Source organism: Prionailurus bengalensis, chromosome C1 (assembly GCF_016509475.1).
Source record: "Prionailurus bengalensis isolate Pbe53 chromosome C1, Fcat_Pben_1.1_paternal_pri, whole genome shotgun sequence".
Classification (NCBI taxonomy): Eukaryota; Metazoa; Chordata; class Mammalia; order Carnivora; family Felidae; genus Prionailurus; species Prionailurus bengalensis.
The window spans coordinates 120886884-120958972 of NC_057345.1; the positions used below are offsets into that span (position 1 = coordinate 120886884).

The 72089-nt window shown below is 43.3% G+C and overlaps 1 protein-coding gene across 2 annotated transcripts; it reads right to left on the bottom strand.

Annotated features, from left to right (window-relative positions):
- Positions 1–6114: 6114 nt before the first annotated feature.
- Positions 6115–25392, bottom strand: DDX18 (DEAD-box helicase 18). 2 transcript variants are annotated; one of them, XM_043576603.1, is made up of 14 exons: positions 25164–25392; positions 23348–23632; positions 20195–20335; positions 18428–18563; positions 17971–18071; positions 17652–17851; positions 17442–17556; positions 14186–14325; positions 12686–12847; positions 12226–12378; positions 10990–11103; positions 9428–9484; positions 8880–9057; positions 6115–7825 (listed from the first exon to the last, which is right to left on the bottom strand). In XM_043576603.1, the coding sequence occupies exons 1-14, from the start codon at positions 25246–25248 to the stop codon at positions 7683–7685; spliced, it is 2010 nt and encodes a 669-aa protein (XP_043432538.1). In that variant the 5' UTR covers positions 25249–25392; the 3' UTR covers positions 6115–7682. The 2 variants fall into 2 exon arrangements, with proteins under 2 accessions (XP_043432538.1, XP_043432537.1); XM_043576602.1 differs by having other exon boundaries at positions 25155–25327.
- Positions 25393–72089: the final 46697 nt, after the last annotated feature.

Genomic DNA, 72089 nt, shown 5'->3' on the forward strand with positions numbered 1-72089 from the left:
GCAATTCTACTCCTACATATATTCCCAGGAAAAACGAAAACATATGTCCACACAAAAGCTTGTTCAAATGTCCATAGCAGCATTATTTATAATCATCAAAATATGGAAACCCAAATGTCCACCAATGGAGAACTGGAAAAATAAAATGTGATGTTCACACCATGGGCTATTATTTGTTCATAAAAAGGAATGAAGTCCTGGGGTGCCCGGGTGGCTCAGTCGGTTGGGCGTCCGACTTGGGCTCAGGTCATGATCTCGCGGTCTGTGAGTTCGAGCCCCGCGTTGGGCTCGGTGCTGACAGCTTGGAGCCTGGAGCCTGCTTCGGATTCTGTGTCTCCCCCCCTCTCTCTCTCCCTCACCTGCTCATGCTCTGTCTCTCTCTGTCTCTCAAAAATAAATAAAAAATTAAAAAAAAAAAAAAAAAGGAATGAAGTCCTGATTCGTGTCACATGGGTGAACCCTGAAAACATGCGAAGTGAGAGAAGCCAGACACAAAGGGCCTCATCTTGTATGATTTCTCTTTTATGGAAGGTCCAGAATAGGCAAATCTATCAAAACAATGCAGGTAGTGGTTGCCAGGGCGCAGGGCAGGGGGACTCGGGGAGCACCTACTAATAGGTACAGAGTTTCCTTGAGGAGGTGGAAATGTTCTCGTATTGATTGTGGCGGTGGCACAACTGTGTGTGAAGAAAACACCTGGAGTATGTGAATTGTATGGCATGGGAGTTACAGAACAACACAGCTCAGAAAGGCTACCAGAGAGTTCAGAGTTGACTCCTCCAGCCCCTTAGACCACATGGCGGCACTGTGTCCCCAGTCACCAGAGAGTGGGAAAAGCCTGCTGTCCCCTTGGGTATTTGGGGGACTCTCCGGTTCTCAGGTCCATCAAGCTGCCGCATTTCCCCTGGCACTTCGCCGGGGAAGTCGCACTTCCCCAAGCAGTCGCATGGCCGTTTGGTGCCTTGTCCCACCCACTTGGATTTTGGGGACACCCATCACCTGCTTTTGTTGTAATTACTGTCTTTGGCTTCTTAGTTTTGTCCTCTAGGTACTCAGCTTTTATGTGGGGTTCAGAAAAATCCAGAAGTTATCCTGGTGTCACTGCCACCATCTTCCCAGAATTTGTGTAGGAGGCCTTTGCAAAACACGTCGTTTTTGGTATGAATTTCAAATATCTCCCTGCCTTCCTGTTTCCATTTGTCTTTTGTCCCTTGAGCTTCTGGGATGAGCGGCTTGGAGGTGAAGCGCTGGGGGGCAGTTGGGGGTCAGTTGGGGGTTGTGGAAGCTACTGGGAGTTGGAGTAGCTTCCACACCACATGTTCCCTGAATAATCACCCAGGGAATTCATCCACTCCCCCCCCCCCCCTCCTGCCCCGTGTTAGCAGCCTCCAGGCTTGGAGGGGATCAGACTTCCTCAGGCTATTAGTATTTCAATAGTGCAATTCGGTTCACCTACTGCTCAGAAAGTATTGCTATGGAAACCTTTTCAGGCACGTTTAGCAGGTCTTTAGAGGTGAAGAGAAAGAAGGCGGACAAAAAGCAGAGTCCTCCCTCCAGCCACTCAATCCACTTTAAGTCCCCCAGAGCTAAGGGGGAAAATGCGTAGAGGGATGTTGTTCTTTCCACTGCAGATGAGAAAGGGCTAACCCAAGCGGATTTGTCAGAGGACAATTCTCTAAGGCAGCAAATGGTGGTGAATTTGATTCCTTGCCACACTGGTTTGTGGAACAGTCTGTAATGAGACTGTTAAATGTCTAATTTGGGGTCAACACATAGCTTGTCTCAAACCGTCTTCAGTTCCTGTGGAGTCCTATTAATATTCACACCCCAGTTTTTATAGCTGTGGAACACGGTCCCAAGGCTGAATGCAGCTACTCTTCCAAACGGCTGCCAAGAATCCTGAGCAAGGTGCACACGTACAAAATGTCCTCCACTGGCAATAAGGGGAAGATGGTCCAGAGAACAAAGTTGAGGCCGCCACTTACGTGGTTTCTGACCTTTTATTTTCCTCGATCAAAGCTGCCCTGGTAGCTGTAAGGACTAGTGTCCTTGCCTCGCACGGCCAGCTGTTAGGACTCAGGTTCTCAGGTACTGACCGTCCCTACCCTGCGCTTCGAGGACACCGGTGTTCCCTCTCCTGCGGGAGGAGAAGCCCGGGTCAGCCAGCCTAGGAGCCGAGTGGTCCAGTGCCCCTGGCTTCAGGCTGAGTGGGAGAACACTCTATAGTACAACAGAGACCCTGCTGGAAGTAGAGGTGGCCAGGCCATTGACTTAAGAAGCTATTAGGGACCACAGGGGCACCGGGGTGGCTCAGTTGGTTAGACCCACTCCAGCTCAGGTCATGATCTCGTGGTTTGTGGGTTCCAAGTCCTGTGTTGGGCCCTGTACCAACAGCTCAGAGCCTGGAGTCTGCTTCAGATTCTGTGTCTCCCTCTGTCCCTCCCTCATCGGTGCTTTTTCAAAAATAAACATTAATTTTTTTTTTTTTTTTTAATAAGCAGCTAATAGTGACTCTCTCCTGAACTTCCTTTTCCTTTGTAACATGGGGATGATACCTGTCCTTCCCAGGGCTGCCAGAAGGCAGGTGTAAAGTTCAAGTATATGGAGTGCTAAGTCAGAGGCTGGCCTTCCCAGGGGTCAGACCTGTAGCTCAAGTGTCCTAAGCACATGCTTGGAGGATGACAGAACCTGCTTGTCCCCTCTTCCCTATGCTGTCCCCTTTCCTGTAGCTGGAGAGGAGCCCCCTGCAGCCCTCCTCTACCACAAGACAGAGTCCAATCAACCCCCTGCCCCAAGATCCTATGCAGAAGTGCAGGGGGAGTGTGACACCCCTGTGGCAGCCGCTGTCCCTTTCAGCCCTGGCTAAGGGCCCTCTGCTGGGGAGCTTGGGGAATCAGAAACAGGGAGACCCTCAGAGTTATTGGCCTAAAGACGCTGAGCCCATGACATTCTGATGGTGGCAAGAGGATGTGAGAGAGCAGCTAAGTTCTAGAGAACATTTTTTTTTTTATCACTGTCCCCTTTCTTGATGTTCTCATAAGTGGTTACCAATAGCTGTCATTTCCTTTTTTTTTTTTTTAAATGTTAATTTATTATTGAGAGATAGACACAGAGTGTGAGCAGGGGACGGGCAGAGAGAGAGGGAGACACAGAATCCGAAGTAGGCTCCAGGCTCCGAGCTGTCAGAACAGAGCGTGGCGTGGGGCTGGAACCCACAAACCGCGAGATCATGACCTGAGCTAAAGTCAGACGCTCAATCGACTGAGCCACCCAGGCGCTCCACCAATAGCTGTCATTTCTAACGGCGGACTGCTCCATTCTGTGCTAAGTACCTCTCAGGCATGACTGCGTTTACTCCCGTCGACTCCACCGCTTCCTTCTACAGCTGAGGAAACTGAGGCACAGAGAGGGAAGTCCACTTCTTCAAGGCCTCACGGTAAGTGGTGGGATGGAGATTCCCACCAAGTTCTGCCTCACTCCGGAAACTGCTGCCCTGGGCCCTCCAAAGCCCGTCAGCCCGCCCCTCCCCGGTGCGTATTTATTCCCCACTAGGCTGAGTGGTGCTGGAGGTACCGCTTCTTCCTGCTTCCCAAACCTCCAGCTCCAGACCCGCTCTTCCGTGATCTGTACCTCGAGGTGGTGAGCTGGCCGCTTGTTCTTCCTTTCACACATCCTTGCCTTTCATGTTTCCAGTCCTGGCCTTGCTCTAAACCACCACTTCCCCTGTGCTGTGGGGCAGGGCAGCTCCGGGCAAGGGGGGCATGAAGGATGCAAGCAGCCTAGACAGCCTACCTACAGAGGGAGACGGAAACCAAGTCAGAGCATCGCTACATGTCAGAGGGGCCTTGGGTTCTCAAACAGGAGCAACAAAGAGCTACTCTGAAAGCGAAAAGGTATTAATTGAAACGGCAACCACAGAGGACTAGAGAACTAGGTTTGGAAAACCAGAGCTGGTCATGCCTCTGCTCCCAACACAGCAGCCTCCGGAAGCGGGATCAGGAAGACGCCACTTGTAGTGTTAGTCCCTGACTCAGAGTCTAGGGCAGGATACCTGATCTGTCAAACCTGGGTCCCAGGCCGGTCCTGGCTGCAGCGGAGGCTTTTCTGATGGGGAGTGGGTTGAAGACCCAGCAGGGGTAACACGGCACCGTCTCCAAGCACAGGAAGGTTAGACGCCGGGCAGCACCTCCAACAAAAAACGTCCACTAGTGTCGCCCAGTTAAAATGTTCACATTCCCCCTTAAATTACAGATGAGGATGTCGAGTCCTGGACAAAGTGGCTAAGGCAAATCAATTTCATCTCCTGTGCCAACACCAATCAACTACATTCCAACTGAATGGAGTGCCATTGGGGGATCTGGAGGCTTTGGCTGGAAGGAGGAGGGGAGCCATGGTTGTTATGCTGACCTACAGTGAGAGAGCCTCTTCCCACATAAGCCATTCAAACTCATGGCTGCTTGCTCTGGAAAGCCCGAGTCTATGTGTCTCCTCTGGGCCACCCAGTTCGTGCAGGACTAAACATGTTAACACCGTTTCCTGTATTGGGCATTTTCCCTTTGCAAGATGAGAACGTTAAAAGGTTTAGTAAGAGGCTGTAGGTGTATGGATGTCCCCAAACCTACTGGTGGCATGAAACCCATCCAGAGGTTCTTCTGCCCCACCAAAGGCCCAAGTCACAATCTCCTAGAAACGAGGGATGAAAATCTCACAACATCTTGGTGTTTCTTAAGAAGCCAATCTTAAGTCAAACCAGTATTTGGGAACTCCAGTTCCCGAAGAGAGGCCTACCTTCTACAGACAGAGAAGGTTCCATCACCTTCCCACCAGCTAATGTCTACCAGAATCCAAGGATCTTTCAGCCTCAGAAATGGCTGGAATCTCTATCAGCATCCATCACACAATTTAGACAATATTGCAATGGTCACCTCTTTACCTTCTCTATACCGTAACCAGGTTCATAAGAAGAACTCATCCTGTCCACGAGCACCTAGCAGGCTTTCAATTCATGACAACCTAGGATTATCCAAAGACACAATTACTGCCTCCACTAACACCCAGTACAAAACAGAGTAGCCTTGAAAACGGCTTTCATCTGTTTGACAGTTGCCTTAGGAAAGTGCTGCAGAATAGGAATGCTTCCCAAAACCTGGGTCAGATCATAATTCCAAGGCACTGGACTGCCAGAAATCCTGCCTGTATTTTGCCAAAAGGCTCAAGCTGGCTCAGGGTTTTTGGAGTCCCTGTACCCGATGCTGCCGAACGGCAAACCTTTCCTGTGGGACGCGCTCAACAGACAGCTAGGAGCTTTGCAGGAAACATTCTCCTACACACTTCCGTGAGCTCATTCAATTCTCATCACCTTATGTTGTTCTGTTACCTCCTTTTACACATGTAACAGACCTAGAAAGGAGGCACAGCTGGAATCTGAATCCTGGCACTCATTTTTAAGCACTACATATTTCTCAATAGACAAGATCCTCTTGGGGTATTTTGAATTTGGTTTTATTTACACCAACACGGGCAGTTAAGACAAAGACTCAGATAAGGAATGGCGTATGGTCCCTGGAAGCCCAGAGGACCCAGAGATTTCTATTTGCACAAGTGATCTGCTTGGCTCCCTGCCCATGCATGCTGCCTGCCCTTCCTGGCTGAAGCCACTTAATCCCATTTGTCATGTTACTGGCCCCACACACGTACCCAGCAGCTGCGCTCTGGGCACAGAAGCCAAAGGATCTCTTCCTCTTGTGCACAGGAGCCCTGCACACGGTGCTGCTCTGACCTCCTATCGGATTCTAACCACTGGCTCTCTCACATCTGAATCCCTGCCAGGCTGGTCAGGACTGGCTGTCTGGAGGCCCCTCCTCTGGCCCATGCTGCCAGCAGATCCTCCTGACTCAGCAAGTACCCGAAATGAGCCATTACCATAGAAGGAACAATCTTTCCACCTTCTGTTTATGTACTGATCTCACGAGATCTCTGTAGACTGACTTCTACTCATAATGGAGGTCAACCACGGCACAACATACGGGCACAAGACCTCTGTGACCAGCAGGTACCTACAACCTTGGTGTAGGCAGACCGAACGAGAGTTAATAAAATGTAGTATAAAGGAAATACAAAAGTGACATAATTATTTAATGACACAGGAAAATAGCATGTTATGAAAAAAGCCGGTTCCAAGTTGGGGATAGAGGATGACTTCACTTCTGATAAAAAAATGTAAAAGCGTGTATACAAAACGCTGGATGAGTACGTACTAAAATACTGACAGTATTTACTCCTGCTCTGGATTAAATACTCTTCCCTTTGTTTTTGTGTATTTTCTGAGACATGACTATGTCTGAAACAAAAAAGAAAAACAAGTTACCAGATGTCTTACAGGAATAGTTATTAAAAGCCAGGAGTCCAGCGGTCAAGGCCTGAACCCCAGGGCAGCTCGAGCCATGGGGCCAAGGGGCCAGGGGTAGAGTCCAGATGCAGAATATCACTCTTCTTTTTTACTCCTGGGATGCTATTTGTATCAGGCTGTTTCTTCCACATTTGACGCTCTCAATGTGCTTATTTTATTAGTAGCCTATCACTATTACCTGGCGTAACAGCAAAATGACGCTAAGCAACTTTAGTTTCAAATTGATAAAAATCTAATAACCATTTTTATAGTTACAAGATGCACTGGAAAGAAGACATAGGAAACACGCTGGAAATCAAGAGCTCTCATAACAAAACCCCCGCCAGACTAAACCCGTCTCTGCTGCTCTGACCTCTGTTCATTTCCAATTTTCATCACAAATCTGTGTTTTGTGGATCCGAAAGGGGTTATTTTTCTCAACAAGATGCTCTCTCTGCCTCCCTGATACTCTGCAGAGTCGGAAGGGCTCACCAAAATCCAAACCACCTGAAGCGGAGCCAAGTGAGGTCTATCACCACTCTGCCTTTTCGAAAAGGTTTCTGCTAAGTTATCAAATGGAGAATAGAAGAGTATTACACCTATACTGGTGTAAATGAGGCTCGAAGATCTGATTCCCTCTGCTCCCAACAAATGTTGGGAGGGCTGAGGGTGCTTTATTCAAACAACAGTGTCAAATAACCCAAACTTCTCACTCTTGAAAAAAAGAAGGGGAACAGCCACAGTTTTAAAATCTGGCTTATTTAAAAATCAATGCCACCTTTGACCTAAGGTGCTTCCTAGCCACAGCAGCATTTTCAGGGGAGGTCAAGAACTATGGTTAAGGTCCAAGAAACAACCCAAAACAAACCCAAGTAAGTGGAGACAATTTTCTGCATCACTACCACCAGCACCTGTTCAGAGTATCAGGTCACTGCCTTTTACAGCAGGTTGGTACAAAATCCGTGTTGTGAAAATCCTCAGCCACCCGGAGGAAAAGGTACAAAAGGAATTATATTAAAACAATGACAAACTTGGAAGAAAAAGAATTAAAATATTCCATCCAAAAGATCCTTTGTTTTGCCCTTGAGCGACCTAAAAAAATGAACTGTGTTTTATATCCCCAAGGAAGAGAGGTATTTCCTGGAAGCGATCAGTGCCCAGCGGTTGCAGCCCAAGTCCATGTATACTCCTGTTCGATCAGTCCCAATCCTGAAGCCACAAAAATTCCTCTGTTAGAGAAAGGGGAAAATCCGTATCAGGACGAAGCTACTGAGGAAGAGAGGAAGGCGGGTCTTCAGTGGGAGAACTGCCTGCTGTCAGATGACTTCCTGCTGATGTGTTTGAAGATTCTGGACTTCTCGACCTTCCTGGCTTTCTGGTAGCCGAATCCGCCGCCTCCTCCTCTCTTCTTAAGCTTGCCGTCATTGCTGTTCACGTCTAAAGGCGGATGTTAAGGAAATCAAGCAACGTGCAAGTAACCAACTCCCACCTAACATCCACACAGAGAACGAACCAGCGTGTCCACCGCTCCTCTGCTGCCACACCCCCTCCCTGCACCATGAAAATGTCAACATAAGCCTATGTGACATTTCCAGGAAATCTGGAATGGCCCCTTGATGTGGCCTAAAATTAGCAGCTATGACTTTTAGGCTTAAGGTAATGGTCCTGTTAACTGTGTTCTCCACACAATGAAACCGAAGACAATTACTTATAAGGAGTTCAGAGGTAAATTAGCAAGTTTACAAACCACCCTCAGGGCCAAAACAAATGACTTTCACCTCTGTTCTGACTGCATTCAGGAATGTTATAGCTGACTGAAGGAGTCCTTCCTTCCACACGATTCAGCAAGCATTCATCACGACGGACGTTCACGCACTGCCTACGATGAGGCCGGTGACCCCAAATCTTGTTGCCTCGGGAGTCTGTGCCAGAGCGTTAGCTGGCCTCACTCTAGCTGGTTGTTTCCTCCGCGGAAAACGCGATCAACCTCACAGAAGCAACTGGAGGGTTTCCTTTGCATTTTACCCTGAGTAGCACTTAGATTTTATTTTCTTTTGCTAATCTTGCAACTTCCTTGTATGAAATCCTTCAATGGCTCTAAGCGGATAAAAACTCTGAGGTCTCATCTCCTATCTTCAGCTCCAGGACATGCTGGTCTCCACAGACCTCAGATCTCATGCAGGGAAGCCTCACAACCACCCAAGCCCCGCAATTTTACCCCTCTGCATTTCTCTCTGGCCTTCACTGTCGGCCAGTTAAACTCCTTTGTTTACTCCTTGGCCAAATCACAAGCTGTCTTGTGTTTGCAATCCCCACTGTGACAACTAATGCCAGCCTACTTTGTGCTAGCCCTGACAAGTAGTGACCAGAATGCATTCCTGGACTTCCAGACCTCAGGCGGAGCACATACCAAACCAAGTGCTAGGCCCGAATGCCCCTGTTAACCTTCTGTCCCTTAGTTCCTGGATGGATTCCTAACAACAAAGGATACTCAGATCAACGAAAGGAGGCACCTTGAAACCAAAGGACAGAGCAACCTGAGGCAAATTTAAGTTATTAACGTTAAAGATCTGTTTCAGAGAGTGAGAATCATATGCTCGAATGTAGGACTTATATGCTTCCTGGGCTGACTTATGAAGGAAGTAGTTCTTTTCAATCAATTTTTCAAGCTGAAAAGAAAAAAGAGACATCAGTGTCAATAATAATACAAAAGCAGACTTCCTATATATTATTAGAACAAAACCACCCTATAAAAAAACACATGTTCCAAAACATCTGCTCCAAGTTTCGTAATATGTGCAAAACCAGAATGGGGGAAGAATAATCTCCAAGTTCTTGTAAGGTATGAACTGGAATGAGGCGGGGAACCCTGGAATGTGGTAACTAGCACAGCAAGAACCCTAGAAGAACACGGTTCAAACCACTGGTTTTATGGAAAGGGGAGACTCAGAAGACAACTACCAATGAAATACTATAAAGGCAGTGCCCCGGATAAGGCTACCTCTTACCCACAAAACAGAAACAAAACACAAAGCGTACCTGAGACTGAATGTCAGAAATTTTGGACCAGGAAAACTCAAATTCACTTAATGGAACCTAGAAAACAAAAGCATGAAGATTAGTCAACCAGGGTAGATCAACGTTGAGACTTTCAGACGAACGAGCAGTGCCAAGTGTCCCACGAAGAGCCGGGAAAAGCCGGAGCCGATGCAGCTGAGGAGGAACCGAAGAGAAGGACGGACAACCAGGCCTGTGCAGCAACCTCACCACAGCTGCTTCTCTGGTCTCCCGAAGCCAATGGGAAAGTCTTATCTTCCCTCTGCTAACTTCACATGAACTGTGCTGGGGAACCTTCCTGAAAAAAAGTCAAGGAACTGGACAGGGACAGTGGATCCATGAAGCCCTTTTCTACGTAAGGATCTCTGGATGCCCCACGAGGCAGCCCGATGCTTCCAGTCAAAAGGACCGCTGGCTCCTCCCTCCGTGTTGGGAGAGCTGTCCTGGCCGCACGCTGTCCTCTGTGATGGCCGGAGGTGGTGATGACCACAAACTCCTACAGGAATGATCTCTCACCAGCCGTCACTTACCAGATAACTGCAAAAATGGCAGATCTCTGAGAGTGCTAGAAAAATAGCTGCCCCGGTCCCACCCCGAGCCTGCAATCTTGCAGGGAGCACAGGTAAAGGATAAAACAGCTGGGTGAGCACAGGTGCTGTGGAACACGAACGCCAGGAGATCAGGGACGGCTTCCCAGAAGACAGCACAGCTCGCTGAAACCAGAGGCATTTTAGAGATCCAGGCAAAGAGCATTCCAGAGAAAAGGTGCAAGGGCCATTTCTGGAAACTGCACATACGTGCAGGGTAGAGGAACATCCACCTGGCAGGACTGTGCCAAGGGGGGGCCAAATGTTAGGAGAAGGCCTGACTGGTGTGCACAAGACTGAGCAAAAAAGAGGCCATTCGGGATTCTAACGAATTCAGGTTTGGTGGATGGAATGAGGCCAGAGCTAGATTAGGGTGTATTGCGGCTCAGGGTGACTGGACACTGGATAGCGAAAATAAAAACCGCTTTTCAAAGCAGAAGGAAGAAAGGCAACCAGCAGCAGCCACGACGGAGGGAGGGGAAGAAGGACAGTGGGTTTAGGGTCGAAGTTGTTGTTTTAGTGGGAGACCGGAGATGGTCACAGGAGAGACGGGAGGTAAAACAGTCGACGAACAGAAGACAGGAGGAGGAGGAAGAGGCAAGAATGAATGGAGTCTGGGTGAAAACGAGGCTACGGCAGGGTGGCAGGTGGAGGCGACAGGTGTGACGCAGCTCAGAAGGGGCAGAGGTGGTTTCAAACAGGGCCCTAGGCAAAGGGATGGCGCCAGGAGACACGACAAGCACGGTGGATCAACAGAGGCCCAGGGCAGTGCCTGTTTCAGGCCAGCCCCGCATCACGGTCACCTGTCCAACCGCTCTAGCTGTTCCCACAGCAGCAGTGACTCCCGACACCTGAGACCCATCCAGAAATGGTGCTTAAGGCCATGGGCACTGGCACACAGCTCCTGCCAAGAGGGATCTGTTCCCAGCTTAAGATTTTCCAAACTGGTATCTTTACCTTGGATTGCCTCAAGTAACGAAGGAAACCCAACTCTTCAGGGCGCAAAATGAGCAAGGCCTGCCCTCTTCCGTTCAGGCCTCTGGCTGTTCTTCCCACACGATGAATATATTCCTGTGGTGGAGAGAGAAGAACCTGAATTAATACACCAACTTTCACGGGAACCTGTTTTTCCAGGACCCGCACGTGGTGGACAGAAGCATGTCAGCACATCTGGATGAAAAGGTGCTCCCCCCACCCCGGGACCGTGCCGCACGCCCCTTCCCCATGTCCCCAGCTTCCGCATGCACCATCACCAGAGAGCTAACAGGGCAATGACCGAGGCTGACACTCACTGGTCACTGGACATGATATTCACATTAACTCTACGATCTAAGAAAAAATGACTATTTTAATTTTTTCAAAATATTTATTTTTGAGAGAGAGAGAGCGTGAGCAGGGGAGGGGCAGAGAGAGAGAGGGAGACACAGAATCCGAAACAGGCTCCAGACTGTCAGTACAGAGCCTGACGCGGGGCTCAAACTCACGAGCAGCAAGATCATGACCTGAGCCGAAGTCAGAACCTTGACCAACTGAGCCACCCAGGTGCCTCCAAAAATGACTATTAATACTAAGTGTGCTTCATCTTCAAAATAACTTTTTGAACATGTTTTGATGCTACGTGACGATTTACGTAACCTATCTCTTGTTGAAAGTATTTAACAAAACTTATTTTAATACATAAGCTACAAAATCTTCTCTATTTCTGGAAGCAAATTTTATTTCCTTCTAAAACCAGTTACTGCTCTTAACAGACCATTTCAAGGACATGAATTCCTGACTTCAGTCTCACTGAGGCCTCTCAAATCTTGCATATCCACTTTGGGTCAGCAAAAGCCCTAACCACCATCAGTATCAGAGAAATACTATAGTCAGTATACAATAAAAATAAAACATGCCTTGAGGGGCGCCTCGGTGGCTCAGTCAGTTAGGTGGGCCACTCTTGGTTTCAGCTCAGGTCATCATCTCATGGTTTGTGAGTCTGAGCCGAGTTGGGCTCCACACCCACAGTGCACATCCTGCTTGCAACTTTTCTCGTGTGCGTGCTCTCTAACTGAATAAATTTTTAAAAACACATGACCGGAGTAACTAAGGGGTAAACCTTTGAATATGAAATACAGTTACTTCTCAGGGAAACTGGGATGTTTATTCTTTAATGTATAGCCATTATGGAGAAGTTCTGAGGATGCCAGTTACCTTGGGGTCATCTGGAGGGTCATACTGCACAATCCAGTCGACTTCAGGGATATCCAGCCCTCTAGCCGCCACATCTGTACACAACAGTATCCCTGAATCTGCATTGCAGAACTGGAAGAACGTGGTTGTACGCTTATTCTGCTTCTGCCTTCCCTAGAATCGAATCAAAACATCCATTAGAGCTGGAAACTTGAGGTCATTTCTGGGAGGTCTGGAGGTACAACCCCCCCCAAGCTGTGGAACTATTAACCTACATTTCAATTTCACTCTCTGGACTGTATCCTATTTCCCTAAGTGGATGGTATCTCTTACCCCTCTGTGGTCCTCACCCCTCTACACCCAGCAAAGCTCCCTCCACGTGGGATCGCTCCAGATTTAGAAAGAGCAATACTGCAAACCCCACAATCCATATAACTTGGTAAGTGCAACTGTGCTAAATAAACTCATGATAATCACTTACGTGAATGGCCAAGACAGGCAAATCGATGTAGTTCAGCAACTCGTAGTGGTATTTCACGGACATACAGGATGAAAAGAAGACCATCAGTTTCTTCTTCCGGTTCTTCTTAAGGAATGTAAACAGGAGGAGGAATCTCTTTTCGGAGGGACAAACAACATATCCCTAGAAGTGGTCCAAGTGAACAGGTAAAAATATTCAGACGCTTGCGGCTTTATGAACCAATACGATTTGAGGGAGAGCACATATACACATCGCATACTGCACCGTCATGCCTTACCCATAGCAATTACTATCTTCATTACAACAGAGCATTCCTAAAATGAGACTAATTTTAGTTCTTTTGGCTTCTTTTACTGGGTGCAATCACTAGATACTAAATACTTCTCATATTTCTGAGATTGCAGACTTCTGCTTACCAACAGTTTGTGCAATCATGATACAGTAACATCTCTGCTCATTGGGAACCCTCAGAGCGTATCAATGCTTCATTTTTAAAAAGGTCCTTAAAAGCAAGATCTCAAATAACCATAGCCTAAGTGCACTGTCCTAAACAACATAACAAGGCTGACTGAACGTATTTCTTAAAATACACAGCCAACGAAAAGATCTTAAGCTAGATTATTTGAAATATTTTATTCATCAAATGACTCAATCTTAAGGTTCTATTTTTTTTTTTATTAAAAAACATTTTTTTTACTATTTATTTTTGAGACAAAGCATGAGTGGGGGAGGGGCAGAGAGAAAGGGAGACACAGAATCGGAAGCAGGCTCCAGGCTCTGAGCTGTCAGCACAGAGCCCGATGTGGGGCTCGAACTCACGGACTGTGAGATCATGACCTGAGCCGAAGTCAGACGCTTAACCAACTGAGCCATCCAAGTGCCCCTTTATTAAAAATTTTTAATGTTTATTTATTTTTGAGAGACAGATACAGAGCGCAAGAGGAGGATGGCAGAGAGAGAGAGGGAGACACAGAATCCGGACCAGGCTCCAGGCTGTCAGCACACAGCCAATGCGGGGCTCAAACTCATGAACTGCAAGACCATGACCCGAGCCGAAGTCGGTGGCTTTATACAGTGAGCTGCCCAGGTGCCCCTAAGGTTCTATTTTTAATCCACCTCATTTGGATCTGTCACCTCACTTCCAATTTTTCACAGCAGGGCTCCTGAAACCAGCCTCTCCATCTGCGAAGTCACCTTGCATCTTAGAGCCAAGTATTAAATGACAATCACTTTTTTTTTTTTTTTAACTGCATGTGCAGTTGGTGGTGATTAATGTCTCCCATGTGGCAGGCAATATTTAAGAGGCAGAATAAAGAGAGCTGACCACATCATTCAGAGTTTAAGATACTTGATAGATACCAGGAGAGCCAGCAATCCAATACCCAAGTTCACTATATTTGAAGTAAAAGCTCATTAATCCATCTGCTTTTGGGATGATCCTCCAAACAATTACAAGGGCACAGAGATGAGCCTTAAATGTAAGATGCAGACAAAAAGTACCTGCTCAAGACCATCCACTGTCGCATTAGCTTTATCATCATCAACACCGACGTACAATGGCTCCTTTTTCAGAGAAATCCTTGCCAAGTCTTCAACTTTTCGAGTCTGTGTGGCGGAAAAGAGCATGGTCTGCCTGCGAGCTGAAACAGATACACGTAAAAATAACCCAAATGTTTCAGGGAATTTTTAGAACTGCCTCACAACTAGAAATGCTGGGGAGAACTATCAGGAATGGGACATGTGGCATCACTACAGATGTTAAGGGAATATCACGAACAACTGTATGTCCATGAATTTGACAACTTAGATAAAATGGAGAAATGGCTAAAGCTCACTTGCGAAGAAACAGAAAACCTATATAGTTTTGTAGTACCTATTACAGACATTACAGCCAAAATCATCACATAAAGGAAACTCTAGCCCCAAATATCAGGTGAATCCTATCAAACATTTAAGGAAAAAATATTACCAATTCCTCCCAATCTCTCCAGGACTTAAAGAGTTTTTACTTCCCAATTCATTCTTTGAAGCCAGCCATTACCCTGATACCAAACCCAATAATGATTCTTGAGCACAGATGCAAAATTTCTGAATAAAATTTTAGCAAAGATGAATGCAGCATACAAAAAGGATAATGCATCATGACCAAGTGGTGATTACTCCAGGAATGCAGGGTCAGCTTCATGTTTAAAAAATACCAATACAATTTACTTTATTAACAAATTTAAAGAAGAAACATCTCATCATTTTATTATTTTTTTTAACGTTTATTTTTGAGAGAGAGAGAGAGAGAGAGAGAGAGACAGAAAGAGAGAGAGACACACAATGCGAGTGGGGGAGAAGCAGAGGGGGCGGGAGACACAATGCAAAGCAGGCTCCAGGTTTGGAGTCTGACACAGGGCTCGAACTCACAAACCATGAGATCATGACCTGAGCTGATGTCGGTGCTCAACCGACTGAGCCACCCAGGCGCCCCAACATTTGGTCATTTTGATAGCTACGGTAAAAGCATTTGATAAAATTTAACATCTATTTAACTTTATAAAAAATTTATTTTGACGGAAAGAGAAAGCATAGCTGGGGAGGGGCAAAGAGGAGAGACAGAATCCTAAGCAGGTTCCACGCCATCAGCGTAGAACCTGATGCAGGTCTCGAACTCAGACTGGGAGATCATGACCTGAGCTGAGATCAAGAGTCAGATGCTTAACCATTTGCCACCCAGGCGTACCATTAACATCATTTCTTATGGTGATGTTACTGCATATGTTCTGTTTTATGCTGTTATTGCAATTTCATTTTCAATGGTTTGGAAGCCATTTCTGTGATGAAGAAATGCTCATACTATACATTATCTGCAGCATGCCATTCTGGATTAATAAAAGTAATTTATTATGTGCAGATAAACAGAAAAAAATATCTCAGCAAACCAGGAACAGAAGCAATCATCTTCATCCTCCATCTGGTAAAGGGTATCTACAAAAAAATCTACAGCTAACATCATACTTAACGGTCAAAGACTGAATGCTTTCTTCTCTATGATCAAGGGTAAGACAAAAGATGTCTACTCTTGCCACTTCTACTCAATACTGTATTGGAGGTTTAGCCAGTGCAATCAGGAGAGAAAAAAAATTAAGAATTTTATTTACTTTTCAATTTATAGAGGGCACAATTGCTTATGTAGAAAATTTAGTGGGTAGCTTCATCTGGAGGGTCATAATGAACAATCCAATTGAATATAGTTAATTACTTTGCGAGATATAGGACCAATACACAAAAATCAACTCATTTGTGTATACAAGCCATGAACAAGTTCAAGTTGAAATTTTAATGAAATACTCAGGGGTAAATCTAATAAAAGACGTGAAAAAAATCTATGCACTGGAAACTCAAACACTGTTGAGAGAAAATAAGGAGCAAATAAATGCAGGCAAACCTTATTAATGGGTTGAATGATTTAACAGTCTTCTACCAATGATCTGTATTTGGTACAATATCAACCATGATCCCAGAGGTTTATGGGGTAGAAGTGGACAGACTGGGGGCGCCTGGGTGGCGCAGTCGGTTAAGCGTCCGACTTCAGCCAGGTCACGATCTCGCGGTCCGGGAGTTCGAGCCCCGCGTCAGGCTCTGGGCTGGTGGCTCAGAGCCTGGAGCCTGTTTCCGATTCTGTGTCTCCCTCTCTCTCTGCCCCTCCCCCGTTCGTGCTCTGTCTCTCTCTGTCCCAAAAATAAATAAACGTTAAAAAAAAAAAAATTAAAAAAAAAAAAAAAAAAAAAAAGAAGTGGACAGACTGATTCTAAAATTTATACAGAAATGCAAAGGGGAGAATAGCCAAAAACAATTTTGAAAAAGAACAGAGTTGGGGTTAACACTACCTAGTTTCAAGACTTATTAGAGAACACGGAACCCACCTACTGCTGATGCGAGTGTAAAATGGTACAAGCTAAACACGCACCAGCCACCCCGCTCCCAGGGGTGTGGTGTACTCATTCGATGGAATGCATCTCGAGAATACAAGAAAGTACTGCCACATGCAACAGCTTGGATGAATCGCAAAAGAAACCTGACAAAAGAGTTTTACCGTATGATTCCATTCATAACTCTCTAGAAAATGCAAGCTGATCTATACTGACAAAAAGCAGGTCAATGGTCACCTGGCAGAGAAGTGTGTGAGCAGCTGTTGGAAGCGGTGAGGGCGTTCCTTCTGAAGGGGGGAGGGAGAGATTATTACTAAGGCACACAGAGGACTTTTGTCCGTTATGGAGATGTTCACTGTAGCGATTGTGGTGATGGTTTCATAGGTGTAAACATGTCAAAACTCACCAAACCGAATCCTTAAAATATGTACAGACTGTATCAATTATACTTCAATAAAGCATTAAAAAACAAACCATGATAAATGGAATCACGGCCTTATTACAGATATAAGGAGTTTTAAATGTTACAAATACTATAACTGAGGTATGTGACACGTTTGTGGCTACCTGGGAGATGTTCAGTTGGGTGAGAAAAAGAGATGGGGTGGTGGGGGCAGACGAGAGTGAGAAATACCTCAGAACTGTCTAACTTACGTTATGATCTCTAAAATGGCAAAACCACCGTATTAAGTTACTGCTAAGTCTGACGCTTGTCCCGTAAACTATCTCTCCTCAGCACAACGACTGCACTTGGCTGTATTAAAATGCTGGCATTAGGAGGAACCCTCTCTTGCTCCCAACAACTACTTTGCAAACCCTCGCAGATATTACCGACTTACTTGGCAGAAGTTTAATAATTTGTTTTAATTCCTCTTCAAACCCAACATCCAAGATACGATCAGCCTCATCAATAACCAGACACTGGAGATTTTTATACATAAACCCTGGGGTGTTCTACCAAGACAAAGGCAAAGAAAAATGCGTTAGCCGTGAGGTTTATGTTTCACACAAGACAATGAGACAGGCGCCTCATCATAGTGTTGTCTCACCTGCATATGGTCCAGGAGACGGCCTGGTGTGGCCACAATGATGTTGATCCCATTACCAAGTTTCTGTGCTTCAGCGGATCTGTTGCTGCCACCCATTATCAATCCGTATGTGTGAACGTGGTGCGTCATCAGCTCCTTGAGAACGCCAAAAGTCTGCATGGCTAGTTCCCTAGTAGGCGAGAGAATAAGAACGCCTGTTCCTAAAAAGCAAAAAACCATATACGGTAAAAGTCGTACTGGAGGTACTGCCAGTAGTCAGTAACAATTATGATAAACTTCCAGTTAGATATTGGCAAAAACGATCAGATCAGAGACTCACCATTCCTAGGCATGAACTTTAACTTAACAATGAGTTCAACTGCAGGAATGAGAAATGCCAGAGTTTTACCACTGCCTGTTTTTGCAGCTGCTAGAAGATCCCTAAATATTAAAAACGGAAAGGAAGAGAGAGATATTTAGTCTCCCTATTGAAAACCTACCACATACCATCACATTTTAGGCATTAAAGCTAAAACGTGAATAAGAAAAATAAAGTCCCTAGTTTCTTTATCACCAAAATCAATCACAAGTTAAATACCTGGGAAATAAGAATTGTGCTATAAAACAGAAATGAACTCTTTTTTTTTTTCAAACACCAGTAACTTAGACTTTAATGAAGTGTGGATGTATCAACCCAACACAGTGCAAAATCCACAGAACAGACTGGCATTTTCTTTCCAAACTACTAGCACTAAAATAGACAGCAACGCCCAAACATCAATCAATGTTAATCATACCTGCCTTCCAGAAGTGGTCGGATACTTTTATGCTGAATTTCAGTCATGTTTGTAAAACCCATTTCTTTTATTGCCCTCAGAGTGTTCTCACTGACAAGATCAGTAAGAGAAGCAAATGAAGTGTCCTCAAAAGCTCCTAAGCAAAAGACAGTTTATCATTAGTAAATTTATCTTTTTAAGTAGTTAACAGTGCTACAGTTACATAATCAGTTTTGCTGTTTGAAGACATTTCTGGGTGGGAATCAAGCTTGGAAGAGCTTCTTCTAGTGAAAAAGACTAAACCCCAACCACTGCTGTGTAATACTAAGACAGAGACCCTTACTTTTGAAGTTTCTCCACTGCTGATGGCTGTGTGAAATCCAGAACCCACATCCTAACAACAGTAAAGGATGGAGGGGGGATGTAACTGAGGGACTTGTATGAAACAAAAATGCCAAGGATGGTGGTGGTTCAGAGGAAAATGAAATGTTTCAACAATCTGAAATAAATCGTGAAGGCATCCAGCATAACAAAAATGGAGTGGAAAGTCAATCAAAAGAGCTGTAATCTCATTCCAAAAGGACAACTGAGAAGGTCAGCTATAGCCACGCCATTTAGACTGAACCCACATGCCGAACGTGCAGTGGTGCTTCAGCAGGGGAAGGCATCAAAATCACCTGGAGTGCTCCCATCCCATACGTGCCCCTGCTTATTAGCCAGGTGCTGTTCAACCTTGCCACTGCTGACATTTTGGGCTGAGTACCACTTTGTCCCGAGAGGCTGTCCTCTGCATTATTGGATGTTCTGCAGCCTCCCTGACCTCTAGCCACTAAATGCCAGCAGCCTGTCTCCAGTTGTGAAAACCAAATGTGTTGATAGTCAACCTTGACGGTGTGCCTGGGACGGAGGTTTATGGGATGCAGGACCTCGAATGCTACAACTGGTCAAGTTCTGGGTAAACCGGCACGGCCTGGTCACTGCCCTGGTTGAGAACCACTGCCATCATCTTTGCAATTTTGATTAAGCCAGCCTGGGGTTAGGCTTCAACATTTTAACAACTAAAAAACCCAAACCAAACAACTCAAGTAACCCCTAGACACTTCTGGTTTGGAGCAAGCGATTCTAGTCTCAACTCTCGACCTTCTAAAGAAAACAGAGGCCAGAGGACATTATGCTGGCAAACGGCCGACAATAATACGACTCTCATCCTTCCTTATTTGTAACTGGGCAGGTAGCAAACCTCTGATCACCAGACTTCTGGGCCAATGGCTTTCCTACTGCAAAATGGAATGAGCTTTAGAAAACAACAAACCAGGGGTGCCTGGGTGGTTCAGTCAGTTAAGCATCTGACTTCGGCTCAGGTCATCATCTCACGGTCTAGGAGTTCGAGCCCCGCCCCGGGCTCTGTGCTAACAGCTCAGAGCCTCGAGCCTGCTTCGTATTCTGTGTCTCCCTCTCTCTCTCTGCCCCTCCTCTGGTTGCACTCTGTCTCTCTCTCTCAAAAATAAATAAACATTAAAAAAAAAAACAACAAAAAAACAAAAACCAAAGGAACAAAAAACCCCAGAAGCTGTTTCTGTGCACATCAAAATATTTAGTGTTAGGAATGCAAGTAAACGAAGAACTAAGGCGCACATTGTGCAAGATAAAGCAGTAGCTGGCTGACAAGTATTGCTTGTCAATAGTCACTTTTTCTAGGTAAATTAAAAGTCACAACTGAAATTTCAAATGCTCTAATTCAGAAAGGCATGGCATTTTTCAGGTCTCTCTGGACATCTGTGAAGTTACCTGTCAGTCCCAGGGGTAGGCTGGGCACCTCAGCGTCTTCTTCCTGATCGTCGGGCTTCTCCACATGGTTTTCTGTCTCTTCAGGCGCTTGTACATCTTCCTCAGACTCCCCCTTGTCTTCGGTTTTTGCTTTTTTGGTATCTTTGGTTATAAAGGATACCCCCCCCCCCGAATTTTTGTTAAAATAAAAATAGCAAATAGGATCACAAAATAAAAAGACACGTAATGCAAAGAGACATGTTCTTGAAAGCTTAATACATTTCCAGTTTTAATTCACTAAGAATGTCTCTCCTTCATGATTTTCTTTGATTTAAAAACACAGGGGGACAATGCAGATTTTCCAGCAAAACTATTTTTTAGGCAGGGGAGCCTGGGTGGCTCAGTCGGTTGAGCGTCCAACTTCGGCTCAGGCCATGATCTCGCGGTTCATGGGTTTGAGCCCCACGTCAGTCTCTGTGCTGACAGCTCAGAGCCTGGAACCTGCTTCAGATTCTGTGTCTCCTCTATCTACACTTCCCCACTTGTGTTCTGTCTCTCCCTGTCTCTCAAAAATAAATAAATGTAAAAAAATTAAAAAACAAAAAAAACCCCACTATTTTTTAGGCCTATTACAGCACCTTAAATGACCAAGACATTTTTGACAAGTTGAACAACTCAAGTATATTAATCATATAAGTTCCATATGTTTCACTGAAGGAAATAAGGGCTGTGATTAATGTTTCGTTATTTCAAACGCTTTTAAAAGCCCTTATTTCTCCTTATGCCATTAAACAGAAATCTTCTATAAAAGCTAACTTTGGCTTAAAGACGAGCAGAAACCCCAAAGGCTCTTCAGGTTACTACAGACAGTGCAGAGCGAGAACAATCCACTTGATTGGGGGACAGAAACTGGCAGCTCCTTGAAATGAAGTGGCCAAGGGAAGAAGGGTTAAAGCCTACTGGCATTTCACTTCTACATACACCTTTCATATAGGGTCCCCAACTACCCCTCCAGCCTTACCTCCCATCACACTCTTCAATGGTCCACTCTGGGTCAAATGGGTTAACTACCATGCTGGGCTTTTACAAATGTACGGTAGCTAGTTATGCTAGTTAGAACAGAATTGACCTGGACCAGAACTCAGGACGTTTTGTGGTCCAGGACTGGCCTCTTCCTTGCACCTGACCACCACCCTTCTGGGAAACGGTCAACCCATGGGCAGTGTGAGGACAGGTATGCCATGTCTGGAAAACCACACAACTCCTTTCTAAAGCTATCTTCTTTTTAACATTTATTCATTTTTGAGAGAATGTGAGCACGGGAGGGGCAGAGAGAGAGAGAGAGAGAGACAGACAGACACACAGATTCTGAAGCAGGCTCCAGGCTCTGAGCTGTCAGCCCAGAGCCTGTGTGGGGCTTGAACCCACAAACCGTGAGATCGTGACCTGAGGTGAAGTTGGATGCTTCACCAATCGAGCCACCCAGGCATCCCTGCTCTTGTCACCTTTAAATAAGACACCTGCCCGATGCTGTATGTAATTCCAAATTTTATTTTTGGGTAACTGTTTTAAGAATTTTTATTCACAAACTCATTTTTTGAAAAAATGTTAACGTTTACTTATTTTTTGGGGGAGAGAGAGAGAGAGAGAGAGAGAGAGCGAGCAGTGGAGGGCAGAGAGAGGGAGACACAGAATCTGAAGCAGGCTCCAAGCTCTGAGCTGTCAGCACAGAGCCCGATGCAGGGCTCGAACCTACAAACTGTGAGATCATGACCTGAGCTCAAGTTGGACACTTAATCGACTGAGCCACCCAAGTGCCCCTATAAAGCTCCTTTCTAAAGCTCCTTTACTTCAGGGACGTCTGGGTGGCTCAGTCGGTTAAATGTCTGACTCTTGATTTTGGCTCTGGTCATGATCTCATGGTTTGTGAGATCAAGCCCTGCGTTGACAGCAATGAGGGTGCTTGGGATTCTCTCTCTGCACTCCTTCACTCATCACTCTCTCTCTCTCTCTCAAAATAAATAAATAAACTTAGAAAAATAAATGAAACCTTTATTTCAGTTAAGATAGATGAACAGAATGTTCTAACCCAGTGCTGACAAAACTTTTTCTATAAAGACCCAGAGAGTAAAGATTTTAGGTTTTGCACGCCCTATGGTTTCGGTCACCATAGAAACGAAGTAAACAAATGGGAATGGCAATGTTCCAATAAAGCTTTATTTCCAAAAGTAGGCAGAAGGCTGAATAGCTTTCTGACACCTGTTATAGTCTCCCTTGAAATCTCTGCTTGCTCATATCTCAATTAAAATGCCTATTCTTCAAGGTGCCTGGGTAGCTCAGTCGGTTAGGCATCTGACTTCGGCTCAGGTCATGATCCCATGGGTTATGAGTTTCAGCCTCGAGCTGGGCTCCTGCTTCAGATTCTGTGTCTCTGACTCTCTTTCCCTCTCCTGTTCATGCTGTCTCTCTCTCAAAAATAAACGTTAAAAAAAAAAAAAAAGCCTATTCTTCATGTAAGCTTATTCAAATATAATCACCTTCCAAGAGAAATTGGCCTCCCCTTTATCCTGGCCATTCCACTCACTTCGAAATTAATGTGCCATTTATATAGAAGTTACCTGCTGGTTTGATACATTCTGCATATCCAAAATGTCAGGAAGTCTCCTTTCAAGAGGAGGAATTTATAATAGAAAAAAAACTGACAAAAAAATTCTTCTTATTTTAAAAGAATCATTAGTGCAAAGTCCATTGATAATAAAGGCCCAAGAAGATAGTGTGTACTAGCCCAGATTTCTTAGTGTAATTCCACAATCCTGTTTGCAGATAGGTAATAAACCTAAAATACCATGCCCTAATATGGTCTGTTTAAAAGCCCAGCCAACTGTCAAAATGAGCAAGTTTCTAGAATTCAAGGAAGGCTTGTATTTAAGCGTGAGGTTTTCTTCAGTGGTAAGGGAATGTAAAAGCACACCACTTTCCAGTATCTTAATAAAAATAAAAATGTCATCCCCCGCACACTATTTCCTTTTGCTACCAGGTTAGCTTCTGGTATGCTAGTGAGTATGGGGATTCTTGCATGGTGTAGGAATATAGTAATAATAACAGAACAAAGGTACAATGGTGACCGTGCAAACTACATGGATGCCTGAAATTCAAAGAAACTGAAGTACTCACCAGGTCCAGCATCACCCACTATCTTCCTCTTTTTCTTCTTCTTTTTCTTTTTTGATTCTGAATTGGGAGGCTGTGTGGCTGCTTCTCCATTGATTATTACGGTAGATTTCTTTTTTTTTTTTTTTTTAACTTGCACGTTTTCCACTGTTTCTTTAGCCATCTCTCCATTCCGGGCTTCTGACAAGTCCACATTCACAGACCGTTTTAGAGATTTTTTAACCTTCCCACTTCCCACTGTTTCCTCAGACAGTTTCTGATAGGCTCCATTCTGCGTTTCTGAGGCCCCTGTTTAAAAAGGGGAGGTTTCCTTAAAAATGTTGGAATTGTAAGTAAGAAACTCCACGGTGTCCATGACTGAAATGGTTTAGCTTTCATTTCCCTTTTGTGTACACTATTAAAACCACTTATGATTTATGGTGTTCTACAATAGGACAATTTCCTTTAATGAAAAATGCTGGAAAAGGGAAAGCTACATTGATTTCTTAACTTCAAAAAAAACCCACATCTCTGTCCTTAAGGAGTTAAGAATCTAGGACAGCAAAACTTCAATGAGGTTAAAGATGTAAACAGATGGGGTTAGCAACTGTAGTTACAAACACACATTTTAATGTCAGATAAATATATGGCTAATGGATGTACCAGAAAACACTAACAGCTATTCACGCAACTACTGCTTCTCATGTAACTTTAAAACATTCAACTTTAACTCTCCTAGGTAGCAGTGAATTGAAAATTCTGTTAATAGGACCACTTACTAATCATATATAAATGCCTGGGGATGTCTTTTAAAAAGTCTCCCTGTTTACATACAATAAAAAAATAACACGGCCTTTTATACTTTAATTGTTACCTTTAAATACCAAGAAACAGTAGAGCTGTATTATTCTGTATGAATCAGAAACACAAGGGAACTTCAAACCATGATTTCTAAAACCCACAAACCTGTCCTCTTTTACTCTCTGCTGAAATCCAAGCAGAGTAAGGAACCGCTCCCTGGGACTGATAGGTTATACAGGATCCAACATTGCCCTGGGGGTGGGGGGAGTTGGTAAGTTATATATGATCCAAAAAAGGTTACTCTAACTTCAAGATTTGTGGTTCACTGTTAGGAACTTAGGCCTGCAAATGAAGAGGGGAAGAAAGGTGACTGACATTCAGGTAACAGCCTTTTCAGGCAAGTCTTTACTAAGGATGCAAATACCTGGCAGCGCTTCAGGAATTCACAACCTAAAGTTAGGACAACCACTGGACGCGGGCAGATGCCCTTCTAGAGCTGCAAACAGGATATGCTCCAGGAGTCAGGAGTGGAGGTGGGTGGGAAAAGGCAATGTTATCAGGAAAGCTGTGATAAGACACTGACCTTGTTTTGAAGCGTTGCAGGCAGTAAACAGACGTGGAAGGAAGGTGCGTGGAGATGAGAAAGTTTCAGGAGTCTGATTCGAAATGGGGGCGGGGGGGGGAGGTTGGGGATGAGGTGGGAGGCGAAGATGGGGAGGGAGTCGGAATGAGGGAAATGTAAAACAAGCTGGTTTAGCAGGACGCCCGGCTGGAGGCCTGGGAAGGAACTCAGGCGGCCTGCTCCTGATCTGACTCTGTAAGGAAACCCTGAAGCTCAGAAAGATCCGGGGCAGATCCAGGGCACGGGATGAGCGGCACCCGCGCGGGACCAACTGGAGACCTCGCCAGGCTGCCTATTCCTCTCCACAAGCACACGTGCTCAGGGGAGGCGGCCGCTCCACCTCCGGGCCGCAGGGGTTCTCAGGTGTGGGCCCCCGCAGCAACCGCGCCCCCTGCCCCCAGTCCCCGCGCATCTCACCCTGGAGCTTTAAGTTTCGCTGGCGCAATTTGAGGTTCCGTTTATCGATCTTCTTGCGCAGGAGTTTCATGGGTAGATGCGACATGTTTTCGGCGAAGCGACTCCACTGCGGCGCCACAGCTCGGCTACCCGGGTTGACGTTACTTCCTCCCCGGTAGCACGTGCGCACCTCGGCGGATCGGAAATACGCCACTGGGAACCCTTGAACACTGTAGAGCGGAAAAAAAAATGCATCTGGGGAGGAAGTGCTTCCGGCGCGTATGCAACCGGGAGCCAGGGGCAGCTCTCTGCAGCGCCCTCTGGAGGAGCGGAGGTCCATCCCAGGTTCATGTTGTGTCTGAGCTGGCAGAGCATTTTAGGGCCATTGCGGGTCCTGGGAGCGTGAGCTTCCACAAAGGATACCGAAGAAACAAGGACGAGCAGAGGGCCTTCTTGAGTCTCCAATTTTAGGTGCTTGTCCTCTTTGTATCCTGGACTATTTGGAAAATTGAATAAAATCTAAATACATAAATTTCGTCCATACGTTGTGAAAGAAGTTTCCAAAGCTAAGCATTGTTAAGAGAGTCATTAAAAATAGGGTTTTGGAGGATACTGAGAAGCTGCCCTATGCATGTCTCCTGTTTCAATTCTTGGAACACCATGGACTCTTGGCTTTTGTCAACTGCAACTGGGACATAGTCTTCTACGTTGGACTGAAATAATGTAACACTTGTTAGGTAAATTGACAATATTTAGATAGATAGTTTAACTCTGTGGTAGTAATCATAATTCTTTGAAACAAGTTATATAACCTTGTGACTTTTGCCTTAATAAATCTGCACTCTCTTTGCAGTTCAAAGTCCAGACTTTCAACAGTGAATTTCTAAGACCAGGTCTAGCAAATAAATCAGTATCATTAGCTCAGATCTCAGAAAACATCTGTGAGAGTTTGGGGAGGTGGCAATTAATCACACGTGCCTCTGAAATTTCTTTTGTCCCTCACTGTTAGAGCCTATCTTAGTATCTATTCAGTATATGTTTACTTAACTCTTTAAAACTGTCTTGCCTGAGCTCCCCATGGCAAATGTCTCCTCCCCCAGAATGTATTCATTAATCAATTATTTGCTCATTTAGCAATTATTTTTTGAGCATATTTATGTTAGGAGTATGAGATAGGTGTGTGCTCAGTTCTGGGAATAGAATGCTGGGTAAGATGCACACAGCTCACCTTCTTGGAACTTATGGAGTTGACATATGGAGAGGGTAGAAGATTAAACAGCCGTGGTAAACTATGCCGTCGGGGGGGAAGGCACATGGCAGTGCAGCACCCTCATCTGGGCATGGGGTTGGAAATGGACTCTGATTCCATACTCTCTGCACACATGTACTGCACTAGCAGCAGGGAACGGGGATGCTGCTTTTAAGTATTATTTAAATATTTAAATATTTATATGGATCACACTTCCCCCAACCTGTTCCTTCAATTGTATTTTGTCACCTGTGAGACCCCTTGACCCCCTGAACTTGGAATTGATCCTTTGAACTCAAGACTGACCCCGGGACCTCAGGGCTGACCTCCTGAACTCAAGGCACGCCTAGAAGCTTGGGCTTAGCTTCTAGAAACTAACTAATGAACTGCTGAAACTAGAAACTAACTAATGAACTGCTGGAACAGAAAAAGAAACATTTGAGGATGACACCTGCACATATGAATTACAAAGTGACCAACAGTTAACCTCAACCTCAGTATAGTGTTGAAATTCCCCTCCGAACAGCATCCCAAGCCCTAATAAAAGGAGCCTACTTTCCCTTGTTCAGGGAGTCAGCTTTGGAAATTATGGGACAAATAAAGTAACAAACATTGTGAGGCAATCAATCACCTGGTGCAGTTTCTGTCTATAGCTCACCAAAGAGCAGACCCACTTTGGTCCAGTAACAATTTGAGATCCTTAAATCTTAGTCAAGTGTTTATATAATAACAAGCAGATTTGTGTGTAATTTCTTTCCATTCAAATAATTTTAAAAAGTCTCACTTCACTGGGGGAAAGAAAACCGTCTATTTCACAAACTTCTTAGAATTTGAAAAAGAAATAAGTGAGCCTCTCTCTCCAGCCACCATATTAAGACTCTTGAAGTAATTTTCCAGGAACTTTCAAATGCTACTTGCTATGGGTTAACCTCTCTATAGTGTGTAGGAAGTTAAAAAGTGCTATGTTATTGTAAATAAGTGGGGATGTTGCCTTCAGATGTCTTGACTCTGGTTCTCTGGATTGTACTAAGCAGGTGGCAGGTGCTTAAGAAATGTCTTCTTTCACGAACTGATGGATCTGAAAAGGAGAGATGATTTCAGGGAGCATTGCTACAATTCTTCAATTATTGGTGCAGTGCTTCTAGAAGGTAGAGAGAAACCTTTCTTGCAAGAACTATATTCATTTAGGACTTAAAAAAAATATCTACTCTGTGCGAAGTGCTATTTTGGGCTCCAGGGGTCAGGCAGTGAACAAGACAGTCAAGGTTCCTGTTTCCAGGGAGCTTGCTGCTTAGAGAGAGATATTAATCAGGTAAACAAGTGAGTGAACAAGGTAACTTACATGGAGCTAAAATCTGGGAAGACATTAAAAAAAGATGATTAGTATAATGGAGACAGATGGATGAGAGCAGGGCAGCATGCTCCTCAGTGTAGGAGGTATTTTTATAGAAACAGAGTTAGACAAGCAAAGATCTGGGGTCAGAGAAAAGGCTGGCAAAGACAGCCTTCACATGTCATTAAATAACAATACAGGACCACAGGAGCAGCTGTGCAAGGGGGAGTCCAGAGCTGGGCTGGGTCTGGGGGGTGAGGCTTGAATGGGGGATGGAGAGAACTTCAAAAAAGACAACTTCTTCAACCACTGTCCCCCTAAGTCCTCCAGGCTAATGATTGAATCACAGACTGATCCTTGCTTTTCCCTATGTTATGGAGGTAAGACTTCAGAACTGGGATTTATTTTTAATACACTTTTATTTGGCATGATTTTAGATTTACAAAAACATTGCAGAAATACTGTCCTCCATCCAGTTTGCCCTAACTTCCACAACTCAGCCATGAAACAGATGTCCAAATCAAGACATCAACTTTGGTAAATTACTATGAACTCTAAACTAGTTATCATTAGCAAAACTTTTTCCGGAAGACACCAGTTTCTCCGCTACTGTCCTTCTTGTGTACCAGGATCCTAATCAAGATACAATATTGCACGCAGAGAGTTTTCTGAAATATGATGTCGACTGCTTCCTAAACAATCTGTGTGGAGACGTAAAGAGGGGAGTGGCTATCAGCCAGAAGCTGGTATGTCCACACTGTAGTCCTCAGCGCGGCGTTTTTACCGGTTTGTTATTTCGCAAGTGCAAGGCTCAGCATCTCTCCCTTCTTCCCAGGCTGTCTCACCCCACACTTTCCCAGGGTAGTAGTGTTGGGATTCGAACAACAGCCCTAGTAATGTTAGCAACCATCAGGTCAACTTATTCCCACAAACATCTTTGACAATGGATGCATTTTAGGAAATGTAGATAATGAGGAAAACACCCGCTCCATCCCCGCTTTCTACTTTACCTACTCTGCCACAGTGAAAATTGTAGGTCTGACTCTTCACGCACGGATTTTATGCAATTTGTCACATTATTTGCCCGTATTACATTTTTTTTGTCTGCGTCTTAAATGCTCGCTTTCTTGAAAACAGTGATGTGGTTTGAAGTGCTGGGGTTCAGAGCTGACGGCCAAGAAAGAATTCTTGAGACGTCTTCGGTGCAAAAAGGTGGTTTTATTAAAGCACGGGGACAGGACCTGTGGGCAGAAAGAGCTGCTCTGGGATTGTGAAGAGTGACTGATTATATACCTTCAGGTTGGGAAGGGGTTAGGGATAGCATAAATCTCGAAGGTAATTTGGAAACAAGGTTCCCTGGACCTCGAGGGGCTAGCTATTGTTAGGAAAAGGTCATTTATTACTGTCTCGTAAAAACTCAGTCATGAGACCCTTCAGATGTGTATCAGTGGGCCGTATACTTGGAGTATGATTGCCAACCTACATCTTGGGAGGGGTCGAGATAAAGAAAGTTTCCAAAGGAATTTTTATATGTTAGAGTAGACTTATAGGATTCGGAGTGGGAGGGGTCAGGATAATGTTAAGCTAAGGATGCCTTTTGCCCTTAGCAAAGTGTCATCGTATAGCAAACTGAGCTCCCAGAGGAAGCCTGTTTCAAGGACTTGTCAATGGGCTATAAATTGCAAGGAATTTAATTTTCTTCTTCTGCCTTTGTTTCCTACATCAACAGGGCTGTTATTTCATTCATCTTTAGAGACCCCTCCCCGACCTAGAACTTTCCATTCATTCACCCATTCTTTCAAACTATTGCCTGTTAATCAATGAGGAGGTGCCAGGTAATTGGCTAGGGGATGGCGATATAAAGTTAAATTAGCCAAAGCTCCCACCCTAAAAATACTCATACTGTTGGTGGAAGTCAAAGACTTCCAAGTTAGACTTCCAATGCCCAGCACAGCGCCTGGAGTTAAGTAGGTCCTTGATGCGTTTGACACCTATTTTGAAAAGACCTCTGACAGGAATGGGGGGAATAGCAGTTAGACAGTAAATCGGGTGTCTGTTCAATGGTTCAGTAGGGACATTATGAAGGTCATGGGGCTACAAAAGAGTAAGTTTAGATATGTTTTCTGAGAAAGAATTGACATAACTGAGTGGTCAGATTGGATGTTTGTGTTAAGAGAGAGGAAGGAGTGGGGGATGTTTCTGAAATTTCCAGCTTGGGATGTGTTGTATAGAATACATAGAAAACAACGAGAAGAAAACAAGGTTGGAGGACAGGTGGTGAGGAGAAGCAGGGAGAAAGAGAAAATGAAGTTCGTAGGGAACATTTCGTTTGAGAAGAATTACATAGAATAGATGACCCACAGGTACCCCTTGAATGAGTGAAGCAGGTGGAGTGGATCACTACTTGAGTACCTGTGGGCAGATGGAAAGATGGACTAAATGGGAAGAAGGTGTACAATTCTGAGTCTGCTGCGATGCCAGTTGCCCAGCAGTTTAGGCAGAGGGAGCAGGTAAGGGAGGGCCAAGGATAGGTGGCATAGGAACTGAGTCCTAAGCACGCATAGAATTTGGTTGGGGGTAGCATAACAGGTGTAAGGTGAGGTTGAACCTACTTCCGGCAAGGATGTAGCCTCATCCCAAGTTTTGGGGGGACTTGGGTAAGTAGTACTGAAGGTATGTGGGAGCAGATCACACATAAGGCCATTAGGTAAGAGGCAGCAGTCAAGGGATAATTTGATAATTTATGACGATATAGGCTCTTGAGAAAGGTGCAGGGGTGGGCGGGTGATCAATCTACGCTTCTGGAGAACTCATTTGTTAGCCGTGTTCAGACGGACTTGGATGAGGGAGAGAATCGAGACCAGCTAGTGGCTGTTTGTTCTCAGTACTCTGGGAACAAAGTGACTGGACTTCACCATGCTTGCTTCCTGCCCCCATATGGCCTCTGTTGCTTGGCACCCCCTCCAATCCTTCCCTGCCTTCGTTCAGTCTTCCCAAGCTGTCAACCCCCTTCCCATTGTCCCCCAAGACTCAAGCTTCAGTGCAGCCCTCCCCGCCCCGCCCCGGGGGGCTCCTCCAAAATTCCCAGGCCAGGGCCCGTCACTCCCCCACCTTGGGACCACTTCTACTGATACTCCTTTTGCACTGGATGGTGATGTGTCCTCTTAAATATCTTTCTTGTTTTGTACACTGTGAGTTACTCAAGGACAGAGATATCCCTGGTTTCCAGAACTCTGCCCAGCACATAGTAGGTACTCACTACATTGATTTCAATTATGTTGAAGAAATTAATAACAGAAAAACTGGAAAAATGGATCAAGGGTATATTTGGAGGATAGAACTGGTAAGATTTACTGATTAATTACAGGAAGAAGACCTGTACACTGGAGAATTGATGTATTCATTGAGGGTAGAGTGGTAAGGTGTTTACTAAGGAGTAATTGCTAAGTATTACTAAGTATTACTAAGGAGTAATAGATTTGGTCTGAAGCAGTAGCATATATATATGAACATATAACAATATGTAATATGTATATACTTAAAATAATATATACTATATATTACATAGTATATATGATTGCAATGTATAATAATAATACATCATATGTAAATTATACACATATGCCCCCCCCCCATTTACTTTGGAAAGCATAGAATGCTAAATGTTTGATTCCACGAGAAAAATTAAATTTACTGGTTAAGGATTCAGGTTTGGCATAAGACAAACATAAGCTTGAATCTTAGCTCTTTCATTTACTGGCTACGTGACTTGGGGAAAATATTTACCCTTTTATAGCCTCAATTTCTTTATCTGTAGAAGACGTGTAATAATAGCAATTATCCCATGGAGTTGTGCGAGGAGTCAGTGAGGTTTTATATGTCAAGCACATTTAGCTTGATGCTTAGCTTTTATTAAGTGACAACTGTCATTATTATTCATGCACATGGAGCAGAATTAAAGCAGAGTTAGCTAGGAATAGGGATAACCAATTAAAACCCCAGACTGTGGCAAAGCCCTTGAGCTGAGGACTAGAATTTCTATCAGGATGAGAAAACGAGGGCCGTGAGAACTGCAACTCTCATATTCATGCAATCACTTTTGAGTAAGCTCGATTAAACTTGCACCTATCTCATGGAAGCATCTCATGGAAGAGTTTCTGTATTTTATACAGGAAATTTGGATTGAAATACTAACTGCATTCATGTAACTAACTGGAAGGAATATATATCAGGATCAACTTTCTGCGTCAAAAGAAAGAGGATGGGTTAGCCCTGGGTCTAGGGTTATGATTTTTTTTTTCAACGTTTTTTTTTTATTTATTTATTTTTGGGACAGAGAGAGACAGAGCATGAACGGGGGAGGGGCAGAGAGAGAGGGAGACACAGAATCGGAAACAGGCTCCAGGCTCCGAGCCATCAGCCCAGAGCCTGACGCGGGGCTCGAACTCACGGACCGCGAGATCATGACCTGGCTGATGTCGGACGCTTAACCGACTGCGCCACCCAGGCGCCCCCAGGGTTATGATTTTTGAGATGAGATTTTCTTGAAGCTCCAAGCTTTAAATCCATTTTGAGAAGACAGAAAGAAAATGGTTCTCAAAGTCAAAAGGAGTATCATCATCTACCTTAATTGGATATTATTCTGGAAATATGAAATTTATGAGTAGCTGATTTGATTTTCCAGCCTGTGACGGGGAGCAGCCTGTGTAAACTTCCAAAGGTTTCCTTGCTCGGGTTGATGTACAGATGTGAAGAAAATAGCTCATCCTTTTGGTGGAATGTCTCACTTGTATTCTCAAAAAAGGGACCTGGGGGCATGATCTAGAATAGGAAAGGCAGAGGTACTGTGTCCAAAAGAATCCATGAAATGGCAGGGCTAGGAGGAATCTTGGGGTATCGACCTCTCAGAGACGAGGGTCAGGGGGGAGCCACAAAGGCCTGTCTCCTGGGCATGCGGCATGGAGAAGGTTCAGCTGGGTACCCCCCGACACAAATATCAGGGATGCCAGTTGCACACGGTTTGGGTTATATGTTTCTACGTATTCTACACACAGTGAAACAGGTGTCACATACCTGGTTTTTCGATAAGGAAAATCATTCCACTAAAACAAAGAATCCCCGTTCCTTCAGTATTTTGGAGGATTAGGTCCACTATTGGTGGGATCTCCATGTGTTGTTCCTTGAGCCCTGAGCCTGACCTTAGCCTGTACCTTCAGGTTAAACTATTCTTTAAATTTTTAAAATATTTTATTTCTTTTTGATAGAGAGAGAGCACAAGTGGGGGAGGGGCAGAAAGAGAAGGAGACACAGAATCGGAAGCAGGCTCCAGGCTCTGAGCCGTCAGCACAGAGCCCAACGCAGGGCTCGAACCCACCAACAGCGAGATTATGACCTCGCTGAAGTTGGACGCTCCACTGACTGAACTACCCGGGCTCCCCTCAGGTTAAAATATTCTTAAGGTAAAAAGAAACAAGAAGATACATTTTATTTAGATAATTTATTGTTATTTTTTACGTTTATTTGTTTGTTTTGAAGGAGAGCGAGAGAGAGTGGGATTGGGGTGGAGAGAGAGGAGAGAGAGAACCCCAAGCAGGCTCTGTGCTTCAGCATGGGGGGCCCGAAGTGGGGCTTAATCCCACGAACCATGAAATCATCACCTGAGCTGAAAGCAAGAGTGGGACACTTAGCTGCCTGAGCCGCCCAGGCGCCCCTCTTTAGATCATTTGTCCTTTAAAAGTTATTTTTTAATCACCTGCCGTGAAAAATATGAAGTGGAATGTACCAAAAGAAATGCTGATGACGGCTCATGGCAAGTCTGGCCCAGGATCCAGTCACAAATCCATAGCAATAATTTTTTCCATTGAAATTGTGATTTTTTATGGCTGACTTCATCTGTCACATAGGCATTCATTGTTCCTCTCCATCCAGTACATGCTGGGCATATTTGATACTAGGTATTTATTAATGGTTTAATAAATTGTATGCTTTATATCAAGTATCCATTAATGATATTAGAATATTCATAATTAGCCATTAAGTTAGCTTCGAACTTGAATTCTTCAGCCTAGGATTTCACATTTTAGAGTGGGGTAGTTTATGACACATCTTGAGATTATTTCTATGTTAATTGAGTTTCTTTCCCCTCATACATCAAATCAGCACGTAACAGCCACGACTGAAGGATCGCAGGCCCTTTGGGGTACAAACATTGTAGAGTTTTTTTTTGTTTTATGATTATTTTTTATTTAAAAGGTGTTTAATGTTCTATTTTATTTTTGCGAGAGACAGCATGAGTAGAGAGGGGACAGAGAGAGAGAGGGGGGCAGGAGATCTGAGGCAGGCTCCACACTGAGGGCAGCAAGCCTGATGCGGGGTTCAAACTCACGAACTGCAAGATTGTGACTGGAGATGAAGTCAGAGGCTCCACAGACTGAGTCACCCCGGCGCTCTATAGAGTGTGACTTTTTAACTGTTAACATGTCCTGTCAGATTTCTGTACCTGATGTGTGGTGAAGTCCCTAAACAATACTTCAGTTTGATTTTGTGGCTTTTCTGTCGTCTTTAGTTATTAAAATGTCTAGCCTATTGAACATGTCAATCTCACTTTAATTAAAATCTCCCCCCGCCCCCCTGCTCTACAGCAAGGTAGGCATCCCTCTCCAAAGATTTCAAGGGGAGGCTTGAGATATTTGTCTGCTCGCTTTCCTCTTCCTTCCTCTTCCTTGGGCTAATTCCTTGGGCACTGCCGTGAGGAAAAGGGAGAGGGAAAAATGTACAGTCATTCATTTTCTTGACTTTCTATGGTGAGTGGGTTTTCCTTTTCTTTGTTGGCTGGGACTGATTTCTTCTGAGGCAGAGAACCGCCTATTAATGGTGGAGGTTACTCTCCTTGTTTTTCTAGTCACCATCCCTCAGCTGGCTCCTTATCTGAAGATCCGGACAGGCGGAGGCCCCAGCAGTTTCCACAGAAAAGGAACTCAATCCCAGGAAGTTCCTGTAGGCATTGGTGGTCCTTCTCTGATTCGCCTGTACCTTCTAATTGACCCCCAGGTGTCAGCTTCAGTGGATCTTCCTGTCATGCCCTTGCCTTATTACTGTCCCGTGCTTCAGACATCTCCAGTGGCCGTTCAGCATCTAGGTCACCTACATTTCGTGAGCCCTTTGGCACCTGCAAGGGTTCATCTTCCTCCAAATCTCTCAGATAAGGCATTGCAATGGAGCTAAGGATACTAGAAAAGTCAATGGTTAGCTATTTTCCTTTGCCTCTTTGGATCTTCTCTGCTCAACCTACTATTATCAAGTGTTAATACTTCATTATCATGGGCTTAGATTTGCAAACAGCTATCAATGAATTCAGAAGCATAACACTTCCTGCAACAAGAGTACAGGAGTAGACAAGGGAAGGCCTAAACTATGAACACGGTGGGCTAGCTCAGGGTATGTCTAGGTAGCTGTATTGGTGTTATCTCTCCCCTTTATCTTGGGAAATTCACTTCTATGGCTGTGAAACAAGAGTGTCTCTTTATTTTTGTCTGCCTTTTCATTTGGTTTGCCTTATGTCTGTTTAAGAGGGTTAATCAACCGGCATCTCCAATACCTACAAAGCTTTGGACTCAGGCTCTATAAACTTGGGGCCAGTCACATACATTTTTTTTTTTGAATAAGATATTTTTATTTTTATTTTTTTTCAATATATGAAATTTATTGTCAAATTGGTTTCCATACAACACCCAGTGCTCATCCCAAAAGGTGTCCTCCTCAATACCCATCACCCACCCTCCCCTCCCTCCCATCCCCCATCAACCCTCAGTTTGTTCTCAGTTTTTAACAGTCTCTTATGCTTTGGCTCTCTCCCACTCTAACCTCTTTTTTTTTTTTTTTCTTTTTTCCTTCCCCTACCCTATGGGTTTCTGTTAAGATTCTCAGGATCCACATAAGAGTGAAACCATATGGTATCTGTCTTTCTCTCAGTCACATACATTTTTAATGCTTTGTTTCCTCACCTATAAAGTGAGGATGATGTTAGTAACTACCACATTGTGTTGCTGAGAGAAAGAAATTAATAAATATATGTCAAGTGCTTCGATGCTGAGAGAAAGAAATTAATAAATATATGTCAAGTGCTTCGAACAGTCTCGTCACATAGGAAAAAAACCCTCAATGAATACTGGCTAATGTCAATAAGGTGTTCCTCTGGCTTGCTATTTTGTATCTGTAAAGAAAGTCTTGTGCAGAGTGAAAGTGGCCAGAGAGCTCATCAAAAATGTGCTCATTGGGCTCCGAGTTCTCAGTGTCAAAAGAACATATCTGATTATTTTTGTCTCCCAGCATGCAGCGCGGTGCCTGGCACATGGTCAGTACTCAGTAGGAAAGGACTGGATAAATGAACATGTGCTCTGTCCTTCTTTAATTCTTCTCACCCCCTCTTTGGTACATACTTGTGAGTCACTCAGTGACTCAGTGTAGCTCAGATCCTTTAGCTCGAAATTGTCCAGAGGGTGGGCAAAGAAGGAGCCCTCTTAAAGGTGCAGAACTTCAGCCATAAAATACCAAGGACCTGTTTTACTAGGTCACCTGTCCCCAGACCTCCCCGTTTACTTAGAAAGTTTCAAAGAGTCTTGTCGGTGAGAAGCTCCTTCCATGTTTTTTTACTTGAAGTAATATTAGCACTGCACATCTTTCCTTTTGCTATCAAGGCTAGCAAGTAGGGTCAACTGAATAATGAGTAGATTAATCAAAACTTCAGATGCTGCCTCTAGCTCATAACTTACAGACTGACAGGTTCATACTCCTTAAAATCATAATTTTCCCTAGGGTACCTGGCTTTTCTATAATAAGCCATTCCTTTTTTGTTTTTAAAACACACAAAGTTTCTCAATGAAAGGAATGCAATCTCTTTTTCTTCAAACACACTTTAATTCCACCTATCCAGCTAAAAAAAAATATTTAAAGAAGTCCTGATGAGAGATTGATTCCCACACGTATACCCACACAAAGAGAAATATGGGCTAACCCTGTAGACTTACCTCACTGTTTTCAGTTCAGAAAGTAACTTTGGCCAAGAAGTCGCGCAAAAGTGTGCAGTTTGCTAATAAGTCATCATGGCTGCGGGTTCAAAGTTTGTAGTTCACAGTCTGGACCTAAACCAGTCTCTGAGCAGATATAGCATAACTGCTCAGGTTCAGCGCTGTATTGGAGGTCCTGAGAATTTGGATTTTTGAAATTGAAACAATTTTGAAGCATATTGAAACTTATTGAACAAAACAAAATCGAAACATATTGAAACAGTATGGGAAGCCATACTATTTTTTAACAAGACTCAGAATGGGTTAAATATATCCTTTAAAAGTTTATGTGCCCCACTGATTAGGAACCTTTTCAGAAGCTAAGTGCTAAAAAGTTATAAAGATAATAATGATACAGATATTTCTTGACTTTTGATGGAGTTACACCCCAATAAACTTGTCTTAAGTTGAAAATATCTTTAGTTGCCAATGCATTTACCATACCTCACCTACTGCATGTGACAGCTCAACCTCACCCACCTTAAACATGCTCGGAACACTGACATTAGCCTACAGTTGGGCAAAGTCATCTAACGCAAACCCACTTTATTACACAGTGTCGGCCCTGTCATGTAACTTCCTGACTAATGTATTGAAAGTGAGGAACAGGATGGCTGTCTGGGGACAGAGTGGTTGTCAGGGGAGTGGTTATTGGCTCTCTTGGTCACCTGGCCGACTGGGAACTGCCCTGCCCAAGATCAGGAGCGAGTATAGACTTGCCCGCTGCTAGCCAGGAAAAGATCCAAATTTAAAATTCAAAGCATGGTTTCTGCTGGACGCCTATCACTTTCTCCCCATTGTAAAGTCAAGGAACCATTAAGTCAAGCCATCGTAAGTCAGGGACCGTGTGTATATAATAAAAATAAAAAATTATTGTGACATTTATAATGAAAAATGTCTCCCACTCCAATTTTAATCCTGGTGGTGACTTCTAACTTTCTAAGCTCTTTCTTCCCACAAATATCATATTTCTAAGTAATTTATGGATTGCTATCTCATAATTTTAGTATTTTAGGCTTTTTTGACTTTCCTATAATGATAAGAGCCTTTTTCTGTTGAGAGGGTCTCCCCTTAATCCTTCCTGATACGGTTATTTTGCAGTTCTTAATTATCAATTCAGGCTTACCTCATTCTATACATGCAAATACTGTCTTGACAGAAGTGTGTGGCTTTTTATCTTTCTCAGTAATTTAATTGTCTTGTTTTTCACTTAATTTTTTATCCACCTGTCTTTAATTGTAAAAAGATGTTGTAATATCATGGACATTTCCTAACCATAGAATTGTCTTTTTCCCCAGAGCCATCTTTTCTGGAAGCCTCTATTTCACTGCTTTAATCTTATCTGCTTGCTTTTTGGACCTGTTACCTGATGCCAAAATTTTCAATAAGTTGGGACAGATTTACACAGCTTGATAAATAACACCTTCTAAATCATAAGAAATATATTGGGAGGAGAGACTTAAACATATATCACTTACAATGAGAACGCTCTTAGGATCTGATACCAAAAGGTATCTATCTTTTCTCCTCGTGTGTGAACTGTGCCAGAAAAAGCCCACCTTTGCCCCTCTTGGTTTTGGCTACTTCTCAATGGGTTTTATAACTTGGAACCACCTAGTCACTCTTTCTAATGCTGATAATCATGTGTGAAATAAAGCACAGACTCCTGTTCTGCCTTTTGTGTCACCAGCGCAGAGCCACGCGTGGGGCTGTCTGTTTTTCTAGCACACAGCACCAGAGGAATCGTGTTCAGTCATTCGTTCAGCAGGACTGATTGAGTTCCCACTGCGTGCTGGCACCAGGCAAAGCCCCAGGAAAACAATTGCGGACAAAATGCAGATTCAGTCGCTGTTCTCCTGGTGCTCCTGGTCTACGAAGATGTCAGATGTTAATTGAACATTTACACGTGGGTGTATTGTTATAAAGGAAAAGCAGGGTCCTGTTTGGGCACGTGGTATGCATAAGCGCTAAACGTAAATGCTGCTATTACCTGCCTCCCCTGGGGTTGTGGTACCACCACCCCAGAGGAGCTTTGGAAATTTGTGGGAGCATTTTTGTTTGCCCCCACAAATGACTGGAGGCATTTAGTGGGAGAAGAACAGAGTATTAGACACACCATGGCTCACAAGACCGTCTTCTACACCAAGTGTTGTCTCAACTTCACGCGTGGCTTTCAAATATCTCTTTGGATGCTTATGTGTTTAATTATCTGAGTTTCGAACCGAACTGCATTTTCCATAGAAATACAAAGCGTTTTTGCATTATTTCAACGTGCATAGAATTTTCCAAGAATGTAACCTCAGTGTGCACTGAGGGGAGATTGTATTTTATTTTCTCTGCAACTTCCACAAGCGTTGCTCACCAGTTTGGAAAATCACGTAGCTGGTGGCAGAGCTGCAGATGGCTTTTGAGTCACCAACACCACAAATGAGTGTTGGCCTGCGTTTGGAACTCTTTCATTCCACGTGTGGAACCATATGCAAACACGTGAGTCCTTTACGGGATCCTTTTATGTGGCCGCGACTAATCATTTCCATATTGAAATAAAGAGGACTTTTTATCATAAATTACTTCCCTTTAATTTCTGCTTTATATTATAGTTTGCCTACTGCATTGACTGTTTTAAAAATTATATGTATGGGGCGCCTGGGTGGTGCAGTCGGTTAAGCGTCCGACTTCAGCTCAGGTCACGATCTCGCGGTCCGTGAGTTCCAGCCCCGTGTCAGGCTCTGGGCTGATGGCTCAGAGCCCGGAGCCTGTTTCCGATTCTGTGTCTCCCTCTCTCTCTGCCCCTCCCCCATTCATGCTCTGTCTCTCTCTGTCCCAAAAATAAATAAACGTTGAAAAAAAAATTAAAAAAAAATTATATGTATGGGGAGGTTATATGATTTGTAAATTTAATTTTAAGACCCTAAAGGAGACATGACAAAATATTTGTCATAAAGTATTGGGTCTTACGGAGTTGAGGAGGACAAGTTTGCGACAAAGGACTTTTCAGGACAAGTGACGTCACGCCTGAAGGCTGAATAATGAGCCAGGGCTAACTAGGCAAAGGGTGAGGAGAGGGAAGGAGTGGTGTGTATCAGGCAGCTGGTAAGGTGTCCTTGCAGAATGGAGCCAGGACCGTTCAAAGAACCGAAAAAAACCTCAGGTGGCTGGTGCTCAGAGCAAGGAAGACGGTAGCATGAAGTAAGGATGGTAAGGTGGGTGGAAGCTAGTACCTTCCAGGACTTGTAAACCAAGTTAAATTAGGTTTTGGATTTTAATCTTAAATTCGATGGAAAGCTGTGGAAGGGAAGAGAATGTTATAATCATATTTTTACTAAAACCCAAACCAAAGAACCAAAATAACTGCCTGTGGTGTGGAGAAACAAATTAGAGGGGGTGGGATACAGGATGAATGTAGGGGAATGATGGTCCAGGTGAGGAATGACTATATTCTGGGTTGGAGTGAAGGTAGCAGTTATGAAAAATATTTAGGAGGTCAAAGAGGTAAACTTTGGAATGAACTGCTTAAGAAAGGCACCGAGTTAGAGGATGGTGTCCACGGTGAATCATAGGAGTTTGGCTTGTGGAATTGGGAGGTGACGCCATTCACTGGGTTACAGAACCTTGGAAGAGGAAGAGGAGCTCATTCGAGTAGGGTCGAGATCACAAATCTGGCCTTGAAATGTTGCACTGGTGATGCCGTTGAGACCATGAGGTGGAGATGTTGAATAGGCAACTGAAGCTTAGAGGAAGCTTACCAGAGGTCTGGACAGAGCTGGAAACTTGGGGTCATTGGTGTAGTGTAAGGGACAGTCTTGGATGTGATTGTACAAAAAAAGTATAAAATAGAGAGTCCAGGTTGGAGCCTTGGAGGAACTTCAATAGGTAGAATAGGAGGGTGGTTCCTAACATATGGTCCCCAGACCAGTAGCTGCAGCATTGCTTGGGAACTTGTTATTTAAAAATGAGTGATGAATGAATGAATGAATGATCTCACCAATTTTACAACTCCAAAGTTTCTCTGTGCATCATAGCTTTTATAATTTCTGTGAGCATGAGATTTTAAAATTTATAATTGGCTGTAACCCAACATATTAAGTAGTGGGTAAGAGTTTATTGGCTGTGTTACAATCTCGCATGTAATTACAAGAAGGAGAAATAACAGAGGTGGGGGAATGTGGGTGTAGAAAGTGACCCTTGATCGTCCGGCCTCAGCCACAAGCAGACAGGAGAGTAGTCTGATAGCCCTGCTCAGAGCCCCGGGGAATAGCGTGGTGGTTCAAAGACTTGGATATTCTTAAAAATGTCATGGGGAGCTTTTACAGAATATCCATGTCTGGGTCTTACTCCAGGTCAAGTAAATCACTATCTCCGGAAGTAGGGTGGCCTCCTCATTTTAAAAACACTCCCCAGTTGATTATAATGTTCAGCCAAGATTGAGCACCTTTGAGCAGGTTCTTTGGTGAATTCAGGTTCTACTAATCGGGCCGTCCACCTTTCAGGTAGATTTAGAAAAGTGGTTTATTAGATCAATCTCACATGGCTAGGTAGAGAATTCCAGATTTAATAGGCCATGGAGAAGCTCCTTTTTTGGGTTGTAGGTCCTGGTAAAGATCGCTTATATATTCCTTTCCATTTTGCTAAATCCACCACTTTTAGTAACATACTGATACTTAAAAGATTTAAGCCAACAGTAATTCATTTGCCAGTGCTGAGAATAAGTAAATAAATAGATTTCATACAGATTCATGAGTTTGTATTGTATGACACTAACCACAGTGTTGTACAATATGCTTCTGGATGAAATTATCTGATGAGGGAGACAGAAATGGTTATTTGTGTCAAGGCATTAAATGTTCTTTTTTTTTTTTTTTTTTTTTAAGTTGCAGGGGATTGGGAGGTAAGAAAAAGCTTTTTTTTTTTTTTTTTTCTTTTTTGCAGGAGAGTAAACCTAGAGAGATTGAATCAACTATGGTTGAGATGGACAAACTGTACACACGGGAAATGCTAAGAATCATGTCGAGGAGATACTGGTTTGTAGAACCTGGTCTTGGGGCTGGCTGCTTTAGCTTATTTGATTCATGGTCATTTTTATCTTGATGGCCAAGGTCTATAAATTACCACCAGGGGGCCCTGAAAGCATTTCTATCTGATTTCAAGGACGGAAGTGTCTTTCAGTGAATACAGCTGATGAAACAGCCCTAGTGCAAATTGGAGGGGTGCCTTGGTCCCTATTTAAAGTTTGGCTTTCTCCCATGGACATTTTCACCCAGAACCGAGGAGCAGCTGCTGAAATGGCTTTGATATAGTGTGGGTTTTATCCATTTTTTATTGTAATGTTGAAGAATCTATTATGCCTTGCCTTCTTTTTGATGAGCTAAGGTTTTGTATAAATTTGATATTCAGTGTGGTAGGGGGAAAAAACGTTCATTTCTACTTAAATTAAAGGCAAAAAAAAAGTTAACTTTGTTTCTCTACCTTTTTACTGAGCTAGAATAGCTGGGGATTTGCAAGGTCTGTGCTGAGTGTGTGGTGGGCTTTCTTAACATCCCATTCTTTGTACAAGATCTGTCTTGAATTTTCCTTTAGATCTTCTACTTCAAGAACCCTGAATTATTTTCAAGTGAATAATTAATTGTGACACCTACAAGGCAGCTTGTAATTGCTCAAAAGGGGCAAGATTTGTAACCATAGAATACTTTTATTAACGTGAGTAAATGCGTTTAAATTTTTGAAGAAGTATTTCTCATACCAACAGATACTAACAGATTAGGCATCAATTTCAATTTTTTATTAATTTTATTTAAATTGTCTATTTTAGGAGGGAGGGATTTACACTACTTAAATGAGATGCAGGTAGTAAGGCTCTATTATTTTGAAGAAGTGGAAGATCATCGGTTTATTCTGCTTATGCTTAACATTGACTTCTGTAGGTTTAACATTATTTATCCGAAGTATGATTATTCTCAAGTGTCAGGAAGAATTTTATAGTTTTGTTGAAACCTACATTGAAATTGAAGTTGCACTAAATGCAAGTACTTAATAATACATGAATATATCCTGGTAAGATTGAATAAATATAGAACTGATCCAGAAAGTTCTCTGGTCTTGTATTCAATGATAAGCAGATAAGCACTTGGTGGGAACTGGCAGGAGAGATTCAAGCATCACAAGTCTGGTGAAGAGACTTGCCCTTTAAGATACCACCCACATTTCCGATTTTATATATATGTGAAATCACATACTACATTCAGTTCTATTAAAACTGTGTTTTCCCCAGACTCCATGGTTTCTTTACAGACAGAATGTTTTTGCTATATGAAATAACTTGAGGTTTAATTTGAAGGTTGTTTAAGGCCCCTGGAGGAATGAAGTCAGAAGTAACTTATTCAACTGACTTTGTCATTGGGTGCAACTGAGTCCGTGTGCCTCTATGTTTTATTTGTGCCATGTCTATGTGTATGTCTTAGGTTTTCTCTTATAAATGCATTTGATGCATTCTTTTACCCAATGACTTCATACTGTCAGCAAATGATGTCAATTTGCTAAAATGACTGCCATCAGCAGGGCTCTGAAATGAGAGGGGTGACCATATTAGAACAGATTTAACAGTTTATTCTGGAGATAACTTCTTTCACTTGGTGAACTCCAAGACCATTGGATTAAGTGACAGACACAGGTTTTGTATTTATGTATGTGTACAGGGTGGGGGATATTTTCCTCACCAGCACTTATGGATACGTATTTTATATTACTTTAAGTTTAAACACAAGGAAGTCAATACAAATATTTGCATTTGGAAGTTACTAGTAGATGTGGTTTTTGATTTTTAATTTTTTAATTTGAGACAGAGAGAGAGAAAGAGAGAGCATGAGCAGGGGAGAGGGGCAAAGGGAGAGAGAGAGATTCCCAAGCAGGCTCTGAGTTGTCAGCATAGAGCCAGGTCGATCCCACAAACCCTGAGATGATGACCTGAGCTGAAATCGAGAGTCTGACACTTAAGCGACTGAACCACCCTGGTGCCTCTTGATGTGGTTTTTAGATTGAGAGATTCTAGAAATATTTCCTCAGTTGGGAAAATGGAATCACCATCAACAGTGCTAATTCATTCTTATTTTGATGGTAGAGAATTTCTTTACCTATCTAGAGGTCACGTAGCTTCTAATATACATTTGGCAATCTGGAAATTAGACAGAAAAACGTGTTTGTTAAAATAGATCACTCAACGTGTAGAATGTAAAGCACATGTCCTTTATTCAAGAAAGAGCCACTCATGTCGCTGGTAGTCTCTGGACTCTTGATTCACCCACACTTCTGTGAAGCCTGGTAACTTGGATCTCTCAGTCTACAGAAACCATAGATGTTGGGGTTGAGTGGGTAGAAGAGAGAGCAGATACTGGGGGCTACACTGATCAGCCACAAGAAATGAGGGCTGATGTTGAGAAGGACACGTAAAACACATTCAAATTTTAAAAAATGATGGCAACTTTGGATCATAATTTAGGATTATCGAGCATAAAGCAATCTTCTCTCTCTCAGCAGCCCTTGAGAATGTTTCTATATGGCACCAGTATTTTCTTCTTTTTTTTTTAAGTTTATTTATTTTTTATTTTTATTTTTATTTAAAAAAATTTTTTTTTCAACGTTTATTTATTTTTGGGACAGAGAGAGACAGAGCATGAACGGGGGAGGGGCAGAGAGAGAGGGAGACACAGAATCGGAAACAGGCTCCAGGCTCTGAGCCATCATCAGCCCAGAGCCCGACGCGGGGCTCGAACTCCCAGACCGCGAGATCGTGACCTGGCTGAAGTCGGACGCTTAACCGACTGCGCCACCCAGGCGCCCCCCTAAGTTTATTTATTTTTGAGAAGAGAGAGAGAGACAGAGAGACAGAGAGAGGCTGAGTGGGGGAGGGGAAGAGAGAGAGAGAGGAGACTGAGAATATCAAGTAGGCTTTGCAATGTCAGCATAGAGTCCCATGTGGGGCTCAATCCCAAGAACTGTGAGATCGTGACCTGAGCCGAAATCAAGAGTTGGGTGCTTAACTGACTGAGCCCTGACACCAGTATTTTTTTTTTAATTTTTAATTTTTTTTTTTGTTTTTGAGAGAGAGAGAGAGAGAGAGAGAGAGCACATAAGTAGAGGAGGGTCAGAGAGAGAGGGAGACAGAATCTGAAGCAGGTTCCAGGCTCTGAGCTGTCAGTACAGAGCCCGATGAGGGGCTCAAACCCATGAACCCTGATGTCATGACCTGAGCTGAAGTCAGACGCTCAACTGACTGAGCCACCCAGGTGCCCCATGACACTAGTATTATCTAATGATGATCCCATTGTTAGGGTTTTGTATTGTCCCAAGGATACCAAGTGGGTGGGACTCCGCTGAGCCCCGATCTCTCATTTCAACTCTTCTTTTTATTTATGTTGTATGTTAGGATTCTATAAAGGGCTTTTCAGCTAAAATGTATATTTGAAAACCAACATTTTCAAAGATGGTTTGGTTCCATAATGAGCTTGAATAATAAAGAAAAATTTAAATTATTTTCAGCATTCTTTGTGTAAAAGGCAGGGAAAGATACAAAGTATTTCAGAAATATTTGCATTAAAATGGTGAAAATAAAAGTTTTGGCACCGTAGGCTCTAAGTAAATATTTGCTGAATGGATGAATTACAAAATGCAAAGAGAGAAACTCAGTGTATCAGAAAACTCGCCTTCCCCCACATCACTGAATAAATAAGACATTACTGAATGTGGCTCCTTTGTTGAATTTTGTTGTGTTTATAGATACCTTGGTTCAATCTTGTAAGAACAGCTCAAATAGAGAAGTGACAACATTTGGCAAGGCACTTGTCGCAAGTGCCTTCAAGTATCATCTTGCAGTCTTTAAAACATCTTTAAGAAATATATCATCAATGTATTTGGAGCAAAAGTTGATGATCTATTCTCTTACAAATGTGGAAATTGAGACTAAAATCAGTTCTGGAGGCAAGTACAATTTATTTTGCCTATAAAATTAACATATTTAATTAAAGGAAAAGTACTTACATTTTTTTAAAGTTTATTTTTGAAAGAGAGAGAGAGAGAGAGAGAGCATGAGTGGGGGTGGGGGAAGAGGGACAGAGAGGGAGAGGGAGAGAGAGAGGAGAGAGAGAACCCCAAGCAGGCGCCACAATCCACGCAAAGCCCAATGGGGAACTCAAACTCAAGAACCCTGAGATCGTGACCTGAGTTGAAATCAAGAGTTGGACGCTTAACTGACTGAGCCACCCAGGTGCCCCAAGAATGCTTACTTTTTTTTAAAGGCATTTGATTTAACTGCTATGTTGTGCATTGAAGATCTTTGCCAAAAACGAAGCAGAGCTAAACATAGAATTTCATATATATGTATATATATATATATATATATATATATATATACATATATATAGTTAAAATTGTAAAATACAACAGGTATGTATATAAATACAACACACACACACATACTACATATAAACAAAATAGAAATGTACAACTCAGTGAGTTATTACAGGGTTGGCAAACTTCTGTGTAAGAGGCCAGATGGTAAATATATTAGGCTTTGTGGGCCATATGGTCTCTGTCATTAGTTCTCAGCTCTGCTGTTGTTATTGTAAAGGCAGACACAGACAACATGTAAACTACTGTGTGACTGTGTTTCAATAAAACTTTATTTACCAAAACAGGTGGTGGAGTTGGGATCTGAATGTCCATTGGGCAGAGAGTAACCGACCAAGATGGCCGCCCCCCATCTTCCTGCCCACCAGCTCCTCCGCTGGTGTCTCCAGCCAACCACAACTGGGGGCAAAGCCTGCCTACCTCCTAGGATGGCCCACTCCCATCAAATGTGGTGGCACGTGGGGCATGATGTAGAAGGAAATAAGAATTTTCTCTTGTTAGAGAAGTTCCTGCATAGATAATATCCTCTGTTTTGTCTCTTGACCAAAAAGCCTAAAAAATTTGCTATCTAGCCATTTACAGGAAAAGTTTACCAATTCCTGTTCTACAGTCTCACCCACACTTGGGTGTTGCTAGTCTTTTTTAATCTATTCTGATGGGTCTGTAATTATATGGTATTGTACTTTTAATTTGTATTTCTCTAATTTCTAAAGACATTGGGTACTGCATCCTGTTGATTGGCCATTTGAATGTAATCTAAGGAGTAGCTGTTCAAGTCTCTTGCCCGTTTTTCTTTTGGGCTTTTTCCTATTGATATGTAGGAGTTCCTTACATATTCTGGATATGAACTTTGTCAGTTATGTGTCACCAGTTTCTTTTTCTGCTAAGTGATTTGCCCTTGTATTTCATGGTACCATTTGATGAACAGAAGTTCTATATTTTTATTTTCCACCTTTTTCTTTATAGTTATGCTTTGTTTAGGAAGCCTTCCCTTCCTTTGATCATGCAAATATTCCCCTAGGTTGGCCTCTAAAACTGTGACTCTCAGACTTCAGTGCGTGTGAGAGAATCATTTGGAGGGCTTGTCAGGGCACAGCTTGTGGGGTGGGGGAACAATGCCAAACTTTCTCACCCAGCAGGTGTCTGTGGGGCGGGGAGGCTAGAGAATTTGCATTTTGCATTTCTAACAAGTGCCTAGGTGGTGCTGATGCTGCTGGTCTGGGGACTGCACTTGAATAGTCAGTGATTCAGAAGGTTCTGTTGCTTTGCCTTTCCCACTTATATTTATAATCCACCAGTAATTATGAGACATGAGGGTCAGTGTTTATTCCTTGGAATAAACTCCTATGGAAATCCAAGTACCACTTGTTTGAAAAGACTGTCTTTTCTCCACTGCTCTGCAACCCAAGTGTCCAAATGTGCATGAATCTTTTTCTGGGCTTCTCCAGTCGATTCCACCGGTCTGTTCGCTCACTTAGGGCCAGTACCACACTATCTTCATTACAGTAGCACTATCGTAAGTCTTACTATTTGGTGGAGCAAACTCCCTCCTTTCCTTTACCGTCAATATACATTTATGATCAGCATGTCGGTTCTCTCTCTCTCTCTCTCTCACACACACACACACACACATGTACACACATACTCGCAGAGACATGCACCCTATCAGAATTTTGTTAAGAAGGGCATTGAATCTATGAATCAGTATGGAAGAACTGACTTATTAACAATATTGAATCTTCTAACCCAGGGCTTCTCAACCTTCTCCCCCCACTGAAATTCCCCCTAAATTGTCTTTTTTTAGACTTTTCCCCCTAAACACTCCCGACTCCCATGAAATTTTAATGCCACAGATATACTGTGTATCTGTGCCTTATACATAAAAACAGATTTTTTTTCTTTCCCTGAAGAACCAATTTTTACTTCTTTTGAGGGAGATTTCACCCCCACTGCAAACATGAATCCCAACCACAGTGTGGCCTTCCATTTGTTTAGACATTCTTTGGTTTCCCTTAATAATGTTATTATTTTCTGCACAGTATTTATACACATACACATCTATTTTTGGGTTGGTTCCTAGGTCATTAGTATTTTGGAACGTAGAGGTCATTCCTTCTGGATCACCTGTGCAGCTCAGGTGAACAGGTGTGGTCACTGCTGTGAGGGCACGTTGACCTCTTGACTCAACACCTAAGGGCCTGCCCCTTGGCTGCCCCACCTCAAGTCCTAATCTGTAGGATCCATTTTTCAAGGCACAATACTTGACAGTCTTAGTGTAATTCCCAACTCCTTTGTCATTTGTGGCTATAAAAGAAAATAATTTTTTGGTTTTAAGAGCAGAACAGACACTGGAAAGAAGGGCCACGTCTTGGAACACGTTCGTAATTCAAGGCGTAAGCAACAGCAATTCTTTTTCTCCTGGTTCACAGGAGAACGGTGTGAAGATGTACCAGTAGATGGCACTGTTTCTCAATAGACAGGGACAGCTCTAAACTGGTGGAGTAGGTTTGAGGAGAGTATTTTTCTGCTACGTTGGAATTAAGAATAATATAGACAACACTAGCAAAAGCTCTACGGAGTCCCTTGCCATCTACTTCTCTGGTGAGTTTAATTAAAGTCAATGAAGAAGCTTCAGTTCTCCCACCGGCATCCCTTTACTTTTGGTGGGCCGGGGCTCCGACTGTGTCTTTCCTGAGACCAGGCTGAAGGAGGCGACAGCAGAAGCGTGCAGTTGGTGTGGCCAGAGTACAGTCGCCCGACCTGCAGCCCTAGGTGCCTTCCCGCGCACGGCCCTGCGCTCTGCCCAGAGGGCAGCGCTCGTTTTCATCTTCGGGACCGTCTGTGTGGGAGACGGCGCGGCGCGTTGTAAAGGAGAAAACCGAAAGCCTCCCCTCAGCGTGTTTCCTGTACAGCGGAGAGGAAGATCCAGCCACAAAGGCTGCCTCTCCCACGTACTTGATCTTGGCAAACTGTTCGATCTCTCTGACCTTGGTTTGGTTACCTGAAAACCGGAGATGTTGCCTACGTGATGCAGGGTGTTGTGAGATTAAGTGGGGCCATGCCTGCATAGCATTTAACCTGGCGCCAAGCAGTGACAACATGGCATTGTGATTAGGCTGTGCCCTTTGGAGCTTTGAAACTGGCCTAGAAAGTAAAGTTCATGGGTTGTGAGTGGTAACTCGTGTACCGAGGTGACAAACGTCACCGAACCTGGCTAGTTGCATTGCTCTTGGGTTTGAATCCTGCAGCCAGGCATATGGCCTTACACAGCAAAACCCAGATCTCTTTGCTTCCTGGTTCCCCTGAGGAGCTGGCAAAAAATAGCAATGCCTAGCCATAGAGATTTTTTATTTAATTGGTCTGGGGTGGGTCAGGTCCAAGGTGACTCTAGTTTTGAGCTGTCCTGCCTACAGGATGCCATCTTTACACAGTGTCAATAGATGTGAGAATAGATCTCAGGCTTGGGGTGTGGTTTCAGGTTAGCATCAGAGTGTCTGTGGGGTATTGGAGCTGATTCTTTCCTCCTAGGCATTGTGCAGGTCCCTGACAGGTATCTTTGACAGCTGATTCTGACTGGGCAGAGGTGTAGTTCCTCAGAGTATTTCCTGAAACAGAGAAATAAAGTTCCATGAACAAATTACACAGAGCATCAGGAGATACTGTATTTTTTTCTCACCTTCCTAAGTTTGTGCTTCTGCCTGTTTGTATGTCTGTGTGTCTGCCTGTCTGTTCTCTTTCTGTCTTGTCTGCTTCTGTTTGTTCTGCTTCTTTCTATGTGCCTGTGTGTGTGAGTGTGTGTGTCTGCTCTGTACCCATCTGTCTGCATATTTTTCTGTCTCTGTCTCTCTATGTGTCTGTCTCTCTCTTGACTCCTTTGTTTTGGCGGGGTCTGATTTATACACCCCAGGGACATCAAATGTATAGGTCAGGGTTATCCAGAGAAAAAGAAAACAATAGATCATATCTATCTTCTATCTATCTATCTATCTATCTATCATCTATCTATCTATCTATTATCTATCTATCTATCTATCTATCTATCTATCTAATCATCCATATGAAGAAAATTATTACCAGGAGTTGGCTCACATGATTATGGAGGCTGACAAGTCCTAAGATCTACAGTCAGCAAGCTGGAGACCCAGGAGAGCTTATGGTTTAAGTTCTAGTTTGGTCCAAGTCCAAAGGCAGGAGAAAACTGATGTCCTGGCTCAAATCAGTAAGGCAGAGAGCAAATTCTTCCACACTCCACCTTTTTTTCTATTCAGACCTTCAATGGATTGGATGAGGCCCACCCACATTGGGGTGGGCCATCTGCCTTACTCTGTCTACTAATTCAAATGTTTATCTCCTCCGGAAACACTCACAGACACACCCAGAATAATGTTTGACCAGGTATCTGGGCATTCTGTGGTCCAGTCAAGTTGACACATAAAATTAACCACCACACCATAGAAATCCCTATGTTCACCATCCTACAACTTCTGGGTCATAGAACTCTTTAACTGGATAATGGAGGACCCAGTTTGGCTTTCAGGGATGTCCTTGTGTTCTGCCTCCCTCATGCTTATATTACGTGCAGTGATATTACATGTCATAAGTAGGCAAATATTTCCTGCCTGACCACTTTTTCTAGGTCATGACCACGTATGAGGTCACAAAATCTGTGACCCTTTTTCTGTCTATTGTAATACATCAAAGCACATCTAGGTTAAACATGATTTCTTTATGTCACTATTTCTTTATGTCATTTTGATTCTGAGAAAATCAACCCTTACTTCCAGCTTCTAGTGGCGATATTACTGAGGCATTTGTACCCTGTTTGCCAAGGTGAAGTCCAGGGCATTTTTGCTGTTTATTGTTGTCCACCAGGAAGAGGGTTCCCCCCAACTCGCTGTCTCCCGGATCCCGATTCTTCTTTTTTAAGGTCACCTCATGCTCCTTCCTTATGGGAATTTTACCTGACATCCCCTGGCAGTGAAATCCTTTTTCAACCCGGACACACACCACTGGGCTGCTCTGGGTGTAAACGGTCTTCTGGAGAAATAGCTTGGAGTTTGAAAATACAAGTTTGTCAGGACATAAATTTTATGATTTTAAAACAGAACTTAAAAGGTTTTACAACAAACTGCTCAATCCAACAGGAAAACAAGAAAAAGCACACTTATAACTATATAATAGGACTATAACACCTTGAGCCAAAGACTGTGTAATTATCCAGTGTTTTGCATTCTTTTCTGAAAGTCTTTGTGACAAATTATTACAATTCCCCTGTTTTTATATGGTACATTGAAATGTTTCCAATAGTGTAATGTTTTGGAAACTGCAGGGCAAGAAGCAGTCTCAAATATTTAAAATTAAAAAAAAAATATGTAGTAGTTTCTATGCTGTTGCTGCCTGGCCGGTGGGAACTGCAGGAGAGGGATCTGGGGAGACAGAGGAGTGTGCGGGGCTGGCTGGGGAGAAAGCCAGAGAAGACGAAGCATGGCCAGATTCGTCCCAGTGTTTCTTCCCTCAGGCTCTCAGCAGCCTCCTCTTGGCAACACTGGTCAATACCTAAACCATCCCAGAAAACCCTCTACTCTCTGGGAGCAAGTTCAGAATCAATCCGGGCCAATCAATATGGCAGTATATCCAGGTCTGTAGTGAGAACTGGGTATAAACTGTGACCATCAACTGTGCTGTTTTTTTTTTTAATTCATCATTATATTTTTCAGATTTACCTATGTTGATGCATGTATATTTCAGTCATTTTAACCTGTTTATAGAATTCCATTTTGTAAATATACCCCAGTTTATTTTTCCATTCTCTGGTTGCAGTGAACATTTTAGTGTATGTCTTTTTGTTTACAAAGGTGCAAAACTTTCTGTAGTGTTGTGGATGGAATGTTTGTGTCTCTTCAAAATTCAGATGTTAAAGTCCCAGTCCCCACTGGGATGTTATTTGGAGGTGGGGCCTTTGGGATGTGATTAGGTTTAGATGAAGTTGTAAGGGTAGAGTCCCCAGTACGGGATTAGTTCTCTTCATAAGAAGTGAAGAGACCGTCCCTTTCTGTCTCTCTCCCATGTGAAAATATAACAAGAAGAAGGAAGAGGGCCTTCACCAGACATTGAATCTGTTGACACCTTGATCTTGGACTTCCCGATTTCCAGAATTGTGAGAAATTAATGTTGGTTAGTCTCCAGTCTGTGATGTTTTGTTATAGCAACCAGAGAAGCCTCTGGTCATCAGCGTATGAGGAACTGAGGCCTTCAACCCAACATTTCCTTGGACTTTCTTGGTGTTCTCAGTTGTGCTGGATTTTTTGAAGCCTTCCAGTCTAATTTAGAGGCAGATGGTTTTTTGTAATTCAAAGAAATCCAGCTTTGAAAGTAAAAATTGAAGCAGGAAGCATGGATGGTCCCCTACCATTCGGTGTTTTGGGGTTGGCTGAGCACAAGTCAGGGAATTTGGTTAGTGGCACCAAGGAAATGGATGAGAGGAAAAACAAAGGCTGTGTCGTGAAGAAATGTTTGCTTGATTGGCTCTGAGGAAACCTGTGTAGGAGGCCCCTAGGGATAAATTGCTTGGCTAGTGGTGAGCCAGAAGGTATTTGCTGTTTCAGAGCTATTGTGTACCAAAAATAAGCAGAGTCCAATCTATGGTCGGATCATTTCCAGGAGCCCCCAGCACTCTCTGAAGCATTGTGTCACCACCATGGCATTCCTGGCTCATCTTCAGCAATGACACCCACAGCTCCTCCTGGACGTTCCTCTGCCCCGTTCAAAACCAGAGAACGTAGGCACAGAGACTTGTGTGGGAAAGCCAACTTAGCACTGCAGTTGTTGACTGCCATCTCTTTCTTTGTTGAGCTGCAAGCTCCTCATAAGCAGGGTGACAAAGACGTTCTCCTTGACCAAATCAGTCAGCCTTCTCTGAGCAGTCTTCTTGGCTGGGTCTTGACCTTGAGCTCTGCCCTTGGTCCACTTAGTTCAGTTTAAGAAGAATTCTGCTTGGACCAGTTGAGTGGAAACCTCCTACCCTCGATATCGAATCAGATTTCTCATTCCCCAGCCTCAATGTCTTGTTACTTGTCCTGCTTTCAGTGAGAATCCTGTTGAATTGATCTAGCAAGAATTCCCTCCAAAAAATTTCCTCCCAAAAAACAAGTGATGTTTTTTGTTTTTTGTTTTTCTCTTAGAGCAAAAGTTTAAAAATTTTGTTTTTTAATGTTTGTTTTTGTTTTTATTCAGGTATAATTAACATACAGTGTTATATTAGTTTCAGGTGTACAGTATAGTTATTCAGCAATTCCATACATGACCCAGTGCTCATCAAGATAACTGTACTTTTAGTCCCTTTCACATATTTCACTCATCCCCCTCACCCATATCCCCTCTGGAAACCATCAGTTTGTTCTCTGTATTTAAGAGTTTTGTCTTTGTGTTTTCCTCTATTTGTTTTGTTTCTTAAATTCCACATATGAGTGAAATTATATGGTATTTATCTTTCTTTGATTTATTTCACTTAGCATTATACCCTCTGAGTCTGTCCATGTTGTTGCAAATGGCAAGATTCTTTTTAATGGCCGTATACTATTCCATTATATATATATATCCATATATATATATATATATATATATATATATATATATCTCACATATTCCTGATGTCTTTTTCTTAGTACTTTTCTGTTCACCAACCGTCACCCTGTTCTTTGGCTGCAAGTCCCCACTTGTCACTGTTGTATTCAAACCCTTCAGTGCAGGGGTCCCTTGAATAAAGTCTTCCTTATTCTCTTAACAAGTGACTGGACCATTTTTTCTTTGACAAGGGTCAGGTTGACTTTGCATCCTCAAGGTCTAACACAGGGCCCGAACCATAGTGGGTGTTCAATCAATACTTTTTGAAATGACAAAGGAATGAAAGATAGAAAAAAAAGGAGCTTGATTTTGAATTACAAAAATCAATTGTGTGTCCACAGACTGTGTTCAAATTCCTGTTCTCATATTTATAAGCCATGAGATCATGGATAAGCTACTGAACTTTCTTAAGTTGCAAACAATAAGGATAATATAACTTAGCTTTTAGAGTTATTCTGAGGAGCAAATGTGATAATGTGAAATGTTAGGCACTTCATATTTGACCAATAAGTGGTTATCGTTGTTGTTATTAGTAACAACAATGACAAAATGACCACCTAGTCTGGTGGTAAGAAAGGCATAATTCCATGTAGAATTCCACTTGTTCTAAGACTTTCCCATTCTGTTATGGACTGAGTTGTGTCCCCTAACCATTCGTATGTCAAAGCCTTCATCCCCAATGTGACTATTTTTGGAGATAAAGCCTTTGGGAGGAGTAATTAAGGTTAAATGAGCTCATCAGGGTGGGGCCTAATCTGACAGGAATTGTGTTCTTATAAGAAGAGGAAGAGACATGGGAGATCTCTCCCCACACTCCTACAGAAGAAAGGCCATGTGAGTGAGACATGGTTGTCAGTAAGACAAGAAGAGAGGTCTCACCAGAAACCAATCCTGGCACCTTGATCTTGGTTCCAGAACTGTGAGAAAATAAATGTTTACACCACCCGGTTGGTGGTATTTGTTAAGGCAGCAGAACTGACTGAGACACATTTTGAGCCCCCAAGCTGACACTGAGCTTTCCACTGTGTAAAACGTCCTTCTCCCTCACACCGTAATTTCTCCACTCGTCCTTGTATCCTTACTCATTCAATCTGATTTTTATCAATTCAAGCCGTTACTTCCAAAATTTGGCTCTTTAAAGACTATGATTATCTTCTCATCAGACTATCTTCCAAATGAAAATTGGTATTCAATATTTTGAGTTTATAATCTTATGTGACAAAGGCACTAATTAATTTTGTAAACAAGGCTTGGAAAGGTTAGAAAAATTACAGAGAATTGACACAGACTTGGAAGGCTTCATGGAGGAGCAATATCATGTGTTAAGAAGGGAGGAGAGTTCCATTATTTTGTTCAAAGAGAAGGTGGAAAGCTGCATATTTTGAGGCACTAAACCTATTAATGCTTATAATTCAACTCTTAAAATAGTAAATCCCTTTCCATGACACCATTTGGGTAAGCAGATGTTCCAGTTATGTATTGCCTAACAAACCACCACATAATTTAATGCTTAAAATAACAATGATGATTTATTTTGTCCATGAATCTGAAGTCTGGCCAAGGCTTGGCAGGAACAACATGTCTCAGTTTTATGTGATAAGAGCTGGGGCAGATCTACTGGGGGCTGGAGGGATCACTTCCAATGTGGCTCATTCACGTGGTTGACGAGTCTGATTGCTCAACCAGACTCTGGGTCAGGACCTCAATCTCTTTCCATATGGGCCTCCCACAGGCTGCTTGGGCTTCCTCTCAGCATGGTAGCTGGGTTCTAAGAATAAGGTCTTGGGAGACGGAAGAAAGTGGAAGCTTCCAGTTGTTAAGGACTTGACCTAAAAACTGGCACGGTGTTGCTTTTCCCTTATAACCTATCAGTCAAGTTGTCATGAAACCCAGATTGTAGGGAAGAGTCTCTAGACCCCACCTCTTAATGGGAGGCATATCAAAGAATTTTGAGTCCATATTTTAAATCTGGCATAGCAGATGGTATAAATCAGAGGTTCTAATACCCTGGTTATATTTTAGAAACATTTTGAAGTTAAAAATAACTTGACCACCTCAAGAGACTTTGGTTTGACTAGATGGTGAAAAGCCTGGAGGTAAGTATTTGAAAAAATTTCTAGGTGATTTGGACATGCAAACTGGTCTCTGGGCCAACGTTCCTATGTCTAAGGATTAGTAAAAATGGGCCATGGGTGTAGGGGTGAGAATGAGAGTCCTCCTGCCATCCAGTGCCCCACTGAAGGAAACACAGCTCAAGAAGTTGACTCAGGATTTGTCCTAACACCACTGCCTACCAGATAAATTGCTTCAAATGAGTCTAAGGAACAAACTTTCAAGTAAATGGACCTTCCATCACCACACATGCTTTTTCTCATATTACATTTTACCTGTAGTTTGTAAATATTATGAACAAAAATCAATAATGCTGCCATATTGCCATAATCTAATTTGTCTTTTCTGATTGTGTAAAGCATGAGTAGGCGTTTGGCACCACATTTCCAGACCTCAGAGAGCAATGTTAAACATTTATAGTGCACTTAATCATCTGTCAGAAATGTATAAAGGCATAATGTCTCATTAATAATTATTAAATCATTGAGTCGCACAGAAGGAGATGTTTCCCTCTTTACTTGCATAATGACCAGTAACCACTAAAACGTAGGTCATTTGTGATGCGCGACCAGCACCCCTGATAGTGGAAATCTGCTTGAGGAAATTAATAAAAAATCTTATTAAGAGACAGATAGGCTTTTAGAAAGGAAGAAAACATGCATACGGATTGCTGCAATATATTCAGCCCGGACAAGCTGATGTTCCCTCCCCGTGCAGAGTCAGGTTGAAATTCAGCCAGGTAATTGCTAGGAATGAAGAGATGTGAAAGGAAATGATCTTATTTGCTTTCGGAGGTTAGATAACTCATTTCAAAATGCCCGGCTTTGGGCTTTTATTCATAAGTATATGTATCATTTTATGAATAAAAGAGATACATAGTTTGATTTTGAATGAGCCCGGGATGGAAGGTACAATCTGAATTTTTTAGGGCTTGCGTTTTATTTCCGATGCTGTTTGTGAGGATTTTTTTTTATTTTATAAGAACTTTTAATATCTAGCAATGTCATTTTAGCTACATATAAAACAAGAATTGAATTACATCTGTTGCAGATTCAACCCCCATCACCCAAGATTCAGCCTAGAGAATTTGAAGTGTTAGCCTTTAAAAAAAATTGCAACCTGTGTTTGCCTTTATAGAGCAGCTGATGTGACATCAACTCCTCTTATTTTTCACGTTTAACTTTAAACTTTCTTCATTCAGGGTGAAAGTGAAGCTTCTCAATCGAAGCAGGTGACAACTGCATGATCCAATCCACCAAGGCGGTGGTTCAAGATGGTGTGGAATTGTTATGCGTGTCCCACGCACTTGGTTTTGCTGTGGTGTGATATTCTGTGCCACGAGTAGTCCTTAAGTCAAGCCTTTGGAGTCTTTGACCCTTTGTTCCTGACTGTGCTTGGTCTGGTCTCTGGAAAAAGTATTAAACGCTCGGTATTTGTGTTTGTCGCTCATGCTTTCAGTTCTGGGTCAACAGTCAGTAACCGCATCCTTCCTTGCCAGTTGTCTCCCTGCACAGTTCTTGAACACAGCATTGCCCATTGACCTTAGAGCCGTTGTGGGTTGAAATACTTCTAGTTAAGACTTATGGGGAAAATCACCAGAATATGTTGTTTGTGTTACTGCGTCTCACTAAGATTTTGGGGAAAGCGGACCACGTTTCAAATGCCTCTTAATATTTGGTGAGATCGGATTTCATGTTAATGTGTCTGAATGAATTAATACATTTATTCCCTTCCCTTGTCCCTAGATCATTTAAAGCACTTATAAGAACGTATTCAATTTTTCAAAACTCCGTAAAGAGAAGTTGGTGAGAAATAAGAGGAAGAATTACTGGTGGAGATATAAAAAGGAGCCAGGAAAGAAGCAAAACAAAAATGCATACCATACTCTCTGTTACTCTTGGAGCAGATGGGCCTCAAATTGCTCTGTAAGTATTCTAGAAACTAAATGGAAAGGGATATTTGATTGGTTATACTACAGAGTTCATGAGATTAAAGACAAACCCATCCGTAAGGAATGCATCATTCATTTTGATACCATGGCAAGACTTACATTCCTTCTGGAATTTTCCCTAATGAGAACACTGTGTGATGCAACAGTATCCTCAACCCCTCAGTGTAGATACATGGAGCTCCTCTGGGGTGTCTCATTGTGTTTCTCAATGTAGACTGACGGTGTCACACCATATCCCAAGTCGGTGGAGGACTTTCAGTGGGAGGATGATAGAGAAGGGAAAGGGGTCAAAGACTTTCTTAGTCCACAAATTTCTGCTTGTCCAGCTTAAATCAGGAGTGGACTTTAGAATATCTGGATGGAAGGATAAAACATTTCACATATCCTCCGAAAAATTTTTTTTTCTCTAAACTGAGCTTCTGATAAATACCAAAATGCAGCAACATATTTAAAGCTATGCTTCCATGCAAATGCTTAGGGTGTGTGCACTTTGTTTAGACAGTTAAGTGTGGAACCAGATGCCCTAAACGATCAGCTGGAGGGAGGCTGACATACCGTGTGAACCCAAGCTGCTGGGAGGGCATTTGCCTGAATCAACCTCCACTCCGCTCTTGCTAGGAGGTGTGCCTAAAGAACAGCTGTGTGCAAGGGCAGAGGGCTGAGTTGTGCTTTACTGTCTCTGAACATTTTTGCAATTACTGTCTCAGGAACACGAGAATCAAAGATGAGCTGACAAATAACAGTAGTCAAGGTGAATCATGGCCAACGGCAGAGGGAGTGAAGAAGTAAGGTGGGTGATTTGTGCAGATTCCAGGGTACATCTAAATGGAAGTTTGTGGCAGAGCAAAGAGTTCCCTTGTCCTTTTCACTTGTGTGACGCTTATCCTTTGGGCACTGAGAACCACTGTGCTGGATGCTGGGCAATCTGATAGAAAAAGCACATGGTTTAATTATCTCTCGCCATTTTTTTTTTTTTTTCCATTCTCATCTTCCACAGAGAGATTGGTGTTCCTGTGTCTCCCACCAGAGGTTTTGGAGTCTTTGAGCTTCTCAGTGCCAATGGCCTTCTGAGAGCAGAGGGCCAAGCCTACTCATATGCTCACATAAAGACTTCCATTCTGTGTTCTGGTAATGACCGAGGTCGTGGGGGTCAAGGAGAACATTGTTTTCATTCTCTTGATCTTAAATCAAGTAATAAGATGATGGCTAGGAATTACTGTCAGCAACACAAATATGGGAAGGTCATTCTAGCTTCCTCACTGGAATAGTTTTGGGAAACCATAGCCTTGTACGGAATGATTTTGAGATCTAATTACGGAATCTGAATGGCTGTGTTTTAAATGTCAGTTATGGTAGAAAAAGATCCTTTATTCTAAAGGGCCAGCAGGGAATGAGCAGTACAAAGTGTTCTCATTAAAATTTCCCTTCCCTTTTTAAGATAGAGGATCAAAGACTTCCCAGTGTTCCCATCATTTAAAGGAAATGTATACATAGACAAGGAGTGACACATGGGAAGACTAAGATCTTTACCATGACACGCAGAAGTCCATGGAATAAAAGAAAATTCAAGCTGGAAGGCAACATCTAGCCCAGCCTCCTCGTTTTGCAGATGAGGAAACTGCTCTAGAATGGGGCATGACTTACTAATGTCACAAAGTCAATGGCAGAGCAAGTACTGGGTTCAGTGCTCCCCTTTCTGAATCTAGTGGCCTGTCAACAGTGTTTAGTACATTCTGATTGTCTCACTCCTCCTTGCCCCCAGGGCATCCCCTTTGTTGTTGTCATAATGTACCCAGTCCTCAGAGCACAGATGGCGATTGTCATGGTGATCTTGCTCCCCACAGGGGACATGCTGTGGAATATGATATGTAAGAGGAGCTTTACTGGTGTCCTTTGGAAACGTTTTGTCTCTTGGCAGGGAGGCACTTGAGAATAGAGCCCTTTGGGTAATACTTCCCTTACTTTTTCCTTTGGACGTTGTCATGGGAGGACATAGGTTTAGAGCTGTGGCAACTCCCCTTGTGACCATAAGAAGAGAGAGTTGACATTTCCTTGAAGTCGGCAGATATCCGTCTTGATATTACTGATCTGAGCAAGCCTGTGGCTGACTACTTCTTCCCATTGGATTAGCAGAACTCTCCTTTGATTTAAGCCAGGCAGGAGGGTGCCTGGTATGTTCAAGAATAAATGAGGGGCCAGTGTGCTTGGAGAGCAGTGAATGAGAGAGAATATAGGAGAGGAGGTTAGGATGTAAGTGGAAACCAAATCACTGACGTGATCCAGGGAAGAGATGCTTGTAGCTTAGACCAGGAGAGTAGTGGTAAAAGTGGAGAGAAGTCATCAGTCTGCAGACATTCTGGAGGTAAAGAACATTTCTCTTCTCTTCTCTTCTCTTCTCTTCTCTTCTCTTCTCTTCTCTTCTGTTTTTCTTTTCCTTTCTTTTTCTTTTCTAAGAAAGACAGACTGCCACACACAGTGTCTCATTTGGAAGAGTCTAGAGTCTTGGAAACTTGACTACCATATGTTTTCCTATGGATGGACCCTGAGAGTTTGGAGCTTCCAGCAAGGGAGCACAACCACTCAGATATTTCTGGCCGAAGAACAGTCTTTTGATTGTCCTCTTTGACCAAGTGTGCAGGTATAGGAGGGATGCACATAGAGTGGTGAGGGAGGAAGGGATACCTGCCCAACCAGATAGATCAACCCAGTGAACCCGGGAGATTCATGGGGTGACAGATGTTGCTGTCAGATTGCCCTCACATCCAAAAGATTTCTTGACACAATAAGAGGATATATTTCTATCAATTGCTCAATTGCTTGATCTATCTATCTATCTATCTATCTCTATATCTGTCAATCTATTATCTATCTCTCTATGTATCTCTCTATGTATCTCTCTATGTATCTATCTATCTATCTATCTATCTCTGTCTATCAATCTATTATCTATCATCTATCTATATCTATCTATCTATCTATCTATCTATCTATCATCTCTTTATCTATCTATTATCTATCTATCTATCTATCTATCTATCTATCTATATCTATCAATCAATCTATCTATCATCTCTCTATTTCTCTCTCTCTCTCTCTCTCTCTCTCTCTCTCTCTCTCTCTCATCTATCTACAAGAGAAAGGAAGATCTAAAATGACTACAAGATTTGTGGCCTCAGCAGTGGGAGGATGAATATGCCATGTAGTAGGTGGGGAAGACTGCAAGAGGAACAGCTTCAGGAGAAAATCAGGAATTCTGGACATGTTAAGCTTGAGGTGCCCATTAAACTTATAAGTAGAGATGTTAAGTTGGCTGTCAGGTCTCGAAGTCTGGAGTTCAGGGGGAGAAGTTGCGCTAAAAAAGTAAATCTGGGAATTTTAATCGTGCTGCTTGTATTTAAAGTCATAGCATTGGATGTGATCTGCAGGGGAATGGGGGTACAGAGGGAAGGGGAGAGACCCAGAGACTGAACTCTGGAGTACTCTAACACATAGAAGTAAAGTGAAACTGGAGACAGAATGAGCAACCAGGAAGTTAAGAGGAAACGCAGGAGAGAAGGTGATCCTGGAGGCCAAATGAAGACTATTCAAGGAGGAAGGAATAATAGCCTGTGCCAATAAATTCAGGTCAGATTGGCTCAAATCCCTATTCCACAGCATAAAGAGATACCCAGGGTTTCCCTCTACTATTTCCCAGTGGTCTTGGAAGGGGGAGATGCTTGCATGCCTCCAACTTGCCTCTGACTTCAAGGTCTGTTTGTGTAGAGTTCTTAATCTCTATTCCTCATTTTGACTCCTCTGTGTACTGCTCCATTCTCTACTATACTGGAGACCAATATACCACCCCTTTCCTACAGTCCACTGTCTCTAAGCTGTGGCGGTGGACTGAATGGTAGATTTAGGGAAAGCTAGCATGGTGACATCACAGGACAGCACAACCTCAATGGAGTTAATCAACTGGGATAGGCTAGGTTATGCTGTGGTCACAAATAACCCTAAACATTAGTGGCTTAAACCAGTGAGTAGAACTTATCAAATGTGCATATGGATTTGTGCATGTCACTTCTTACATTCATACATTTCATGGTTTTAAAAGTTTATTTATTTTTGGGGGGAAACAGAGAGAGAGAGAGAGAGAGAAGGGAAGGGGCAAGGAGAGAGGGAGAGAGAGAACATCCTAAGCAGGCTCCATAGTGCTAGTGCGAAGCCTGACGCGGGGCTTGAACTCACGAACCGTGAGATCATGACCTGAACTGAAACCAAGAATCAGATGCTTAACTGAATGGGCCACCAGATGTCCCTGTACATTTCAAAAAATATATGTACCTTTTGCCAAAAAAAGAAGTACAAACGAATACTGGGCTGTATGTAGCAATATGCATTTGGAAGTATTTAGGAATGGCATTATATTGACGTCTGCAACTTTGAGATGTATCCAAAAAATAAAGTGGATAGTAGATAGAGGGATGGAAGAATGGATAGAAATGAGCTAAAGCAACTATTGCAAAATGTTAACTGTGGGATCCAAGTGGTGGGTACAGAGAGAGAGGGTCGCTGCAAAATTCTTTCAATTTCTGAGCGTTTGAGAATTTCCATAAAAGAATGTTGGAGACACAACTATAGCTCATGTTATGCGCTATCAAGGGTCAGCAGGGGGTTCTGCTCATTATGGGTAGTCAGTGTCCTAGGGTGGAGTAGCCCCCATCTCAAATATTTTGAATCACTATGGCAGAGGGGGAGAGAATTTTGGAGGCAACAAAATGTACTAGATGGGAAGCAATTCATGTCCTTTTAGAGAGAACTAGTGTAAGGCTCCAGTCAATTATAGGGTCTGGGAAGTGCACCTCAGCCATGTGTCCAGAAATGGAAATACTAGAAATACTGGTTGATGATCACTAATGACTTCTACATAAATGGCTAGATGTCCTCGTTCCTTAAAGCCCCTTAGCCATTTCCGCCTTCGGGGAATTGTCACTGGCAGTATTTCCTAGCCAGATTCCGTTTCTTGCTGTGTTGGCTGGGCCCCCATTTTCCCCTTCCACCTAGCACATTTCTTACTTTCTTGTTAATTTCTTGTGTGAAACAGTGAGCTCTCTGTCGCTTTAATCCCCCAGGCTCTGCCTACAGGGCTTCAAGTCCCTATCAAGAAGGTCCCCGAGCTTGTTTTACTTACTTCACTTTCCCTGAGAGGAATTTTACATTATCCTCAGAGTAATTCACCACTTCCCCCGTCTCCCTGCTGGACCACGTTGCCTGCCTTTGGGAGAAACTGACTGGATCCTACTTCTGTAACGTGTGGCGGCAGCGTGTGGCGAGTTGACATGATGGTCAGGAGCCTGAAGTCTGCAGACAGATCTCCTGGTTTAAGCTTCATCTCCCCCCGTTCCCGGCCTCTGTGACTTGGGCACGTTGCTTCTCTGTACATCAGAGTCCTCAACTTGAAAATGGAGATGCTAACGATATTAACCTCAGGGTCATCGTGAGCATTACATGAATTAATCCACTAACGTGTTAATCTTAGTAAGCAGCAGCTATTATTAGTACTAGCAGTGAATAAGTTCAGGCAGACTAACTCTTCAGAATGGTTTTTTTTTTTTCATATGTAATAAAACTCCCGATGACACTAGCCACTTCATCAAACTCCTCCTTCGTGATAAGTTCTTCTGCTCATGCCCTGCTGGGAGCGTTATGTGCACAATACATTACGGGGATTCTGTCCAGACTGTTACCCTAGAAGGCAGGGATTCCACTATCTGACAGCTCATAGTTGGGGCAGAATGCTGCTGGATAAAGATTCGATAATGAGGAAAACTTCACGTGTTGGGCATAGGCTCTCCCTTTTTCCAAATGTCTTCTGGATTTAATTTGAAATGATGAACAACTAAAACGTTTGAAAGTGTTAAAAAGGTGACAATTACATAGTTGAGGAGACTATCCTACTTAGAGAGACCTGTATTGAATTGTGATTTACTTTTCCTTCTGCCTTTTTCTTCCTCCGCCTCTAACAACTAAAATCTATGTCAGGCACTGTGCTAGGCTCTAAGGGTAGAGTGGTAAACAAAATAAAATGGTTCTGGCTTCCACGGGACTTACAACTAATGGAGATGCAGATAAGCAATCAAGTAATTGTAGCCCAGTTTAGCTGGATCAGAGTAGAATGAGTGAAAGTTACCGAGTTTATCACCCAGAAAATGTTGATTATAAGCCTCACTAACCCTATCAAACCCATCTTAAGATAAGTAACAGACATCATTTTGGAACAGACAGTCTTTATGGAGGACACTGTGACAACCATATCCTTCAATTTATATTATCCCACAGCCTCCCTGGGAGGTGTTTATTGAATTATCTCTCCTTCCTTCCTTCCTTCCTTCCTTCCTTCCTTCCTTCCTTCCTTCCTTCCTTCCTTCCAAACTTACTAAACACTTCATATGTTTTATCTAGGACTTGCACTAGATATTGAGTATAATAATAGGTGGTTCTAGACCAAGAGAACCTTGCTATCAAATAGGGGATGATAACAGATAAACACATAGTTATCTTATGAAGACAGGCATGGCATAGGTATAGGTTTTCCAGGGGTGGGATTGTTCTGGGTATTTATTGCTAGGTAACAATTCATTCCAAAACTTAGTGGCTGGAAACAAGAATAGTTGGGTATTACCAGTAAAGGTTTCTGTGGGTCAGGAATTCGGGAGCAATTTGGTCAAGCGGTTCTGGACCAGAGTCTCTATGAGGTTGTGATCAGGTGGTGGTTGGGGCAGGCACCACTGCCAAGATTTATTCATTCACATATCTGGTACCTGTGCTGAGATGACACAGCAGTTGGGGGCAGTTGGTGACCTTTGGGTATCTTTCTGTGTTGGTTTGGTTTTGGCTTCTCTACATACTCTCCCCTCCTTGGTGACTTCAGGGTAGGTGCACTTCTTACGCGGTGGCTCAGGGATCTGAAGGTGCATGTCTCCAAAGAGGGCACGAAACATAATTTTTCACCATTGTCACCTTTTGTAACCTAGACTTGAATCTTACATAGCATGACGTTCATGCATTCTGTTTGTGGAAGCTGTCACGTAGACTCGCTTACGGTCAAGGGAAGAGGAAGTAGATTCCACCTCTTGATGGGAGAAATGGCAGGTTACTAGAAGAGCATGTGAGACTACAGATATTGCTGTGGTGATTTTTGGAATATGTCTGCCTCTGCAAATATTCTTTTTTTTTTTAAATATTTGTTTATTTTGAGAGAGAGAGAGAGAGAGACAGACAGAGCACAAACAGCGGAGGGGCAGAGAGAGGGAGACACAGAATCCGAAGCCAGATCCAGGCTCTGAGCTGTCAGCATAGAGTCCGATGTGGGGCTTGAACTCACGAACTGCGAGTTCATGACCTGAGCCAAAGTCGGACACCTAACCGACTGAGCTACCCAGGCGCCCCACCATCTTAACCATTTTTGAGCGGCCAGTTCACAGCAGCATTGAGTACATCCACATTTTTGTACAACCACCACCATTCATCCCCAGAACTTTTTTGTCCCAGAAAACGGAAACTCTATACCTGTAAAACAAGAGCTCGCCAACCTCGCCTCCCACCACCTCTGGCAGCCACCACTATATTTTCTGTTTTTACGATTTTTAACTACCCTGAATACCTTACATAAGTGCAGTCATACAGTATTTGTCTTTCTGTGACTGGCTTAAGTTTCACTTAGTATAATATCCTCAAGTTTCATCCGTGCCGTAGCACATTGCAGAATTCCCTTCCTTTTTAGGGCCGAATAATATTCCATGATAGATATATGCCCCATTTGGCTTATTCAGTCATCTGTCTGATGCTTGGGCTACAGCCAGGTTTTAGCTCCCATGAATAATAATGCTGCTATGAACATGGGTATACAAATATCTCTTTGAGACTCCGCTTTCAATTCTTTTGGGTACATACTGAATAGTGGAATTGCTGGATTATATGGTAATTCTATCTTTAATTTTTTGAGGAGCCATCATGCTGTTTTCTATACTGGCTCTTTCATTTTACATCGACTACACTTATAAATATGTGTTTTGTTTTGTTTTAATTTGCAGTCTCTTGTTTAAACTGGAAGGCTGTGTCTTGCTTTAATGGTAACTTCTCGGTTTCCAACAAATTTGATTTGTGGCCACTGGGAAAAGCAGGATCAAGGGTCCTGAAGCCATCGCCCCAGAACCCCAAGCTTCAGTTGCAGGCTTCACATCTCTCTCTCTCCCCTGGGATGCTTTCTCAGATAATTCTTGGAGGTCTGCCTATTTCGATCCTTAAATGTACCTGGGTCATGACCACATGTCATGGCGAGACTGATACATAAAAAAAGCCAGTCACAACTTAAATGTCCGACAATGGGGGAATGTCTACATAAGTCACTGCACCGCCAGACTATTGAATGCCTTGCTGTGGTTAAAACAAACGAGGTCGCTCTCGGTGCTCTATCAGAGAAGGATCTCTAAGATGTATTGTGGAGTAAAAAACAAAAACAAAACAAAACAAAAAACCCAACAAGGTGCAGAGCAATACACGACACCATTTATGTGAAAGTTCCTCCCATAAAGCAGTACTATATATTTTCATGGGTACACCTGTCTGAATAGAAATTCAAGGAAAAGTTCTGGAAGGAGAGAAGCAGAAGGGTAGCAGTGTTCATCTGTTTAGAAGACAGGGTGGGAGACGGTGGTCCAGTAGAAGTTGGACTTTATTTGTAATAGTTGAGAGTTCTTGTCACTTACGATTTTGTTTGTTACAAGGAAAAGACCATATTCATGTGTTACCTACGTGATTTAAAAACTGAAGAGGAGCCGTGTAGAGGTGACTGTTCCAGGCAATGGTTCTGGGCCATGGGGAGATGGTTGCCATAGGGGTGTTACATTAATTAAACAAGAAGGCTATTTGCCTGCGGTGGCTCTGATGCCATGGTGGCCTACATGAACAGACCCAAATCTACGGCTGTGAATGCCTCAAGGTTATAAAACAAAAACGCTAAGGACAACCAGTCACAAACAGCCAACTAGGCTCTAAGCTATAACCAACCAAATAGTTCCCTTTCTTTCTTTCTTTCTGCACCTTCTCTTGTAAGTGTTTCCCTTGGCTCCTGTCCATGCAGCGCTCCTAACTACCTCTGGTCTGGCACTGCCTGATTCAGATTGATTTTTGCTCAAATAAACTCTGAAAAATTTTAACATGCCTCGGTTTATCTTTTAACGGGAAAGCCCACGGTTCCCTCAAATGCAGAACCATGCTGATTTAGTGGGTCACTTACATCCCCAGCCCCGTAACAACTACCTTGCAGGGTGGGGGGGTTGTCATGAGAATTATGTTTGGTAATTGATAAAAAGCACCAGACTCTTCTTCCTGCTCTTGAATTTGGGCCCCTGGCTTCTGGGCCCCAGCCTCACTACTGGCTGAGGAACTTTCGGGGGCAGACACCCACTTTGAGCCTCTTGCTGTTCTTTTGTTTGGAGCTCCCCTGCAGACACCAGGCATTGGCATTCTACCTGCAGGGAGGGTGGAGGGGTGCTCACTCTTTATCATTCATATTCTCATCCAATTAGCACAAGGAGGACTGTTTTCAATTCCTAGCACATTCTGGGGCTTTATTCTCCTCTGGCAGTTCTCCTCCAGAAATTGTTCCTTGTGTGGGAAGTGGGCATTTGTAAATCAGTGGGAGTTTTGCCTGAGAGCAAACAGCGAAAGGAGAGCCGGCAGAGTCTGTGGATTTACTGGGATCCGATACAAAGAAGGCAGGCTCTTCTGGGGCGAGTTGGCCGCTCTGGCTTCCCGCAGGAGCAGGGCCTCCACCTCCCTCTGCCAGAGAGAGGGGAGACTCCCAACTTATTACATTTCCAGGTCAGCAGAGGACCTGCATGGGACACAAAAGCTTTAGTTCCTCCTTTATATGTATTTTGTTGTTTTACAAAAATAAGTGCCTTCTGAGCTTTCCAGGGCGGTGGGAAATGTGGCTTTTAATTCCTTTTGTTCTGCCCCCAAGAACACGATGCCAATTCAGAGATTTTGCTTCATGCTTATTGATTTACAGAGTATGGTTGAGACCCAAATTTCTTGTAGTCCTTTTTTTTAAAAGTTCATTTATTTATTTGGAGAGAGAGAGAGAGAGAGAGAGAGAGAGCACGAGCAAGGTAGGGGCAGAGAGAGGGAGATAGAATCCCAAACAGGTTCCACGCTGTCAGCAAGGAGCCCAATGTGGGGCTCAAACTCACAAACCATGAAATCATGACCTGAGTCGAGATCAAGAGTTGAATGCCTAACCAGCTGAGCCACCCAGGCGCCCCTGTAGTCCGTCTTTCTTGTTAATAGTATGACCAATGAGGGATTTCTTGTTGTTGATGGAGATGAGACTTTGTTGTAGATGTCCTTGAAGAAATGAACACTCAGCCCAGGGAGGTGCCCACACCGATTGCTGGAAGGATTGGTTCTACCCACAAATTGTTCAACAACTGCAGAATGGTGAGGGTGTAGAGAATCTGGCCTCTTTGCCCAGAAACCATTCCTTCTCCTTCCTGGTCCTCTTGCACTGTTGCTGGAAACTTCCACTGTAAGAGTCTCCTCCCCCCCGGGGGGGGTGGTTGCAGTAAAATGAAAATTGTTTAGAAAAGGTTGCTGATCAAGTCAGGGATTCTCAGATGTTTTTTGTGTAATACCAGCCCCCCAAATATTCTTGAAAAAAAAAAAACCATCATGCCTACGGAGACATGGCCTTAACTATCACTTGTCAGATATTAACAGTGTAAATTGGCATAGTAATTGTTAAGAGGTTTTCACGTAAATAAAGTTGTTTACATTGTTTATGCAGGTATCTTCCACAGAACACAATTTTCAGGCAGACGCTCTTATTGCTTTGAGGAACCAGTGTTCTCAGAGCATATGGTTAGGATATTTTGGGTTGTCCATGACACTTAGCAACAACCTGGTGGAAATAGACTATTGTTTTTCCTAGTCACCCCAGCTGTGTGAGAGCTCAGGCCCAGAGAAGGGAAGGCATGGAGAAAGCAGGAAGTTGGCTCCAGGGGCAGTAAGTGTTCAGTGACATCTAAAGGCCATAGAGAGCCCTGGTTAACTGATTAGCAGGAAGAAGACCTCATAACATTCCATCTTTTATGTATTGGCCCAAATTGTATTGATTTTAAGAAAATATGCTCAACCACTGACAACTATTAAGTTGTTTCAGAGATTTGTAGTAAGCTGTGTATCCTTGTATGACTTATATGGAGTAAACCCTAAGTAGGATCATAGAGTAAACCAAACTTTTTCTTCCTCCCTTCCTCCCTCCCTCCTTCTCCTCTCTTTTTTGTCTCTTTCTGATTTTCTTTTTCTTTCTTTCTCCGTCTTAGGTCTAGACTCCCACTTGACTCCTTACAAAGTTTCTCAACGAGTTTTAATAGTCTACTCATTTCTGAACTTCACTCTTGTAACTTAGACTTCACTCCTGTATAAAGCTGCATTGGTTGACGCTTCAAAAAAATAAAGCAGAGTCTGCAGCACTAATGACTAGGAGAGTAAGTCTCAGGTCCAAACGCTGGCTCTGCAGCCTGGTTTATCCTATCCTGATCCCATCCTCCTACCCTTTGTCTAACTGTTAGGGAGGCTGTAAATGCTAATGGACAGAGTGGTTGGGATTGCATACGTGACATTATTCCAGTAAATGAGTTATTACTGATATTATATAAAAATATGATGGGAGTAAAGGGGGAGAGAGCATGGGGGGTCAGGTGCATTGCTGTTTTCCATTGGGACTCTTCCTTCTATTTCCATGAATGCTCCCGTATAGAATCTGTGATCTTTTTTTCCTGACATGTTGCTGAAACCTTACTCCCCACATAGAAATTAGTATAAGTTGAGGTCCACATACCTCCCCCAGTGAGTCCTTGGGACTGAGAGTCAAAAGGGTCTTAGGGGGCGCCTGGGTGGCGCAGTCGGTTAAGCGTCCGACTTCAGCCAGGTCACGATCTCGCGGTCCGGGAGTTCGAGCCCCGTGTCGGGCTCTGGGCTGATGGCTCAGAGCCTGGAGCCTGTTTCCGATTCTGTGTCTCCCTCTCTCTCTGCCCCTCCCCCGTTCATGCTCTGTCTCTCTCTGTCCCAAAAATAAATAAACGTTGAAAAAAAAATGTTTAAAAAATAAATTAAAAAAAAAAAAGGGTCTTAGAAGATTCTCAGCCATCCGCCTAGAGCTGTGTGCTGCCTGCTTCCAGGGCACAGGGCCCCAGAGCAAGCTGGCTGAGCTGAGGGGCAGTCCCAGCTGAAGGTGCGCATTATCAGGGTCAGTGTCTAGAGGAACGAAGGTTATGCCTGGAGAAACAAGCAAAGCAGCCAAGTCTGAAGAATAAGATGAGGGTGGAGACTAGCAAGTTCGGCACAGCTGAGAGTGAACGCACCGAGAGGGCCAAGAAACAATGTATAAGCGGCACCGGGACACCGCGCTTTGGTTCTGCCATGGCCCTTGTGCGCTGTGTTGAGTGTGAACAATGCATTAGCTCACGGGAGGGGTGTTGGAGCCTACAAAAGCCTGATTCTGATAACCCTGTTTCATCGAGGTGGATTGTTACCATGGGGCATCCACCAAAAGATTGTTCCTATAGGTCTCAGTTCACTGACGGCAAAAAGATGTATTGTCCGTTCTCTTTGACTGTTTCCCTAGATTCCTTTTTCCAGCTCTGTGGAAGCTGGCATGATTGAATGTACCTTGGCTTCATCATACATGCCCCCTCCAGGCATTTGAATGATCTTTTCATCATCCCAGTTCTCAGAGCCTGGCTTCTTAACACTGTGCCAAAGATCACTCGGTGAATGAAGCCAAATGCGCTGGTTGGAGAGCTATGTTGACTCCTAGTTTTGGAACAACTGCCTGAACACAATGTATAGAGTGTTTTTCTTGTCACTGGGCCATGGAGACAGCTTGTCCCTGGCTTTAGTGCAAAGCTGCCATTGGAGGGTTGATGACTGGCTTCTGGGGTCTTTTCTCCCCATAAGGTAAGATCTTAGATACTATTAAGGATTAAGAGAAAAGGTGCTCTTTTTCTTCTTCTCCCCCCCCCCCCCCATACTGGAGGCCTGTGGTCCGCATCCTGCATAAATGTATCTCAGAGAAGACTGCTTGATGCGTAATTCAAATTTGGAAACAGGCACTGTGTGAAAGCCGTACTGGATGCATGCAGTCTCTAAATGGGTTAGAATACTCAGTATCCTTGTTCTTTTGTACTGGCCTTTCTTTTGTACCCTGCCTTTGTGGTTTGCTCTCTGCTTTCAGAGCCTCCACATACAGTTGTAAAGAAGGTTTATAAGAGGCAGGAAGGCAGCTCTTCTAAGGGCTCTATTATACTATATACGTCATGACCTTGTGTACTTATTATAAAAAAAATCTGGCAGATGGCACTACGTGTTTTGTCCTAACAAACTATGGAAAAATTTCTGACAGATGGAAGTAATGTGTCTTGAGGAAGGTGGCCATTTTCTTTATTGGCACAGGGGCTCCCGGAGGAGCCAGCTTTAGCAAACTTGGAATACGAAGAGGTTTTCCTTCTCCCCTTGCTTCATTATGTGAAGGGGCCAAGTGTCTGTGTGGCCCCACCTAGATGTTATCTGGGAGGTGGAAACTCATCCAGAGGATGGGGAGAGGGGCTTTTGCTGGGACTGAGGAGGCAGCACGGCTGTCTTGTTCCCCAGAAACTGGGATGGCTTCCTTGGAGCGGTCTCTGTGAGCAGCCGAGACCCAGGCCATGCTTGTCCACAGCACCCTGGATGAATGGTGGTTTCACAGAGCCCAAGGAGAATGGATCTGCCTGGCAGTCTGGTTCAAAGATCCTTGAGGCATAGTTTGGTTTGAGGCCAGGGATCTCACCTTCTAACCTTGCCAACTTGGGCGCTGAGCATCTTAGCAGGACACCTATAGGGATGTAAGGGCATGGATCCCATCCTGAAATTTTCCGGTCTGTATAAGCCATTCCTCCCTCCCTAGAACTTCTGGATGAATTTATATGATGTTAAGAGTCTCACCAAATTAAATCTCACATAAAAGTAAAGCAATGTGACGTTTCTTGTACTCCAGTCGGATAGACAAGTTTATATGCTCTACACCCGAACACGCATGGTATATTTAACTCAGAATCACAATATTTGCAAAGCACGCCTCTAGTGCCGTTGCTGGAAACAGGTGCGACTCAGGTCAAGTTTGTCTTTGGCATCT

Excerpts from the sequence above, each read along its gene's own strand:
- DDX18 (XM_043576602.1), bottom strand. The coding sequence starts at position 25,248 with ATGTCGCATCTACCCATGAAACTCCTGCGCAAGAAGATCGATAAACGG. Across the intron at positions 18,072-18,427 it reads CGACCACTTCTGGAAGGCAG|GGATCTTCTAGCAGCTGCAA; the intron begins GTATGATTAACA and ends TTTAATATTTAG. Across the intron at positions 12,848-14,185 it reads CAGTGGATGGTCTTGAGCAG|GGATATGTTGTTTGTCCCTC; the intron begins GTACTTTTTGTC and ends GACCACTTCTAG.